The following is a 60,975-nucleotide window of genomic DNA, read 5'->3' on the forward strand; positions in this document are numbered from 1 at the left end:
GATGGGATGTGTCTGTCTGAACCTCCATTCACTGCCTGAAAACTCATCCCAAGATTGGGCTAACAGCATACATGTATTAGCTCCGTGGATGTTGTGGGATCAGCCCTGATGGAGTTAAAGCTCTTTGGGAGCTTCACACTTGGACTGGACAAGAGGAAGTTTGGTTTCTTCTGGGCAAAGCCTTGTAGTGGGTATTGCTTTGGTACTTACCACATCTGTTGATATGGTGTGGGAGCAGTGCCTGTGTGTGAGGAGTTAAATCACATTGGCCAGTCAGAGGTGTTTTGAGGTAGCTTTGAGGTGACTTGCCAAAATATGGATTAACTTGTTCCTGGGACTTCACTTCTCTTGCTGTACCACTGTATGGGGCATTACTGAGGTTGGTGAAGTTCACCAGCTTCCATTCAGTCAAATGCAGTGATGAATGTCTTTAAACTCAGTACATCTGGGAGCCCATCGACTCAAGCTTGGTTCCTGCTGATCAATGAAGTCACATCGCTGAGGACTGTTGAATTCCAGTGCTGGGCATTGCGATGATGTTGGTGTGGGGGAACAGAAGGGAGATTTGTGTTGGCTTTCTTTAGGCTGCTCTTGTACCAAGTGTGAATAGTAGGAAAATAGGAGACTTGGAAATGGGATACTGCACTACAAGAGGTGTTTTAAAGGTGTCAAAGTCTAACATCAGACTAGTTTGCCTTAATGGCATTGGAGACAAGGGGTGTAAGAACTGTTCTCTATTCACCTTTATTGGAAAGAATCACAGGAGGAGATTATTTAAAGCTGTGAACTGTTCCAAAAGGCTAAACCCAATCCTAAACAGCCTCTTTGCACTCCAGTCTTCCTTATCTGCTCTGCCCCACAGCAACAGCAGCACACTCATGCCATCAGCCTGGCAATCCATGAAGGAAGTCTTGGTGTCCCATGTTAAATGTTGTCGCCAAAGCAGCATCCCGGGATATGGAAATACGATTAATTTTCCTTCCAAAGCAAGAAATGAAATCGATGCCATGGACTTCCTCCTAGGAACACACCACCCCCATGGACACAGAAACAGTGCATGGATCACCCCATTTCTGCAGTGCAGAAAGGACAGGATTTAATACCACCTTTAAACCAGAGCGACCCCAGAGCTGTGCCCTGCTGTCCCTGCTGTCCCCTCCTCCTTGCCAGCATCTCGCTGACCATGGCATTTTGGGGTCCAAATAGGCGCTTGTCCCACCGACCAACCCAACCGTAAGCAAGCCCCCCCGTTCCCCCCGTTATTTAACTGTGTCTGTTACTGTACAGTGGTGACCGTTGTGTTCATAGTCGTGTGCAGCTGTAAACACCCCCCATTAATAAACCTTTCCCCCTTTATTTTCTACAAACCACAATCACGGCTCTTCACTTGCACCAAAGCCGATGGGGGGGTGAAGGGGGGGGGGGGCTTTGCCCTATCGCGACATGCTCTATCGCGACAAGGAAACGGGGGTACCCCCCCGCCGCGCAGGCGCGGTGACAGGAGCACCACCGCGCATGCGCTGTGGCCGCCCGCCTTCCGGCTTCCGGTGCGGGGCTGCCCCCTGACGGGTCTCCCCTCACGGCTGCGCCGGGGCTGAGGGCAGCCGGGGCTGGGCCGCTGAGCCCCGGAGCCGCTGCCGCTGCTCCCCGGGCCCCCAGGGGGGGGCTGCGGGTATGGAATGAGGGGTTGATCCGGTTCCCGGCCCTGGTGAATGTGTCTGCTGTGTGGTGCGTGTGGTGCTGTCAGCTGGGGCGTGAGGGGGGACGGGGCTCGTGGGTGCAAGAAGAAGTCGGGTTTGCACGTTAATATTCCTTTTAGGCTGTAGGTATATTGTTGTGCTATTATTGACAGCAGTTTTGAGGCTTTACGTGTATTATTTTCCTGTTCTTCATTGATAACAGCTTGAGGGTGGGCAGCAAAGTGAACGGGGTCACCTCTGCTTCCCAGCCTGCCTGTCCCAGGGCATGTCTCACACTGCCGAGAGCTCTGGTGTTGCAATGGAACAGTTGCATTCATTTTACGATCTCTTCGTTATCTCAGCACCCAGTGCTTTGCCTTGAAATAAGCCCCTTCTCCATCATTCCTCATCTGGGGTAGGCATTTTGGGTTGTTAAGGCTCTCGCTGCCGTTGTTCAGCCCAGGGTGAAGCATGGATTCCCTGGATCATATGCTGACGGACCCCCTGGAGCTGGGACCCTGTGGGGATGGAAGCAGGACCCGCATCATGGAGGACTGCATGCTGGGGACCACCAGGGTCAGCCTGCCTGAGGACCTTCTGGAGGATGTGAGTGCTTTATCTTCACAGAGCCTTGATGAACAGTGTGTTTCATTCTTTCCTATGGGGCTTAGAGGAAACTGGGAGGGGGGAAGTGTTCCTGACTGTGCTGGAAAAGAACTCCAGGCTTCCTGTATCTGAAGGGATGCTGGGGAGGGGCTCTGCATCAGGGGCTGGAGTGACAGGACAAGGGGTGATGGGTTCAGACTGAAACAGGGGAAGTTCAGGTTGGATCTAAGGAAGATCCTTAGATCCTCTTCCTTGTGAGGGTGCTGAGGCACCTCTTTACCACAGAGAAGTGGCAAATGCACCATCCCTGGCAGTGCTCAAGGCCAGGTTGGACACAGGGGCTTGGAGCAGCTGCTCCAGTGGAAGGGGTCCCTTCCTATGGCAGAGGGTTGGAGCCAGATGAGCTTTAAGGTCTTTTCCCACCCAAACCAGTCTGGGATTCTGATTCTATGAAAACGTCTTTTAATACTATTGTGGTACATTCTTTTTCTAGTTAACAATCTCTTTAAAATTGCCTTGAAGAATTTGAGTTGATTTGGATTTTACTGTCTTGTTGCTATTAGTATCATTAATTCATTATCTTTTCTCTTCATGCCCTGTTGTGTTCTGCGTTTGGTGAGACACTGCCATGGCTTCTGTTACTTCACCCCACAAAGCCTTAAGGGCTAGAGAATTGTCCAGGACATCTCCTCATTTCCTTCACTCTTGTTTTTGGCTTTCTTTAGCCCGAGATCTTCTTTGAAGTTGTCAGCTTGTCTACATGGCAGGAGGTGCTGACAGATGCCCAGCAAGAGCACTTGAAGAAATTCCTGCCTCACTTCCCTGAAAACAACCGGGAGCACCAGAACAAGCTCATCACCGCCTTGTTCAGCGGTGAAAACTTCCGCTTTGGGAACCCCCTCCACATCGCCCAGAAGCTGTTCCGTGGTCAGTGAGTGTAACAGACACTGGGTGCTGTCAGGGCTCCTTCCTCAGCTGGTGGTGAGGAACTTGAGTGCTTTTTACCTCTTCCAGATGGACACTTCAATCCCGAAGTGGTGAAGTACCGGCAGCTCTGTTTCAAGTCCCAGTACAAGCGGTACCTGAGCTCTCAGCAGCAGTACTTCTACCGCCTGCTCAAGCAGATCCTTGCTTCCCGCAATGTGAGTGTCATTACTGCTTGAGATGGAAGCTTAAACTGAAAGAGGGGAGATTGGGATTAGGCATTAGGAAGTTCTTTACTATGAGGGTGAGATGAGCTCTTAGGCAGAAGCTCTTCCCTGTGAGGGTGCTGAGGCGCTGGCACAGGGTGCCCAGAGGAGCTGTGGCTGCCCCATCCCTGGCAGTGCTCAAGGCCAGGTTGGACACAGGGGCTTGGAGCAGCTGCTCCAGTGGAAGGGGTCCCTGGATGTTGGAACTGGGTGAGCTTTAAGGTCCCTTTCAGCTGAAACCAGGCTGAGCTTCTGTGCTTTCTTGTGTTTGGCAACAGATACATTGTCTTCACAACAAATTGTCCTGGTATTTGTGCATTCACAATTCTCAGAGGTCTTTTCTTTCTGTGTTTTTTTTGTGGCCCTTATGAGAATACCAGAATTGTTTGCAGATTTCAGGTTTTGAAACTCTCATAGCTCTTGCTTCTGTATAGCATCTTTTTTCCATGCCCACTTTGTCCCGTTCCCTGCATTTGCCCCTTTACACCTCGTTGCCCTATTAGCAAGTTATTATGCCTTCATTTTCTACTGTTTCTGTCATTTTGAAACAAGTGAGGTTGCCCAGTATGTGCTTATATGAATTTCCCAGCTTCATTGGGCACTGGTATGGAATAAATACAAACCTGTAGCCCTTATTTCCCCTGTAGCCATAAGGGTTGTAAAGTGTTTTCTTCAGAAGAGGCAGTGTTCCATGTCTGTGTTACGTATTTGACATGGAAACTGCATTAAGTGGATCTCAGAGCTATGATTAGGTTCTTCTCAACAGTTTTTGGTACAGTGACAGGGAGTTACGGCCATGTGTGCAGAGGAAGGTGTGGGAATTTCACCTTGCCTTTTTTCCTCATTCTAATATTGGTCTAAAATGCTGATCTTAAAATCAAATGTGTGGCAGATGCTGATACTGCTCAGGGGCTATCTCTTCCTAAAGAACTGAGGTATTTGCCACACGTTAGACTTGCTGAAAACATGAGTTGAGCTTATCTGTTGTGGGTTACAACACTATAGCTGAGACAGCCAACATGACGTGTCTTATCTTCCAGTACTTGCTGGAATTGGCCAGGAAAGGAGGCCCTGAGATGACCATGAAGAGGAAGCACTTCACACCCACCTATGACTCGGAAGAACGGGAGAGACGGACACATCGGCGCTACCTGAAGATCCTGAGGGAAGTGAAAGAGGAATGTGGAGATACCACTGTGTCTTCTGATGAAGAAGGTAACGCCTGGATTGAGCTAAAGACTAGAGGTGTGAATGGAGAAAGGCAGATTTTGATGTGGGAACTGTGTCTGATAAAACTGGTCTCCAGTTTTATGGGCTGTGATGATAGGTTTAATGTAGATTGGTGTTAGGAATTGCAGAGATATAGATATATCTATTTCTCTGTTTTAGATCTAAATGCATGGCCACCAAGTTCTCCATCACGTTGCCCAAGTCCACCAGTTCCTCTGAGAGTGATCCCCACACTGTCAACCTTGGACATGAAAACAGCAGGTGAGAACCAAGCGAGGGGTTGATACAGATTTAGGGGTGAGAATGACTTTGAGAGCCTGGAAGAAGCAGTCTGAAAATCAGTGGTTTCATGGGAAGTGTTGTAGTGCTTCATTCTTGCAGTCTCCAAAGGAGATGGCCCTTCCAGTTTAATGTTGTTGGTTCATCCTATTGAATCTTGTTCTCCTTGGAAAGCTACAGTTTGTGTCATGGTACTGATTTCTCTGTTTTATGTTGCCTTTAATGTTTGAGGTATTAGCATAGTCCACTTAGAAATGTCTTGGTGTATGTGTTACTGTAATCAAGTCTGCAAACCCTTCATGTGCACTGCTGGTTCTCGCTTCTGTTCACTTCCATACTTCCATCAGCAATGAAATCTGATGAACCAAGGAAGAAAGTATGGAAATAAACTGTTGGATTAAAAGAAATTGGAATAAGGAAATTTAAGGATTGGTTGAAGTGGGAATGGACAGAAAATGGCATTCTGAGAAGTGGCTCACTTTGCACATAACCCAAATAACATGTTTTTTCCTTGCAGACAAGATAGAAATCGGAGAGAATGATGTGAAGATGATGCTGAAGAAGCACCATGAGAAACGAAAACGTCACCCTGTAAGATGTTACAGAGCTGGGGGGGTTGGGACTGCATTTTACCTCTTCTGTCTGTTAGCCATAGAGCCCAGGGTACTTGTGGGTGGCAGAATGACTGCTACTTCTTTGGGGTGCAGAGAAGCATCCTTCAGCCTTTAGTGTAACATGTATTTAGATGCACTTCAACACTTGGGTTATCTTCTGTACCCTTGTCGTTAGCTTCACACACTTTGTCCTTTCCCAGTTTTCATTTCTGTCCCGTTGTCCTGTGCAGGACCACCCTGATCTAGTTACAACAGACGTGACTCTTGAGGACATCATGACCCGAGTAAATGCTGGCAGGAAAGGTTCCTTAGCAGGTCAGTGGACCTTGGACACCAGAATTGTGTACCACAGGGTATCCTGTGTGTAGGAAATGCTCAGGAGAGATCTAGTCTTGATGGATTGTTGTATCCTTTTGCTCTTCACATAGCTGCTGACAATGCTGTGATGGGGAGTTGTTCCATTTCAGTAGTTCACAGCCAGCTTCAGTTCCCACTGAAGGTGCATTCAGCTAATTGATGACATGTAATTTGTATCTCTGCTCTCAGCAGCTCCTTCACCTTTCTAATTTCATATAAAAACTAAAGGTTTTCTATTAAATCAGAGGGCATTGAAGGGAAATCCAAAGATTCATGGAAATGACTGGGAAGATGGGATAAATGATGCATGAATGAGTGCTACCTACATGCTACCTACATTTGTAAATGTATGTTTAAATATATAGTTTATGACTCTCATTGAAATATGCTAAGAAGCTTTTCAATTATCCTTCTTACCTTTTATATCTAAAGCTTTATTTGACCTTGCAACCCTCAAGAAAAAGGTGAAGGAAAAGGATGATAAGAAGAAAAAAAAGCTGAAGATTATTAAATCCGAGGTGGAAGATTTGGCTGACTCTCTTAGCAACGCAGATGGGATCCCATCAATGTCTCGGGATCATTCCCCCATCCCCTTGTCATCTGTCAAAGAGGAGTAAGTGCTTCAGAGAGCCCTGAGGGTGGAGAGAGCAGCAGATGTTGGAGTTCAGTTTTCTGTGGGGCTTCTGTAGGATTTGGGTTTATGTAGCTTGTGAAATGCATAGCTTTTATTGCTGTGTATGAAGGTGAATATTAACTCAGGGAACTTACTGTGCTTGTGCTGTCTTTCATTTGCAGACCTCTCGAAGATATGAACCCATGCCTTGAAATAAATGAAATCTCTTCCAACTTCTTTTCCCTTCTTTTGGAGATACTGTATCTGGAAGGACCTGCTACTCTTTCTGTTGTAAGGAAACACCCACTTATCTAGGAACCTTTGCAGGGGATAGAGGAGTCTATGGCTGTGTAATGGTGATACTACTCCAGAGCTGTCCCACATGAAGATGTAGCTTACCTACTAGAGATGAAACCCTTTGGGGGTGCACACCACATCCTGTTGTGAACATAAATTTAGTCAGTTTAATCTGTAAGTCTTTCCATACCTATTCTTTAGATCATGGGTAGATACATTCTGTATAGGAAGGGCAGAGATGGCAGGGAAGTTTCTTCCCCTTTGTGGTGTCTGTTGCCTGAAATACCTTGTGATGGTTACTTGAAAATGTCAGGTGATTATTTTCATACCTAAAAATCTCTTTGTCCCCTGGCTGTGTTCAGCTCTTTTCTATTCAAACAGCCATAAGTGTGAGATCTTTAATAAGAGTATTTCTTTCTCTCTTCAGCTTGAAGATAAAGTTCTAGACTGGCAATGTTCTCCTGCCAGTGCACTAAATAACTGGTTCTCCTTTGCCCCTAACTGGTCTGAACTGGTGCTACCCGCCTTGCAGTACTTGACAGGTGACAGCAGAGGTGAGAATGGCTGTTAAAAATACTCATGATGCTTGTACCTCAGTTCGAAACAGAGCTGGTTTATATTGTAGAGTCATAGAATGGTTTGGGTTGGAAAGGACCTTAAGCTCATCCAGTTCCAACCCTCTGCCATGGGCAGGGACACCTCACACTAGACCAGGTTGCTCCAAGCCCCATCCACCCTGGCCTTGCGCACTGCCAAGGATGAGGCATTTACCACTTCTTTGGGCAGTCAAATCCACGTTTAATTCATCACAACAATACATCGTTGTACTGTTGACAGTGTTTCTGTGATGGGCTTCATGGCTGACCTGTCTTGCTTGTGGTAGGCCTGTTTTGTGTATGGATAGTAGATAAGATCCAATTTGATGCCTGAGTACGCAAGAACACCTGTGAAAGTGCCTCTGGCCAGTTTATGCTGCTCAGATCACACACTTCAGCTGGAAGCTTTGAAGCAGGAAGAAATGAGTTTCTTCCCAGTGCAAAGACGTGGTTGTCTTTGGAGATGATAAAACATAAACTAGATGATGCCTTGAGCAACCCCCTGGAAACATGTAGTTGGCTTTGACTTGGGGCTCAAGCTGCAGGCATGCCTTTCAAACTAAATTACTCTGTGGCTCTCACTTGCTTAGTGGGAAGTTTTAAAGGGATAGACAGTGTAGATTGTAGTGGCCTTTGCAGCAGGAATATTTGGTGTTCTCTCTAACCCTGGTGAATACTCTAAACCTGAGTTTGCTTCCCATGAGCCTAGGAATAGGTACCATACATTAACAGTTCCTGGTGTCTCACAGCATAAACAGGATCTCAGTGAAAGACTCATGATCCTGTTCTGTTCTTTTCTTGTGCTTGCACTGTTACTGTGAGATGTTTACCTCCCCTTTAGACAAGTCTAAATGTAGAGATGCCCTTCACTTGAAGTGCTTTATCTGTCATTATGAGTCTAACTCAACAGCTTGCACTGCCACAGTAGGATCTGGGTGGTTGGATGACTGTATGATGTCTCTGACACGGGCACTTTTCATTGTAGATGTTCCTTCCAGCTTCTCCCCTTATGTTGAATTCAAGGAGAAAACTCAGCAGTGGAAATTGCTTGGTGAGTATTTCATGCTCTGGGATCTCCACTCTAGTACAGGTTTATTGTTCTCTTCAGGACTCTGCTTTTCAGACAGATCTGTTAATTCGTTGGTTGGACCTTTTCCTTTAGCTGGGCACAGATGTGTTTTGGATTTGAGGTTAGCATGAGCAGCAGACAGAGAAGTAGTGAGCAAAGGCACTGGACTGTAGTTCTTTATGTTGCTGACCTAACAGTAACAGCCTTCAAATCTGAACTACCTTCATGTTTTCCTTCTGTGGGGCATCCCTTCTGGTTGTTCTGAGTAATTACTAATTCTTACAAATGAATTAAACTTCTCTATGGAGCAAACTGATACTGTTCTCATCCTTAGAAACTAAAGAGCAGATTGCTAATCAACGTGCCTAGGCTCATACTGACTGAATTACAGATGGCTTGTGGTTATGTTTGTTCCTTTAGCTACTAGCAAGAGTTTTCCATTCTTAACTAGAACAGTTCTAGCAATCAGGTTTATAGGTTTCAACAGGTAGAGGTTTGGAGTCAGGAAGCGATTCCTCTGGTCCTTGCCACAGTTCTTGGTGGAGGTTATGCAGAAATGTGTTTCTGCTCCTGGACTCAGTGACTGGAATTGTTTGGAGAGAAGGAACCATCTGCAAGTATTAGGTGGCTGTGACTCATATTAGTGGCTTGCCCACTGTGCAGGGAGTTGAAACAGGGTCCTTTGTACCAACACAGGAGAATAACAGGGTTTTAGCACTTTAGGACACCCTGGATGTCTTCAGGTATTGAAATTGGAGCATCTGTGGTGTGGGAGATGCCTTGTGACTGGTGAGGCATAGAGAGGGGAAAGCACTAAGAGGCAGTTTGGGAAGTACAAGCATGTGGCTTTATAACAAATAAAGGACTTATGTTTCCTGTTATCCCTGATTTCTTTTACTAGGTACATGCCAAGATCATGAGAAGGAATTGGCAGCACTGTTTCAGCTCTGGTTGGAGACCAAAGACCTGACTTTTTTCAGAGTGAGTCAGAAACATCATTGCCTTCCCCAGCACAAAACCTGACAGGGTTATATCCAACACTGACATTTCTCTGCTTTCTGATAGGAAAATGATGACAGCTCAGACGCCATCATGCCACTTCCCAGAGTGTAAGTAACTAATACTGCTTGGCAGCTTCTGCAGTGTGTGCTGCAGCTGTGTGCATCTCCTTGCTCCTCTGGATCTTAAAGTGATTTCACATCATGGGGCAGGAGGGAACTTGCTAGTGTGATGTTATAACTGCAGTAACTTCACAAAACCAACTGGTTTTCTGCAGGTTTGTATGGATTACCAGAGCAAGCCTATAATCTAGCTTATATCCTGATGAGGAAAGTATTTCTGCCCTTAGCTTATCTTCAGGTAGTGCATAGAGCATATTTTAAGATCTCTTCTTTACATTACCATTAATGCTTTCAGAAATTGGTCAGAAGGATTTGCAGAAAGCATGAGGTGACTCATCCTTTGGGATGTTCTTTGGGACTGTTGTTGCTGAGAACTGATGGTGACCTTTGTTTCAGAAGGACCGACTATGTAGTCCGCCCTAGCACTGGAGAGGAGAAACGTGTGTTTCAGGAGCAGGTAAGAAGAAAATCCTCTGGATCTTACATGCACATGTGGAAACAAGTGGCCACTGAAGAGAATTTATGTGGGATGGCAGTTTTATACTCTACACAAACTTTGTTAATGTAGTTTCTTCTGTCTTGAAGTAAGTATCTAGGCCTTAAGTACAACTTGCTAACAGACTGGCTGCTCACTTCAAAACCATCTGTATTTCCAATGAGTACTGGGCAAAATTCATTTAAATGGATAGTGTCAACCTTTCTATCCCCTATTCTATCCCCCAGTGTATGAGGATGACTTGTCTCTAGAACTGTTGAGCACTTAGGCGTGCAAGCAGAAGACAAGTGGCCAGAAGTGCGCCCAAGCACTTGGTTATCTTCTATATCTTAGTAGGTGCAAGTTGGAAAAACCTTGGAAATCTCTTTTACCACATTACAGGAGGAAGAAAGGGCTTCTTGTTGCTTGGGGAAGGGTGTTTGCTGCGCAGAAGGTGTATCTCTGTGCAGCTGCTTAACAATGAACCACAATGTATTGCACCTGCATGCTTTGGTTAGGTGGTGCTTAATCTTATTGGAGTAGTCTGTGATCCACAGTAAGTTTATGCAGTAGTGTTTGAGCCTTTAACTTTTAAAAAAGCTTGCTTTCTATTCTTTCTGTTCTTTCTAAAAGCTTTTCTTATTATCATTCTAGAGAATTATAATAACTGAAATATAAACGTGGCAGAAGCCTTAAGACTTTGCTCTTTATGTTTCCTGCTAAATCCAGTCCTCTTGTTCCCAACCACAGGAGCGTTACCGTTACAGCCAGCCCCACAAAGCTTTCACGTTCCGTATGCATGGCTTTGAGTCAGTTGTTGGTCCTGTGAAGGGGGTGTTTGACAAGGAAACCTCCTTAAACAAAGCCCGAGAGCATTCCCTGCTGCGCTCAAACAGACCAGCGTATGTCACCATCTTGTCCCTTGGTAAGGTGATGGCCAGGAAAAGGTGTTTCAGAACTTGTCTCCTTGACTCCCCACATAATGAGTTTAGGAGTCTGCATTATCAAGGGAAACAGTGGGCAGAATGGGGTGATAGAGGTGAAGAAGAAATGAATTATACAGAATAGAGGTGATGAAGTTCTTCCATGTGAGGGTGGTGAGGCACTGGAAGGGGTTACCCAAAGAAGCAGTGAATGCTCCATCCCTGGCAGTGTTCAAGGCCAGGTTTTGCAGAGCCTTGGGTGACATGTTCCAGTGTGAGGTGTCCCTGCCCGTGGCAGGGGATTGGGACTGAACGACCATAAGGTCCTTTAAAACCCAAACCATTCTATGATTCTATGAAGTGCTGGGAACAGGAATGATTAGAAGAGAAAGCATCTGTATGCTGCTGTTGATCTGAGAGAAAATGGGAAGTGGAGAAGGGAGTCTCCACTCCAAGACTCAGTTAACTGGAAAACAAGTGGTGGTTTCAGTTCCCTGAAGGCATTCTGGGGTTCAGTTCCCACTTTCATCACTCCTAGCACAAAGCTGGCATCAGTGGATGTACTTTAAAAAGGTCCTTTATAATCTCTGCTCATACCTCTGAGTGATCATGGGGACTGGATGTTAGTGAGCACTGTGAGAGCAGGGAGTAGAAAGCAATACCCAAATGTGTCTGCTGAAGTACCTGAATGCAAGTTTTAAGCTCTGCCTTTGTGCTTTAGTTCGTGATGCTGCTGCTCGCCTTCCTAATGGAGAAGGAACTCGTGCTGAAATCTGTGAGCTGCTTAAAGATTCCCAGTTCTTGGCTCCTGATGTCACAAGTGCTCAAGTAAGTTGATTTTTGTGTCTAGCCTCAGGCAGATGCTCCTTTAAATACACTGCACAGACCCAGGCAGTGTTCAGTAGCTAAGGCTTGATGATTTTTGTCCTGCTTTGGTTAGGAAAAGGGAACTATGTACTACTTTGTGCTGCTGCAAACCTGCACCAAACTCAGGATGATAAGAAAACAGCTAGAAAAGCCACAGAATTAGCACTGTGCCATCAGAAACAGTTTGATTTTCAGAGCTTTCAGCTTCACTGGAAGCTCCATTTAACCCAAGATGGCAAACAGCTCCCTGCGCTGCTGCTCTCAGTCAGTTCTTCCTCAGCTGAGACCTGCTAGCAGCTTACTGAGGTTTTACTTTGCTGTTTGTGACTTTTGGCTAGCCCAAGCAGAGACATAATCCTGTGAATCCTGCACTTGCAGGTTAACACTGTTGTTAGTGGTGCTCTGGATCGATTACATTATGAGAAAGATCCCTGTGTGAAGTACGACATTGGACGCAAGTTGTGGATCTACCTGCACCGGGACAGGAGTGAGGAAGAGTTTGGTAAGAGCAGTGTGTCAGTTTGAAGTATTTCTACATAAAATAGGATCCTCTATACAATGTATGTATATTCACAACTTCTTGTGTGTCTTATTTTCAGCTTTTTTCTGTCTAATTTGACTTGCTATTTTTACTCTGCACTATTGCATGACTCTCTGTGTTCAGTTTCTTGTCTGAAAATGAACTAACACTTCTGAACTGGCCTCTCTTAAATCAGTTTGCTCATGTCCAGGAGCTCTAACTGTTCATTTGGATTTGCAGAGCGGATCCACCATGCTCAAGCTGCTGCAGTAAAGGCCAAGAGAGCTCTTCACCAGAAGCCAAAACCTCCAGCTAAAACGGTAAACCAGGTTTGCACAGATGCTTTTGGGGTTGGGAAGGAGATACAGGCTTCATTTAATCCTTAAATGCTGCATCCATAGTGGCTGGTGAAAATCACACATTTGAGTTACTGATTCATTATAGGTATGAATGTCAGTGTTGGTCTAGCACCAGTGCACAAAGTCAAGAGGGAAAGAAGGAACTTTGCTCCTCCAGCTCCCACTGTTATCCTCACTGTTGTCAACAGAGAGGTCAATGGGATTCATTTGTGCTCCTTATCTTAGAGATGGCCTTTCAGATCTCATTTTGAGGTTAATCTGTAGCAGAGTGGGTGAAACACGTTTTCTGCTCTCCCCCTTGCTGTGCTGAAGCTGGCAGGGTTTCAATGTGTTTTTGTTGGTTTTGGTATCAAGTATCAGTAAAGTAATTGCTGTTGGCAAGTTAACCAAGGTGGAAATGTGCACTTTAGGAAGGTTTGTCACAGCTGAGATGCACTTTTCCCTGAGAACAGGAGCAGTCAAAAGCACCAGCCCACTTGTTGAGGGTGGTAGACATGTGAGGTCAGGCTATAGCACTGAGGCATCAATCATAGCCATACAGAGCTCAGCTTAAAGTGCTCAGCTCACTCAAGCCCAGTTTTTGTGAGGACCTGCCCTCTTGACATGGTTTCTCTGCAGAAGTCCAGCAGCAAGGAGAGTGCAGCGAAAGCAGCCCCCAGCAGCACATCAGAGCCCAGCCAGCTGAGCCTGAGTGACTCCAGCATGCCACCAACTCCTGTGACTCCTGTGACACCAACTGCACCAGCATTACCAACAACACCTATTTCACCCCCTCCAGTGTCTGTGGTTAGCAAGAGCGTGTCTAGTGCTGCATCAGAGCCAGCAAAACCCAGCCAAAGGTATTTCTGCTCTCTCATACTTCCCTTGTGAACATTGCTACTCCTTTCTCAATCATTTCTACTTCTTTGCTCACCTGCTGGCTTTATCTTTCCCATAGTGTTCTTATGGTATCATCCCCTACCATGCCACAGCTGGGGACATTGCTTTCCACAGCCCAGAGCTCACAGCCACAGGCACCTCCCAGCCGGGTGGTCAGTCACAGCACTTCCTCAGGGCTGCCCCAGGTCCGGGTGGTCACTGCCCAGTCCAGCGTCCCAGCCGTGTCTCAGCAAGCCCCAGTGGTAACCCAGCAGCAGCAGCAGCCGCCTGCATCAGTGCCTCAAATCCGTGTTCCAACTACAACCACACAAACCAAAGTACTCCCTCAGGTGAGTTTGGCTGCATGGAAGTGGTGAGTAACTCTGAGTCCTAATCTTGACTGCTTCTAGTGTGGGGTTTTTCACTTGGAGTGAGCAGTACAGGAAGAAGTCCATAGAACCTGCAAGCTGAAGCACTATATAAAGAAGGATTAGACTGTTAATATTGTGTTGGTGCACTCACAGGCTGCCTGTGTGTCTTGCTGTAGGCAGTGATGACTCTCCCAGTGAAAACTCAAACCAGCCCAGTGCAGGTGCAAAGACCAGGAAGCTCTGTGACAGGACAGACAGGCATCACTGTGACAGGACTGTCTGCAGCCCCCAGTCCTGTCAAGCCAGCAACCAGCTCTCCAGGCAGTTCTGCTACAAGCACATCCTCCACTGCTGTCATCCAGAATGTGGCTGGCCAGAACATCATCAAGCAGGTGAGAAGGAGAGACAAGAAATTTGGCTCTGCAACCCAGTTGTTTCCTGTTTGTCATGACAGATGTGATAGCAGGTGTGAAAAGGTAAAGCTGTCATGAGCCACAGTGCTGTATGAATTGATTTACCATGCAGATTTAGATAGTTGTTGGTCTGCTGTATTAGAGCCTGTACAGTATAGAGTACAGATGTGTCCTGGTTTGGCTGGGGTATTGTTAATATTCCTCCTAATAGCTAGTGGTTTGGCTTTAGTCTGAGAGGAAAGTTGATAACATGTTATCAGTGTGTTAGTGCAGGTTCTTTAATGAACCATCTTCACATGTTGATCTGTCCTTCATCTTGTTTGGAAATCAGCTCCACGATATTCCAGGTCGTATACAGTTTTGGGAATGCCATCTGATAGTCAACCAAAACTGTTTTCAGTAGCATACCTGAGTCCTGGCATCGTTTTGCTTCAATTCTGATGGGAGCAGATACCACCCTATAGAGAAGTTCTACTTGGACTGCATCCTGGTTGATAATGGCCATTGTTCTGGTCTCTTCCAGGTGGCTATCACAGGGCAGCTTGGCATGAAGACCCAGACTGGAAGTAGCATCCCCCTCACAGCCACCAACTTTCGGATCCAGGGGAAGGATGTGTTGCGCCTTCCCCCGTCCTCCATCACCACAGATGCCAAGGGCCAGACTGTGCTGCGGATCACCCCGGACATGATGGCCACACTGGCCAAATCTCAAGTCACTACAGTCAAACTGACTCAGGACCTCTTCACAGCAGCTGCAGGAAGCAGCACCAGCGGGAAGGGCATCTCTGCAACCTTGCATGTGACATCCAATCCTGTCCAGACTGCTGAGTCTCCAGCCAAGACAAGCACTGCCACTTCTGCTTCTTCCAGCCCAGCTGGAAGCACAGTGGTTAAAGTGACTCCTGACTTAAAGACTGCAGAGTCAACAAGCTCTGCTTTCCGACTGATGCCTGCGCTGGGCATGACTGTGGCAGATCAGAAGAGCAAAGCCATCACTACAGTGGCATCCACTGAGGCCAAGCCGGCTGCTACCATAAGAATCTTGCAGGGGCTGGGGGTGATGCCTCAAAAAGCTGGGCAGACTATTACTGTAGCTACTCACACTAAACAAGCACCCTCCTCCTCAGCAGTGAGTGTGCCTGGCACAGTCCATACCTCAGCTGTCTCCTTACCAACCGTGAGTGCCACAGTGTCCAAAGCAGTTGCTGTGGCCTCAGGAGCTGCTGGGACTCCCATAACCATAGGCACAGGAGCCACTGCTGTGCGGCAGGTACCCGTCAGCACCACAGTAGTATCTACATCCCAGGCAGTAAGTAATGCTGATGTTTTTCTGGAGGTGGGTGAAATATGGTGGTTTGGGTCTGAAAACCATCCACAAGGGACGGTGGAAGCTGGGTCTGTAACTGGTTTTGTGGTGTTGGAATTACAGCTGAATGCTGGATGACCAGGAAATAGCTATGTCTTCCCTCTGAAATAAGCTTTGCTTATGTGTACCTTGTGCAGCTCAGCCTTGCACCTCTGAAATCATTTTCCCATTTAATGCCCAGAGTAGAAGGCACCATAAATTGTATCATGAAAGCTGCATTACAATAGCTTCCTAAGGGTAAAAGTCATGGATACAGTGATCCTTCCCAGAGAAATACAGTGTGCCAAGATGCTGCAGGTTTTCAGGGCTGTGAAGATGGAGGTGAATTGCAATGAGCCTGAAATGGAGCAAAGCTGCTGTTGGTTTCTACTCCCAGGGCTCCTAAAAAGCAAGCTGAGCAGTAATTGCATGTTGCCAAGCAGTTTCTCTCCTAAACGTCCCATGGTTCCTCATGTGTTCTTCAACTTCTCTAGGGGAAGCTACCAGCACGAATAACAGTGCCTCTGTCAGTGATCAGCCAGCCAGTGAAAGGCAAGAGCGTGGTGACTGCTCCCATCATCAAGGGCAACCTGGGGGCCAAGTGAGTACTTTGCATCCAGTAGTATGGCTTTAGAAACAGGCCAGGGGGGGTCTGTGTACAGCAGGTTCCTGGGGAAGAGAAGGTGGAATAGACCTGCAGTCTGTTAATGGGTCCATTGCAAGAACTGAAGGAATATGGTGTCTGGCTATGAGAACAGTCTTAGTTTAGGTGCCCTGAGACATACGCTAGCAAATACACTGAAGAAAGATTGATCTTTGCCTTGAAATGAGCTGTTAGGTTAGTTCTGTGTGCTGGAGCAAGAATTAACCTAGTGACATACCTAAAAACACATGTAAACTGAAGCCATCTCTGCTAAAGAAAGCAAGGATGTGTGAACTGCCTCAGTGAAAATCCCTCTGGCATTCAGATATTGAAGTCTTTTCCTTTATTCTTCCATAAATGCTGGTCATGCTTCCCTTAGCTGATATTTGAAGGCAGAATTCTTCATGCTTGGCTATTTCTGCATTCCTTCAGAAGTGCTGTGATCAAATCAGAGTAACCCAGTGATGTGCATGGTGCAGAACTGGAGTATAATTCATGTGATAAAGTAATTAAAATAGTGATAAACTTGTCACTTGTTTATTGGCCAGTTTTGTGGGGAAACCACTATTTAAAATCATTACTAAAGCAAAGAAGTAACTTTCATCTCCTAGCAAGGGAAGAACAACTTGTGTGCTGTTCACTAACCATTCCAAATGCTCCTTCCTTTAGCATCAGTGGCTTAGGAAGAAATATCATTCTGACTACGATGCCAGCAGGGACAAAACTGATTGCTGGGAACAAGCCTGTGAGTTTCCTGACTGCACAGCAGCTCCAGCAACTCCAGCAGCAAGGCCAGGCCACGCAGGTAATAGCAGCTGGACTGAGGATTATTGTTTGCTTTGTTAGGATTTAGCATTTCCATGAGGATTTAACACTTTAACACATGGCATTCCATAAGAAGTACAGGTAGCATTAGTACATATGCAGTGCATCATCTCCTTTACCTTCCCTCCATCCACATATGGGTTTTGAAGTGCTGAGAGTATAATGAAAGTAAACCCATAACTCCTGTCAGGAGATGTTCCCAACATCCTGAGGGATTGCTTGTAGACATACTTTGCCCTCTGTGGATCACTGTTTCTGGAAGAAACCACATCACTGCCTCGGTGTCCATCTATGTGTGTGGAAACTGAAGTGTTGTGTAATTCCAAAGAATTAAATCTTCATTGCTTGCTGCTAGAAACAAGTCTGAGAAGTGAACTATCCAATGGATCCAAGTCCTTCTGTAGAAAACTTGTAAAAGCAGCTGACATGTAGGTTTTTATTCCAAGTAGTTTTTAGGTCTCCAACTCTAATCCTGAAATCTCTTCCCACCATCCCACATGAACAGTGGATGGAGTGATCTCCGTTTGACATACTCTGTTCTTGATGCATTTTGGTTTTGTTCATCAACGTGAACGTCAGCTGGCAGCAGAAGCAGATGATGTGCTTCAGAGCGTGACATGACTGCAGTGTGTCACTAGGTTGTTCTTGACATGAGCTGAGTTTTTCCCTTTCCATTTCAAACAGGTGCGAATACAAACAGTTCCAGCCTCCCACCTCCAGCAGGGAACAGTGTCTGGCTCCACTAAAGCAGTTTCCACTGTGGTTGTGACAACAGCTCCATCTCCAAAACAGAGCCAAGACCAGCTATGAACACTGGTTAGAAAACAGATCGCTGTCCAAGAGCTTCCCTGAGACCACTGTCACCCTCCATCCCACCACCCAAGACAGCTTAACCACAGCCATGGCGAGGGATGGGACTGGATTCTGTCACGTTGCCTGTCTGGAGTCAGCACTGTGATGTCTAGGTAGCAATACACAGCAAGAGATGCTGCACCTACAGAACAAAATGTGTCAGTGTGGATACATAAAGCCAAGTTTGGTGGCATTGATGGTTTAAGGAACATCTTCCTTTCCTTTGGTCTCTTCCCATCCAAGGGGCTTTTCGTGAATAGCATTTCTGTGCATTCTGGGCTGTAGACAAAGCACTTGAGCTTGGGCCTTCCTTAACCAGGAAATGTGTTTGGAAGGAGTCAGTCAGTGGCTTTTCAGACTTCTGAAGAAGATGCTCCTTTTGCTGGAGTCAATATAGGTGAGTCAGGCTGATGGCTCAGGCACCAGTTTGGAACATGGCCTGGAAGTAGACCCCTAATGCATTCAGCATCCTATTTATAGACTTTTAAAGTAGCTATCCCCAATCCCTGAGCTCAGCCTCCTTTTGAACAGATCCTGCTTCCATGTCAAAGGCAGGATGAGAGTCAAGACGGTTTATTCCTGTAACAGCGAGTAACCATGGCGAAGAGTGAGGAGTGGAAGAGATGGAGGAAGGCATGGGATGAGCAAGTCTGGCAGCAAATGTTCACCAGAAGGATCCTCCTTTACTTTTCCTCAACAAATAAACCCTTTTTCAGTCAAAAAAGACTGCAGCTGGTTATAAAAGTATGGCCTATGCTTTCAGCTATACCCCGAGTGTAGTAACTTGGACTTGGCAGGAATATTTTAACCCATGATCCTGGCCTTGAGGTTTTGTTTTTACCTTTGCAGTTTCCTCTCTAAGTAAATTTGAGTTTTGCACATTTTGGCTGTTCTGACGCGTCCTGGAAGCTTCCTTGGAGTGAGATCAGAAGACGTGTTGGACCAGGAGAAGAACAAAAGTGCAGAAAGCCTCACAGATCTCTCTGCCACCTCCTTTTGGTTTTGTACAGCTTGTTTCTGTGTACAACGACTGGCTTGCCAAGGGCTAATAAATTGTCCATCTTCTCTGTAAGATGGTTTTTAACCTGGTTTCTCTTGTAGTCTTTTTTCTTTACCTGTGTGGTTTGCTCTGAATTATGTGTGATTGAATGTAATCTATCAAAAGAACACAGTCTTGGAGTTCAGCACTTTTCCAGTGCTGGGCTGGGGCTGTGTCCTGCACAATATCTAACCTACTTTAGGGATAGGCTGGAGGAAATAGGGTCTTTCAGTAACAAAAGATGGAATAAGCAGAGCACATCAGCACACCATTTGAAAGCAAGCACTTGAATTATGGTTCAGACCCCTCAGAAACAGCATTTGGAGTGATAAAGGTTTTCTGAGCCTATCTGTCAGACTTTGTACCTTTTTTGTACATTTAACTGAGGAGGCAGCAGAAGGGCTGTGGTCTGGGGGGGAAGTGGGAATGCTCTTAAGCCCTTTTTGTTGTGAAGTTAAGAGATAACAAGTGCCTTCCTGATCTGTGAAAGAGCCCCATAATGAAGGTAATCCCACTATGTTACTTCTGTTTGTAACTAGCAAAGTTCAAGTTCTTCCATGTCCAAACCTACCATCAAGTGCTGAAGGATGGCTACATCCTTAAATGTGGATTTGTCACTGGGCACAGGAAGCTTTGACAGTATTAAGCTTAGAACAAGAAACCTGTATCCAATGCTGTGAGTTTAGAGCATCTCAGGTTGTTGCTGCTGCTTGGAAGAGTCCTGCACTTCAAGACTCTTGCTAAGACTGGTTTTAAACATCTGAGAAACCTTTGCTGGGTCCCTTTGGCCTGTTCTCTTTGCCTTTGAAGGCTGTGATGCTTGGGGGAAGAGCATCAGTCACTGCAGGGGCTTATTCCAAATGGTTTCATGCTGGATTAGATGGGATGTGCTTAGTCCCAATGTCCAGGAACAAAGAAAAGCCTGTTCCGTGGCTCAGCTGCCACCCTCTGATGCGTTGCTTTCACTCAGGTTGAAAAATAACCCTTAAGCTACTACAGGTAAAGAGCTCTTGTGTTTAATAAGTAACCTTTAACTAGTACACAGTAGGCTGAAGGGCACAGAGGGGCTTGAGTTACTTATTTGGTGCATGCTGTTTCTGGATGAGGGAGTATTTAAGTTCATCTGTGTTCCAGGTGGAGTTTGCTCCGATGTCCTCGCTCTGGACACTGAAAGCTGTTGTGGAGTGCTGCAGTGAATGTGCTTGCAGAGGAAGAAAGCCTAGAGACAGTATTGTACCAACATCCCCCATTCTTCAGCCTTACTAAAGGGCATTTCAGTCTGATGCATCATTGCTGTCTACCTTTTACAGTTTAAAAGTGGAAGTGCAGCCTGTGTCCATCACAGTGTGAGGCTCCTTGGACGTATCCAAGAGCCTCATTTCTTCAGACCCATGGGTTAGATGTTTACTTCCACCAATAGAGTACCATGTAATCACTGCTGACACAAGCTGCCACGGGCTATTTGAAGCCTTTCTAACCTTTGTTTTAACAGCTGCTCTGTTTCATTTAAATCATGGGGGAAATCTCTATGTAAATGCATTAGTAGGATGCCCTCATAACCCAGTGAACTCACCATGAGGTTACCTGAAGCATCCTTTTCAAAAGCAATAGCTAGTCAGCCATCAACCTGCATACTTTGAACAGTTGATCAGCATTTTCCAAATGCCTTGCTGTAGTTTTTAGGTAAATACACAACCTTTGTTACTTACTCTTCACGTGGCAAACCTGAACCACAGAAACTACAGCAAAGTCAACATAGATTTGGCTTTTGTGCCTGCCTGACATGAGTTCTTGTAGGGTGAATCACTCCTGTGGACTATAAAAAGAACCCTGGATGAGTATATCTCACATTTGGGCTTTTAATGATTAAATTCAGGGATGACACATCGTATGTCAAGTGACCCATTTGATGTGGTTTAACGCATCTGAGCGTGGATTAATCTTGTGCATGGCATCCTGCGCTGAGGCCTCAAAACTGCTACGTCAGAGGTAAATCTCTTCAGAAGCATCTTGTTTCCTTATGTCTAGAAGCATCCCATTTGCTAAGCCTTCCATCCGTATCCTCTAACATCACTTTTGCTCACCCTCCTCCAGGCTGCAAAGGGCCCTGAGGCCAAAATGGGCTGGTCTTTCAGAGCTCCAGGATCAGGTGGTTTTACAAGAGCTAAGGACCTGCAAAGATGCTGGCACAGTTTGAAACTTGGTGGGTGAGTGCCTTTAATGCCTTTTGGTGTCATTTTGAATCCATTTTTGGCAGCAAGGGAATGTTTGTCAGTTTGTGCTTGGGGAAGCACTGGCTACTTGGTATTTACAAGACATACATGCAAAAATGTGCTTCTAGATGCAGACAAACAGGATTGCTCAAACTGCCACTGAGGACTTTAAAACTGCTTAACTGTTCCTGCATCCTCAGTTATACAGTGAAATTCAGGGCACAGGCTGACAGTCAGAAGCCCTTGAGTCACTGCAGCTTTAGGGATCTCCTTTGGACGCAAATGGACTTCTGGGGCGAAAGCGAAGAGTGACAGATAGGCGGGTGCCAGCATTGCGATACTAGCTGTGCACTGAAGGGGCGCAGCACCAGTATCCCCACTGGCTCTTCGGCTCTGGGTGCAGGAGCCAAGCATTCGGGCTGCCAAGCAGGGCTGCCAGTGCTTTGCTCCCCTTAGGAAGTAAGTTCAGTTTCACAGCCTCATGACAAGCAGTGAGTTGTTAAGCTGTTGCATTGAGGTTTGCTTTTAATGGTGTTCCTGTACTGCAAGTGCACTTCCAGCTGGGGTTTTAAGTAGCAGTGACCAAGAGCCTCCAGTCCTTTGCAATGAGAAAGGCAAGTTTGTGTTTGGCTGATAGGGAACCACTGTTCTGGTCGATTCTTCAGAATTGCTTTCTTCTCTCAGCAGTAGATGGGCTGCAAGGTAAGGCAGGGTTCCGAACATCTCCCTGCTGTGCAGTGGGAGGAATTGAGGGCTCTCCATCCCACGGACACCCCTTCCTTACTCCACAAGCAAGAGGAGGGGTGTCCCAGTACAGAGTGGTCCTGTTTTGGGATGCAGAATGGACTAGAGCAGCTCTGCAGGGCTGAGGTAGGCAGTGCCTCATCCCAGAGAGGACGAGCATCATCTAGGAGAGCACATACTGCTTCTCACCTCTCACACGTGTGAATCTGTGGGTGATTCCACAGCCAGTTTCCCTGCTGGAGGGTAAGCACGTTACCAGTATGTGCAGTCTCACCAAACCCCACTAGAGGGATAGCTGGAAGAACATCAGGCAGTTTGTTGTCTAAAAGACAGCTGGACCATAAGCCAGCAAAGCCCCTCGCTGCATACCCACATCCTTGTCCTTTGCACCACCACGGTGAGGGAAAGAAGAGGAACAAGTGAAACGTCAAAGCTGCACAGTTTCTGCTTGCTTGGTTTAAACAGCTGAGGAGACAGCAGCGCTGAAGCTGAACTTCCTTTCCTGTGGAAAAGCTGGTGAGCACTGGTCAGCTCTACTTGTTTGTGATAAACCACACAGAAATGGGCAATCCCGATGCCTCCCCAGCTAAATCATGCCCTAAGCTGATGCATTAGCAGCTCGTTAGGCAGACAGGACCTTAACTGACTTGGAATCTTGGGTGTGCCGGAGCGTGCAGCCAGGTTTCAGAACGCTCAGTGCCACAAACCAGGCAAGCCAGCCTGTCCACCCTGCTGCACTTACAGGCTGGCTGGCAAACCCTGCTGCTGATTCAGAGCTCACAAGAGGATCTCTGCTTTCCCAAGCCACAGAAGAGCTCAAGAGATAGACCCAGCTACTAGTGTAGTAGGACAGTCACATCCTTTGTTTCACCTCCTGTCCTTATCATCCACAGGATGGAGCTGGTCACTAGTGTGCTGGTCTGGTTTGATCCCTGGAGGGCACAGCTGTTTGTGCTCCCTGCCCAAGTCATGTTTGGAAGCAGAGCTCTCACCCCAGAGCTGAGATTTGACACCAAAGGGATCAGTTCCCATCCAAACCACGCAGTAATCCCTGCCCAGCTCTCTGGAAAGGTTCACCTCTGCTCTGCCTCCCAGCAGCATGTGGCCAATCCAGGGCAGCTCACTGCACTTTTACACCTCCCCATTCTCCAAGGCCAGTAATTATGCTCCTTGCTTTACAGATGAAGGGGCTGAATCACACCACGAGAGCTTCCCTCGGGCTCCGGAGCAGGAAGAGCCATCCCAGTGCAGATCCTCAGTGGAGCAGTACCCAGCGTTCACCTTTTGCTGCCGTTTCAGCTGGAAACCACAGAGCTCCTGGGTGACGTTTCCCTCTCCTCCCACTGAATCAGCCTTTTCTTTACCCTTTGGAATGCAAGGTAACAGGACACCCCGTGAGCTTTTATCTCTCTCCCAATCTCTTGTGCTGCTGCAGGAGTTGCCCGACCGGATTGAGCGTTTTAGCTGCAGACATCGGGTGGTTTCGGGGTTGTCCGGCAGGAATCTGGGTGGGAGGGCACAGCGGCTGAAACCTCCATGTAGGAGTCACACCGAGAAGCGAATCCTTGGGACACACAGCAGGGAGGAAAAGCCTTTGGCACCACTGACTGGATCCGGCCCTTCGCTGCTGTGGGGATGGTGGGTGCTCCTTGGCTGAGCTAGAATTACTGGGAACTGCCTCCACCAGGAGCTTTTCCCTGCCTCCCTTATGAAAGCAGCTACATTTTCCCTTCCACGTGGATGCCATTCCCAAGGCTGGGAGCTGATGTGGAAGTACCCTGCTTGCTCGGACAGCGGTCGCTGCTCCTGCAGCTAATCCCTGTCTTCTCCTGGGGGTCGAGGAAGTTTAGCTCTTGTGACCTGCATACAAAGACCGGCTTGGTTCTCAGGTTTCAGCTCTCTCCTTCCTCCTAAAGGCGTGTTAAACCTCCACTTGCTGCCCTCATAATGCCGTGGTGGCCACTCTGATACGAGGGGAAAACGTTAGGAAGAGGAGGAGGAGGTGACAGCTTCCATTGAATCAACTGATACCAGTGGGGAGAAACAGGCTTCGTTCCTTGCTGACTGCTGCCACTGCACGTGGGTAAGTGCTTGCTCTTTATGCTTCAGCTGCATCTTTCTGCATCTCAGCATCCTTCAGGCAGGCCACAGAGACACATGGGAGCATCTTACCACTAAAGGATGAGCTCTTGCTTTGATGGTTTGAGATATATGGTGCCCTGGAGTAAATCACTGTGCTTTGGCAGCAGAGAAGCAGGGATCCTGTCATTTAGGGCTCTAAACCAGCTGCCTCCCAGCTATATAATAGTTTATATTTAACATGTGTATTGCTTTCTTTTTACCTCCACGGGGATTGCATCCCCTTGTTCAAAGAGCCAGCTGGGCTAATGAATTAGTGTGTAAAGTCATTCCAGGGGCTGGAATGACAGGAAAACCTGGGCATTCCCAGCTCTGCGTGAAGCCAGGACTTGTAGAGCTTTGCAAGAGCCTCCTTAGGCCTCAAGGAGTGAGTCTGCAGCTTGCCTTCATTAGCCACATCCCGGAGCAGATGCATTTGCCTGGCAGAGATGAGTTTATTACACTGAACAGAAGTGTGCAGACACAAAGCGCTCGGGGTGGCTGCTTTGTTCCTCAAATACACAGTTTCACGGGGCTGATGGAGTCAGCTCCGAGCACCTACAGTCACCCAGGTAGGGAGTGGCTGTAAAAGCAGAGCTGGGCAGGGTTGGGCATCAGCAGGAGGGCTGAGAGCAGCTCCGGACATCAGTCAGCAGGGTTAGTTTCAGCAGGCTGACTAAGAAACACCTTTGGAAGGGGAATACCTGCAATCCAGAGGTACTGGTGCTGTGTGGGATGGGGGGATCCTGGTAGCTGCAGAGGGAGCAGGGGAGGTGGTGGTAAAAGTGTTGCTGTAAGGGCATAGACCTTAGGTTGTGGCTTTCCACCTAAGGAGAAAGCAGCAGGAGCAGAGGCCTGATGCTGCCTCTTGTTTCCTCAAACACCCCCAAACATGGGTTGTGCAGGAGCAAAGGGAAACAAAGGTAACCCAGCATGTCCCTGTGGGGTGGGAATGGTGGGCAGCTCCTGTTGCAGCAGAACAGAGCTCTGGACATGTAAGTGTTCAGGTGTGGAAAGGAAACCTGTTTCCAAGGCTGGATCAATGGGTGCAGAGAGGGATCAGCAGTGGGATGGGCAGGATTCAGATGCTGTGTGCTGACACAGACTGTCACATGTAAGCCAGACATGGGAAGAGCCTTTCCAACAGAGATAACAGTGGTCCAGCTGTTTGAATCCTGAGTAAGAAACCTGAATACTGGAGCAGGAGGAGGAAGGTCCTTCCAAGAAGGGGAAAATGATGGAGTGAGGCTGTGTCAGAAGGCGGATTTGCATGTTAAAAGGCTCTCTTTGAAACCTGCATTAGACCATTCCCATTCTCCTTCCCATTCCATTGTCCTTTTTCCTCTCTGGGTGGCACCGTTTAATATTAGACCCAGGGGCTATTGCTGATGTTTTTACTACCTGCCCTTTTGTAGGGACAGGCCAAGGGGAATGGCTTGAACCTGCCAGAGGGGAGAGTGAGATGAGCTCTTAGGCAGAAGCTCTGCCCTGGGAGGGTGATGTAGCCAAACGGAGAGCTGGGATAAAGGGAATATTCTGCTTGGGCAGCCTCTGGGTGCTGCTTTCTGGGCTTTGTGCCTGGGGCAAAAGTGCTTGTGCATGTAGAGTGCAGGGTTTCATCGCATCATGGTTGTTTTCCCCCCGAGGAGGGCTCAGACCTTGGCTCCCCTAAACCCATAGGGTCCGTGGTGGCACCGCGCACCTTTCCGTGTGCCCAGCACATGGCCAGAGGGTCCCAGCGCTTGCTTTAGGGCACGGCTTCCCCATGCTCCCCTCCTGCGGAGCGGAACACAGGAGGGGACACGGGATGCTTCCGGCTTCCCGCACCTGCCCGAGGCACGGAGAGGAGGAGCCGGGCACAGCGCCGGGGCCATGGCGGCCTGAGCCCGCACAGCACCATGGAGCGGGGCCCCGCGGCCTCCGGCATGAGGTACAGCACCCAGGCGCAGGTGAGCAGGGTCCTATGGGGGGACAGCATCCCTCGGGATGCAGTGGGATTCCCTCGCAGTGCGGTGAGGTCCGGAGAGCCCGTCCGGGCTCTCTTCCTGCTTCGGGCACCGCAGGGAAAGGAGAAATGAGCGCCTCGATGGGCGCTGCCGTCGGGTCTGATCTCGGCTTAAGCGGGGCGCTGGGATGCGAGTGAAGACGAACTGCATGGAGGGGTTGTGTAGCAACAGACCCAACTAAACCCGTTCGAGCGTCAGGGCTGGCTTTAACCGAGGGCTTGGGGGCTGATGTGTTTTGTTATCAGTGTGCTTTGAGACTTGAGTGAGCTTAAGCTGTGCTGCCTTTCCGCATAGGTCTTGCTGGCTGAGGGTCTGTGCCACGGCGCTGCTTTCAAACGGGGTTTTGGGGTTAAAGCAGCACAGGAGGGCTCTGCAGCTCACCTGGCTTTAGTCCTCACTGGCAAAGGAGAGCCCATCAAGCTTCCTTTGCCCCCAGCCCTGCCGTTTCCATGTGCTGGGACACAGGAAGGGGATGCTCTCACTGATACCGTCCAGCTCCTTGTTCCCTGGGCAGGTCAGGGTGACACTGTTGTGGCATCGTGTCCTTCCCTACCCGGCTGGTTCTCTCGGCACAAGCAGGTCCCTTTGTGCACATCCATTTTGTCCCTGCAGCAGTTCAAGAGGAGCTGCTCTGATCCAGGACTTCCCTGCCCTTCCTGGTAGTAAAAAGCCGGAGGAATTTGTTCCTCCTGGACCAACTGTTGCTGGACTTGGCTCCCTATAAAGATGGAGTGAACGTGAGTTGTTTTACACTGACTATGCCCCTCCTCGGGCGCAGGGAGGAGAAGCCTCTCCTCTTCCTAGGAAAGGTGCAGAGCTTCTCTCTCAGGTGAGCTACTGCTCGGGCCAGTTTGGCTGCTGTTGGTGCCAAGGGGTAAGGAAGGCAAGGATGCGGAAAAGGCTGAGGCTGATCCCGAGCACACCAGACCTTTGCTCAGCAAACAAAGGATCACTTGGTAAAAGCAGAGGGAGCAGCGAGAGTGCTCCCCAGGGCATGGCTGTGGGGAAGGTGTCGGAGCAAAGGTTCTTTTTGCCTTGCCCAGGGCACAAGATGCCATTTCCATCCGTCTTAAAGGCCTTTTCCAACTTAGTTCAGGCTGTATTTCCATGCTGGGATTAAGGAATAGGGATGGGTTTGCCAGAGAAAGGCAAAGGATGTTTTGTTATCAAGGAAAGATGCAGGATGCTGTTTGAAATAAGCCATTTACACCCGTGGCGTTTCCCTTGTGCTCTTGGCTCACCGTGTGTGTTCCAGAGAGGAATTTCATGGCTTACAGCTACACAAATGGGGCCTTTAAGGCAATGTTATTTCCCTCTCCCACCCCCACATTGCTGAGGCTTGGGTGTAGAAGTCTTCCTCTTGAGCAGAGGCAGAACTGGAAGCGTGGGCACTGTGCACCCAGCCCAGCCCGTGTGCCCTATGCAAACATGAACTTCAGTTCCTTCTGCCATAAACCTAAAGGAATCTGGTTTCTCGTGTGACTCACAAGGCAATCGGATGCTCCCGAGCTGGGAACTGGTGTGTGTGAAACTGGGAGGGGGGGACTTGGATTATTTCACTCTTGCACTTGCCCTCTGTGCTGGGAAGGTAACAAACAGTCTGGAGGACTCCATGTCCTCTATTTCCTCATCCCTGGTCCCTCCTTAGCTCTGATACCATCTTTTGATGGGGATATTGCCCTTAATATGGAACTGAAGACCCTGGCAAGGTTCTCTGAGTGCTTTACAGCCTGTGTTGGGGCAACACAGCATGAGCACACCTTAAGGAAACATGCTGTTCCCATGTATTTCCTATCAACAACAAGAAGAGAGAAGGTTATTATCACATCTCTTCCTGCAGCACAGTTGAGCAAGGGTTGTGTAGCTGTACTTGAGCTCCTTGGGTGAAGCCAGCTGATGCCATGCATGCCATGTGTTCCTTATAGCAAACAGGCTACTTCCCCTTATTCCAGCATCCCAAAGCTGCTGTTGGCTTTTGCTATGATCAGGTATTGAAAACACAGCTTTTTAGGCTCTCTGTGCACTGCCCAAGCCCACCCTGTTGGAGTCTTGCTGAGCTGGGTGGGAAGTTGATGGGTTTCGTTCCTCACATTCCTCCTGTGCTGTTTGCTTTTAGTCTGTATTGAAAGGAGAGGTGGGGATTGCCTCTTGGACACACAGGCTGGGACCAAACAGGAGTCCAATGACTCTGCTTCAGCTGGGACCTCCCCAGGCCACCTCAGCTTTGCATTTGATGGGCTCCTGTTGCTGTACGTTAGTGCCAGGTAGCGTGCCTTTAGCACTGAGGTTGCTTCTCTCCCCCTTTGTGATCTGTACATCTCTGGCTCTCAGCAGTCAGCCCTGGGTCAGACCAGGAATGAGTCTGGAATGTGCTAAAGGTTGAGGGAAGCACTTGGCTCTCATAGGTGCCTGGTGCTGGCCAAACAGCAGTGATAAGGGCTGGAGGAGCCCAGTCCTTCTGTGGGTCAGGGTCCAGTGACCCAGATGCTGTTTTGGAGGAGACAGGAGCAGTGAGGGCTTTTGGTCCCTGAGACCCATCCTGTTGGCTTGGTAGAACCCCTGGGCAAGGCAGAAATCAGCCTTTTGGGGAGATGCTGATCCCGAATGCTCTGTGTGCATCCCATCCTCTGGACCCCAGTTTGCAGGAGGGTGAGCACCTCCAACCCAGAGCTGCCTATGGCAGGTCCCACCGGTGCCTGCCGGACTTCCTGCTGTTGGGATTAGTCACTGCAGCTGGTTTATCCAGTCTGCTGCCTAAAAATACAGTGTGCTGGTTCCGGAGAAGGAGTGGGCAGGTTGGCTCAAGGACAGGGCTTTGTGCACACACAGACCTCCAGATCCATCCTTTGCCATGGCTCCTCATGGGATCGGTGCTCCAGGGGACACTGAGGCACGGAGGAAGCAGGGTAATGGCTTTCCAACCCATTCACTTGATTGGCATGTGGCTGCCCTGCTGCAGCAGCCACACCAGCTGGGCTGACGCTGTGACCAGGGCGTCCGACCAGGCCATGGCCAGCCCCATGAGGATGATGAAGGCTGAGTGAGGAGGAGGAAGTCACTGCAGCTGTGACTAAGGCAGGGGGAATAGCAGGGAAGGTTTTGTGTGTATGGTGTTTGCCAGAGGAGTTTCTTTGGGAAGGGTGAGCCTGAGTCACGTTGGGATGGGGGCAGTTTCTCAGGGAATCACAGACTGGGGTGGGTTGGAAGGGTCCTTAAAGCTCCTCTGGGGACCCCTTCCACTGGAGCAGCTGCTCCAAGCCCCTGTGTCCAACCTGGCCTTGAGCACTGCCAGGGATGGGGCAGCCACAGCTTCTCTGGGCACCCTGTGCCAGCGCCTCAGCACCCTCACAGGGAAGAGCTTCTGCCTTAGATCCATCCTGAACTGCCCCTGTTTCAGTTTAACCCCATGGGGGTGGGAGCAGGATGTGTCTTCACATCCTCTGGTTGTGATGGGTTGTTAAGTACCTGCAAAGGAAGCATCTGGGCACAGATAAATCTGGTACCAAGGTCCAATGGGACCTTTCTGTGCTGGGAGATTCAGCCTCTTACTCAGACACTGGGACATGGGGCTCCATGGAGACCATCCCAGCAGGACCTGATTCAGCATTCCTGTAGTGCCTGGGGGATGCTTCAGATCCTCTCCTTCGGAGTGAGAGGAGTGAGCAGTGCTTACCCAGCCTGTGACACACGATGGCTCTCAAGGCAGCTCCAAGAGGGTCAGGCTTGGATGGGGGGGATAAAGGGAGAGGATGGGAAAGGAGGACATCTGGAGTGTGAAACTGCCTAAAGAAGGGTTGGATGGTGAAGCATTCCTGCCCAGCTTCCATGCAGGAGCTGAGGTGGACGGGAGCTGTTTTCCTTCTGATTTAATCACATGGATTAGTTCCTCCCATCGGGTTTTCCCTCTGCAAAGACACAGCCTTTAGCTCAAAGAGGATGCTCCAATGATCGGCCACAGGCAGCATCTCCTGCTTGCAGCTGAGCCCTGGGTTTTGTCCATTGAAGCTGCACGTTGGGAATTCTGCAGGTGTTGGAAGGGAAGGAAATCCTTTCACTAACAGCAGGCATGTGTTGGGAAGGTTGCAAGCAGCAGAGGGTTGATGCCTGTGGGATGTGTGCCTGCTTCCTTCTCTTTACCTGGTTTGGGAGGTAGATGCTGCTTCCAAACTCCAGGCAATTGGATCGAAGAGTCCTGGATTTAGGATGTCTGAGTGTATTTCAGCTTTATTCTGTGCGTGTTGTGATTTGAAGCTTCCTTGGGTTGTGTTGTTGAGTTTTGCCTGTATGAACACGGATGCCAAGCAGGAATCAGAGCATCCCAAAGGATTTGGCCTCCCACAGCCTTGCAGAGGTGCATTTTTGCCTGCAGCTTCATCCGAGATCCCGGAGTCTGTGGGTTTGTGACTTACCCACAGTGCCTGTGCTGAGGACCTTGTGGGAAGCCCATAAAGGAACGGGATGTGCGTGGAGCAGCAAAGCAAACGCCCTCGGGGTTTGTGCTGCTGTGGGGTGGCCGCCGAGCAGCTGATGCTGAGACACATGGGGACTGTGGGCAGGTGGAATCCTGCAGTCAGCAGGGTCGGAAAAGACCTTTAAGAGCATCAAGGATGTCTCCAAACCAGGCTTTGGGATCAACCTCTTCCCCTTATCCCTTCTCTCCTCTCGCAGGACATGCATTGCCCTGAGGAAGGGGCGGTGTTCCTCCCTGCCATGAACTCCAAGAAGATGGAGAAGCGGAGCCGAAAGTGCTGGGTGGTCCCTACAGTCATTGCCTTTGTCATTGTGTCCGTTATCATCGGCGTCCTGGTTTGGCACTTCCAATGTAAGTGTATGTGCAGCTTTGGGAAGCAGGGACACAGCATTCCCACCCCCCCATCCCCATTGCTGTCACTGGGGAACTGCAGTCCCAGCTCTGATTCCCCTTCCTGACTCGGAGCTGTTGCCTTTCCAGACAGGAGTGAGTCCGTCAGGAAGGTTTTCAATGGCCACTTGAGGGTTCTGAACTGGGAATTCATTGATGCTTATGAGAACTCCAGCTCTCCAGAGTTCATCATGCTGGCCAAGAAGGTGAAGAGCACGGTAAGGGCTTCCTGCATCCTTCCTCCTGTGAGCAGGATTTGTGCCTCTCGCCCCATGTCCATGGGGATCTTGCATGTAGGACTGGCTGGAGTGCCTGCCCTCTGTGCTGAAGGGATTACCTTTCCCTTCAGATTGGGGTATTCCTTGTGCTTCCCCCTTGTTCTTCCTCTCTTTGGCCGTGCCCTGATTTTCCATAGCGGGCTTGAAGCTCTGCCTGTCCTTCCCTCACCTCCAGCCATGCTGAGCTCCTTCCTTTACCCCTTCCAGGTGGAGGATATCTACAGGGACCATGGAGACATTGGCCCTTACCACAAAGAGACTGTGATAACTGCCTTCAGGTGAGTGTTCTGTGCTGCCTGGGAGCTGAGGGAGGGCAGTGCTGGGATGGAGGCACTGCAGTACTCACCCTGGGTGAACCAGGAAAGCACTGTGCAGCTGCCTGCGATGCCTATTGCTTTGTGCCACTGAGGATGAAGTCAGTGGGTTGAGAGGGACTTCCCAGCCTGCCATGAATTGAGCTTCCCATTGAGACTCTCCCTTCCCTGGGGCTGGCCTCCAAAACAGCCTCTTGAAGGAGGCCCCTTCTTCTCCTGATCTCTCACCCCATCCCTGCAGCGAAGGCAGCATCATTGCCTACTACTGGTCCGAGTTCCTGGTCCCCAAGTCCCGGGAGGAGAGCCTGGACCGGGCCATGGCCAACAAGCAGAGCCTGGTGCAGAAGCTGAACATGCGCCTGCGGAACCCAGTGCTGCAGGTGGAGTCGGTCGTGGCTTTCCGTGAGTGCTGCCAAGGGCTGCTGGGGGGCAGCTGTGGGTCACAGCCCTCCCATGGGGACCGCTCCAAGGGGGGTGTAAGGGCCTGGCTTTGATGGGCACAGACGCGCTCCCCTTCGCTCCAACATTGTGTTCTCCTCTGGGGTTCCATGTGTTCCCCGAGGCAGGGCCAGACCCACAGGCAAAGCCAGGTCTGGAGAAGAGAAGGCTCGGGGGGGGCTTATTGCTCCCTACAAGTGTTGGCAGGAGGATGGAGCCAGGTCTGCTCCCAAGGAGCAAGGGATGGGACAAGAGGAACCGGCCTCAAGCTGCACCAGGGCAGGTTTAGATGGAGCTGAGGAACAATTCCTGCCCCACAGGGTGCTCAGGCATTGGAACAGGCTGCCCAGGGCAGGGCTGCAGGCACCATCCCTGCAAGTGTGCACACCCCCTCAGTGCCATGGGGCAGTGGTGGCTTTGGCAGTGCTGGGAATGGTTGGATTTGATGAGCTTAAAGGGCTTTCCCAACCTGATTGATTCCGTGATTCAATGTGGGTCCCAGGGACAATGTGAGCTTTGCACCCAGGGACTTCCAGAGCCCAAAGGCTGACAGCACCTCTGTTTTCTCTTGCAGCTGCGGACACCAACATAGCTTACTCCTCTCGGGACAGTAAGTACAGTTCTTCTGCAGTCTCATAGTGGCCTCTTTGGGGTGGTGGTTTTCCTTTGTGGCCTGAGGAGAGGTGCTCAGTGTGCTGCTTGGAGCTGGTTTGGGGTCAGACTGCAGCAGGGTGCCCAGAGAAGCTGTGGCTGCCCCATCCCTGGCACTGCTCAAGGCCAGGTTGGACACAGGGGCTTGGAGCAGCTGCTCCAGTGGAAGGGGTCCCTGGATGTTGGAACTGGATGACCTTTAAGGTCCCTTCCAACACAAACCAGGCTGGGATTCCCCCCCAGTGACTCACTGCAGATGGAGGTGGATAAGCAAAGGTGCTCCCTGCCCAGGCCCAGCCTGCAGGCAGAGGAGGAACTGTGAGTGCTGCCCTGTGCTCTTCAGGGCAAGGCAGGGCAGAGCCTCCTTGTCTGCCTGGTCAACCCTTCCCTGCAGGTGTCTGCATGTTTGCCCTCCACGCCAAGGAAGGGGAGGTCACCACCTTCACCACCCCAGGCTTCCCCAACAGCCCCTACCCCAACAATGCCCTCTGCTACTGGACCCTGAGGGCAGACACCAACTCCATCATCAGCCTGACCTTCAAAACGCTGGAGCTGGAGCCGTGCACGGATGGCAGTGACTACATCAAGGTGTACAACTCCCTGAGCCCCATGGAGCTCCACACCTTGGTCAGGTGAGGGTCCCATGGTTTCCCATACAGCTCAAGGGGGATGCAGGTACCGGAGCTCCCGGTGATGGTGCTGCTCTGTGCAGCCTAATGGATTCTGTCCTGGACTTCTAGGCTCTGTGGGAATTACGCCCCTTCCTACAACCTGACCTTCCTGTCCTCCCAGAACGTCATGCTCGTCACGTTGGTTACCAACAAGGAGGGCAGATTCCCTGGTTTCAAGGCCGAGTTCTTCCAGCTCCCGAAGATGAAAGGTGAGGGATGCGCTCAGTTTGCCAGGGAGACATCCCAGCTCCTGGAGCAAACCTTGGCTGCTGTATCCATATCCCCTGGGGAGGCCAAGAGAAGGTTTAGGTGGGATTGGACGTGGGGATGGCTGCAGGAAGCACCTCATTCTTCTCTCTCCTTTGAAGCACTTCTCTCTGCAGAGATTGATTTAACCTTGTTAGAGACCCTTGCCTCCCTTCCTATCCCACTGACAGCCACAAGGCTTGGGAGAACCAATCTCTAACCTGTTTTCACCTTCCTTGTCTATGCTCTAGCCTGTGGTGGGGTTCTGAGAGGAGAGAGCGGCACCTTCACCACCCCCTATTACCCAGCACACTACCCCCCAGCCATGGACTGTGTCTGGAGCATCCAGGTAAGATGGGATCCTCTCCCTGCCTCCCTCTCAAATGAACTTGGCTATGTGGGATGCGCTGCTTGGGTCTGACCTGGAGGCTTAGGAAGGGGTTTCTTTTCCTCCTGGGAAGTGTCTCAGTTCTGTGCTGCCCCCAAACACAGCCCAGGGAGCTCGTCCCCAGCTCATCCTGCTTCCTTCTGCAGGTTCCTTCCATGAAGAATGTGAAGGTGAGATTCAACATGTTCTATGTGCTGGAGCCCGGGATCGCCGTCAGCTCCTGCACCAAGGACTATGTGCAGATCAACAGCACAAGGTGGGCATCAGGCTCTCAGTTACATAGCACCTTGTGCTCCCCTTAAACCCGTGCTTGGGATAGGGATGGGATGAGCGCTGGGGTCTGACCTGCTCTGGTAGCTCCATGCCCTGTGGGGAGAAGGGAGCCACTTGCTCCATTGTGAGTGGCCCAAACCTTCTGTCAGTGGCAGCAAAAGGCAGCTCCTGCATCCCTGAGGTGCAGCAGTTTGTGATGGAATCCTCCCCATGCTCTCCCCTGCTGCCCCTTGGCTCTGATGTTTGGGGCACAGAAGCTTTGACCTGCAGCAGCTCATTCCCTTTGCTGTCTCTCCATGCAGGTACTGTGGGGAGCGGTCCCAGTTCGTGGTGACCAGTACCACTGACAGGATAGAGGTCCGGTTCCACTCAGACCAGTCCTACACAGACACCGGCTTCTCTGCTGAGTACCTGTCCTATGACTCCAGTGATCGTGAGTTGAAACCCTGGGGCTGGTGGAGGGGAACAGATCCAGAGGTTGTCCCTCTGTGCTGATGCTGCCCTTTAGATGGGGAAATGTGTTTGTCCAGGGGGGAAACACTGTGTTTGAGCCCTGCACACTGTAGGGAATGTGGGGAGGGCACACGGGGGGGGATGGCTGGAAGGTCCATGGCTTAGTTCATCCCTTTCCATCCCTCGCAGCCTGCCCAGGGCAGTTCACCTGCAACACAGGGCGCTGCATCGACCGGAGCATGCGCTGCGATGGGTGGTTGGACTGCGTGGATGGCAGCGACGAGAGAGCCTGCAGTGAGTCTGTGCTCGGGGTCTGTGTGGGGCTGGGCACTGGGCTGCCTTATCCCGGGAGGCACTCGGGGGGGGCACTTTGGGATCCTATCCCGCAGGCCATGTTGGACACAGGGGCTTGGAGCAACTGCTCCAGTGCAAAGTGTCCTTGTCCCGGGCAGGGGGTTGGGGCTGGAGGAGCTTTAAGTTCCCTTCCAACACAAACCAGGTTGGGATTCTCTGGGATCTCCCTCCCTTCCCAGCTGGGAATGTGTTTTCCTATGAGCAGTGTGGGTTCGGCTGAGCTCTCCAGGCAGTTTTGTTCTCCAGAACAGGGTAAATCCCATGCTATAGCCTCAGCTGTCACTATCCCTTTGCAGCCTGCACAGAGAAGCAGTTCAGGTGCCACAACGGTTGGTGCAAGCCCAAGTTCTGGGTCTGTGACAACGTGAACGACTGTGGCGACAACAGCGACGAGCTGCAGTGCAGTGAGTAACACATCCCATGGAGGGGGGCAACAAGGAAGGCTCACATTGGGATGGAGGGGAGAAAGGGCTGGGTCAAAGCAATGATGGGATGAGGCTGGAGCAGGGACTGGGGCTGTGGGTCAGGGGGTCTCTGGGGGTGCTGCAGGGATGGGCCCGGATCTCAGGAGCTGCTCCCTTCTCCAGGCTGCACTGCCGACAGCTTCAAGTGCAGCAATGGGAAGTGCGTCCCCAGCACACGCCAGTGCGATGGCAACGACGACTGTGGGGATGGGAGCGACGAGGGAAGCTGTGGGACAGGTGAGGAGGGGCCCTGGACACAGAGCTTGGGTCAGGGAACCCACAGGATCATCCGGTCCAACCATTCCCAGCACTGCCAAGGCCACCACTGCCCCATGGCACTGAGGGGGTGTGAACACTTGCAGGGACAGTGACTGCAGCCCTGCCCTGGGCAGCCTGTTCCAATGCCTGAGCACGCCCTGGGGCAGGAATTGTTCCTCAGCACCATCTAAACCTGCCCTGGTGCAGCTTGAGGCCGTTTCCTCTTGTCCCATCCCTTGTTCCTTGGGAGCAGACCTGGCTCCATCCTCCTGTCAGGTAGTAGTAGGGAGCAATAGGGTCCCCCCTGACCCTTCTCTTCTCCAGACTGAACCCCCCAGGTCCCTCAGCCTTTCCCCATCACACTTGGGCTCCATTGCCCTTCAGCACCTCAATGTCTCTCTTATAATGAGGGAACTGAACACAGGATCCAAGGGGATGGGCAGAGGAGGTGAAAGGGGTCCCCAGAACCTGAACTAACCCCTTCCCCCTGCCCACAGCAGCCCAGGTGACAGTCCCCTGCAAGGAATACACCTACAAGTGCCGCAACGGGCTCTGCATCAGCAAACAGAACCCCGAGTGCGACGGGGAGCAGGACTGCGCAGACAACTCTGATGAGGATAACTGCAGTGAGTAGGGGAAGGGGGAACATGGGTTTAGGAGCACTGAAGGGAAACAGGAAGGATTCAAGGCCAGGTTGGCCGTGGAGCAGCCTGCTCTATGGGCAGAGCCCATCAGTGTGGGAAAGGGGGGTACCCGGGAGTAACAGTGTGCCCCCTATGCTGCCCCACAGACTGCGGGCTCCGCTCATACACGAGGAGGTCCCGGATCGTCGGTGGGCAGAACTCGGATGTAGGAGAGTGGCCATGGCAGGTCAGCCTGCATGTCCGGGGCCAGGGCCACATCTGCGGTGCCTCGCTCGTCTCTGAGAGCTGGCTGGTGTCGGCAGCACATTGCTTCCTGCAGCTGCAGGGCATCAGGTATGGGGGACCCTGCTGTGGGGGTGATTCCATCCGGGAAGAGCCAATCCCTGTGGTGTTCCTTGGGGAAGCTGTTTAAGATGGAGACAGGCTGAGAACATTGAGGGTGTTTGGCTCCGAGGTCTGCATGCAGATTCCAGTGTCTGAAGGGGGGTACAGGGATGCTGGAGAGGGGCTCTGCATCAGGGACTGTAGTGATAGGACAAGGGGTGATGGGTTCAGACTGAAACAGGGGAAGTTCAGGTTGGATATAAGGAAGAAGTTCCCTGCGAGGATGGTGAAGGTGTTGGCAGAGAGAAGCTGTGGCTGCCCCATCCCTGGCAGTGCTCAAGGCCAGGTTGGACACAGGGCTTGGAGCATCCTGCTCCAGTGGGAGGTGTCCCTGGATGTTGTAACTGGATGAGCTTTAAGTTCCCTTCCAACCCAAACCATTCCATGTGCCTTGTGGCTCACAGGTACTCAGACCCCAGCCTGTGGACTGCCTACCTGGGCCTGACGGACCAAGGCGACCTGAGCAACACCAACGTGCAGATGAGGAAGATCAAGCGCATCATCTCCCACCCCTACTTCAATGACTACACCTACGACTACGACATTGCTGTGATGGAGCTGCAGACCCCTGCCACCTTCTCCTCTCTTGTCCAGCCCATCTGCCTGCCTGATGCCACACACAACTTCCCTGTGGGCAAGGACCTGTGGGTGACCGGCTGGGGAGCGACGGCCGAAGGAGGTGGGTGATGGAGTCGATGTGTTTGGTGTGAAGTCTGAGTTGTGTCCTTAAATCCCTCTTAATGGTGGGGAGGACACAGCCTCTTAGGAGGCTTTCCCCTCTGTGTCTGAATCCTGGTTGGTTTGGGGTCTGTTTTCTTGTGGACCAGTTGAACTGGTCATGGCAGCAAATCTGAGATCATAAACTGATTCTTAGGCCTGCAGCAGTCATCAGTCCATTAGAATGCAATGAAAATGACTGATGGAGTTGTTATTAATGGAGGTGCTCGAATGTTTTTACATAGCTCTTAAAGAGAAAGTCAGGAGGAGCTCAGATACTGATACAGGAGCAAAGTGAAAGTGCAGAAGTCTCTCAGGCACCAAAATGTTTTGGATCCCAAACCTGGCAATGTTAAGCTCTACACCAGGAAGAGCCAAAACCCAGATCCATTCTTCTCCTCTGTCAGTCTTATGTGGAATGGGATTGATAGAGCATTCCTTATGCCTTAGCATCACCATAGTAAAGGACTGTGGTGTTCTTTATGCAGGCATGGTTTGGTGGGGTAAAGGTTGGACTTGATGATCTTCAAGGTCTTTTCCAACCTGGTTGATTCTATGGGGACAACAACTCTGGGAAGAAGGGGAATCACCTGGACACAGTGTAAATGTACTGGCTTACCTTGAGCCTGGAGTCAAAGGAGGTTCCCTTAGGAGCACACAATGTTCCTGCTGGGAAGATGGCATTAGGAGCGAGGGGTTGGGTTGTTGGGAAATGCTGCTTGAAAGGGGCCCACACTTCTCCTGATGGTTCTCCATCCTCCTGCTCCCAACAGGTGTTGGTGCCTCCATCCTGCAGAAGGCAGAGATCCGGCTCATCAACCAGACCGTGTGCAACCAGCTGCTGACCGACCAGCTCACGCCACGGATGATGTGTGTGGGGATCCTGACTGGAGGTGTGGATGCCTGCCAGGTAGGAACCAGGCTGCTGGCTCAGCCCTCACTGACACAGCACTTCCATAGCCAATAGACACCTCCATGTGGAGCCACCTGGATGCAGGACTTGGGCTCAAAACCATCACATCAGTTTGTTACTGTTATCAGAACCATGGTTAGATAGGCTGCTTGCTTAGTTCTGCAGCTTGCTCTTAGTACATTGAATAGGCAACAACTCCACATGGATCCCCAATGGAATGCAGGGCTTGGGCTCAAAACTATCACATCAGTTTGTTGCTGTTATCAGAGCTGTGGTTAGGTAGGCTGCTTGCTTAGCTCTGTAGTCTGCTCTTAGTACATTGAATAGGCAACAAGTCCACATGGATCCCCAGTGGAATGCAGGACTTAGGCTCTGGTAGCAGCAATGAACTGGAGCAGTGACTTAGGTGGAGGGTAGACTGCTTGTTTAGCTCTTTAGTCTGCTCTTATGACCCTGATTAACAATGAATAGCTCCTGTTGCCACACTTCAGTCTGTGTTTCAGGTTTATGTACAACATTCCATGGGAAGGGCCAGGAACTTGGGCTCGATTCTGAGTGGAACGATTGCTTATGGCTCAGTTGTGCTGCTTCACTGTGACACTTCACATTCAGCCACTGTTGGTGCTCACACTGCCCCTTGTTCCCATGCAGGGAGACTCCGGAGGGCCCTTGGTCAGCGTGGAGCCCAGCAGCCGCATGTTCCTGGCTGGGGTGGTGAGCTGGGGTGATGGCTGTGCACAGAGGAACAAGCCTGGGGTGTACACCCGCCTCACCAGCCTGCGGGACTGGATCCAGCAGCAGACCGGGCTCTAAGGACACACACGGAGCCCTCTGTGGGCACCTCTTGGGCTGGGCCCTGCACATCCAGCCTCAACTGTGAACTTGAACCCTCCCTCTACCTCGCACCGAGTCATGTTCCCACCTGCCAGCTTAGGAAGGCATGGACTAGGACTGATTGGAGGTTATGGATGAGTGAGTGCAGCTCCGATGGACAATGGGGTAGGAGCAATAGGAGCACAAGAGTTAATGACAATCAAATTAAAGAGGAAAGGAAAAGAAACCACTTTGTCTTGAGGGGAAAACATCACTGGGACGGGTTCAGAACCAGCTTCTCGGGATCAGGCCTGTGTTGCTTTCCAGACAGCCGTCCTTGGCCCTTGCTGTTGGGTTAGAGCAGCAGTGTCCATAGGGACAGCAGTGTTGGCATCGCTGGGTGTCATCACTGAATGGGCAGCCCTGCAGCACTCTGAGACCTGTCTGACTTCTGGAAAGCTAAATGTGACTTGTGAATGTGCTGATTTCAGTCCTTTCCGCCCAGTCCTTGCCAGAGAGCACACTCCAGGTGAGTTCAGTTCATCCTGTAAATACCTTGTTTTGTAAAGCTCTGTGAATGGGAATAAACTGGGATATTTTCTAATGCTCCGGCTCTGTGCTGCTGCTCCAGTACCACACTGCAGTCCTGTACCCATCCCGTGGGCACCTGGGAGAGCACAGGCACATTCCAGGCAGGAATCCTTGCAGGAGGAGAGTCTTTGCCCTCTGGTTGTGGAACCTGTGCTTGCACAATGGACAAAGTGCTTACTCACCAGGTCTGCTATGGTATCCATCCAGCCTGGTCCATGCTGCTTGCAGGGTTTCTCCCTTGCACAGAGGATGGGCAGCTGGCTGCAGCAGGGAGCTAGAAGGCAGATGGAATCATGACTGGTTTCATCCCAGTATCCCCATGAGCTCCCTCAGACCCAGACCCATACAGGATACTGGGGATGTGCCTGACTTGAGGAGCATCCTCAGCCACAGCACAATGGATGCCAGCGTTGCGCATCCCTGTCCTAAGCTCAGCCCAAACAGGCTCAGACACACATTTAGGAATGGTGCAATCCATCCATGTGTAATCCCTGCTCCATGCAAGGATATCCCACCTCCTGGAATGTACAGTCCTACCTCATTGCTACAGGAGATCATGCAATTAAAGATCTCCCTGTATCCAAAGCTAAAGCAGAGATCTCCCTGTATCCAAAGCTCATCCTCCCATTGCCCTGCTTGCAGAGGTCCCTGCACTATGCTCAGCCCTGCACTGTTCCCAGTACCCCCAGTTGTGCCCGCTCGCACCAGTTACAGACCAGCCCAGGCTGTGCAAGCATTGAGCAGCAGGCACCAAAGCCTGGCCCTGGCCCACAGGAGAACAGGCCAGGACAGTGCTTGTCTGTACCCACTGTATCCACACCTGGAGCTTCCCAGCTCCTCAGGCTTTTGGGCCAGGGCACCAGGAACAGGCTTGGATCAAAGCATTCCTGCAGGGCACAGGAGAGACCCAAGTTACAAGGGAAAACAGTGTTAACCTAGAGCCTCATCCTGCCTGTGGGGAGCTGAGAGCAGAGGGGCTCCTGGCAGCCCTGCTTCATCCAGAACAGGTCCTTTTGCTATCCCACAGCCACAGTGCGCTCTGATGCTCCCCATCCCCTTCAGCACGCAGGGGATGAGCACGCAGGCTCCCAAGGACCCAAAACACCTGGTTATAAGGCAAAATGAGAGCAGAAAACACCCTCAGGACCCTCAGTTCCTCCTCCTTCGTTGGGATGAGCTCTGGCATCTGGATTTGGCCAAGAGGAATAAAGAGGCTCCTGTTTCTGACCCCACTAGGTGTCTCTCTTGGCCAAGGCACACGGGCTCCGGCTGCAGCAGCACTGGGAAGGAGAGAGGTCCAGAGCCAGGGAAGGATGTCCAGGGTCAGGGAAGGATGTCCAGGACCAGGGAAGGATGTCCAGGGTCAGGGAAGGATGTCCAGAGCCAGGGAATGATGTCCAGGGGCAGGGAAGGATGTCCAGGGCCAGGGAAGGATGTCCAGGACCAGGGAAGGATGTCCAGGGTCAGGGAATGATGTCCAGGGCCAGGGAAGCAGCCAAGGAGCAGGGCTGCGAGCCCCAGACCCTTGTCCCAAAGGCCAAAGGGAAGGGAGGTGAGAGGAGAAAGGAGGGATGTGGGAGCAGGGAAAGGGAGCGTTGGATGGAGCCTGAGCTCCCATGAGGGGCTCCAGGGGAAAGGCAGCTCTGAATCAGCCTGGAAAACCCCATCCTTCAGGTCCACTGGTGGCCAGTGGATTTCTTGTCCCCCATTCCCAGTTCACCAGCACCTCCAAAGCGATTCCCCCTCTGGCACAGCACCGAGGTGGGAGGTGGAGCAGAGGCAGCCTGGTCCCCAACACCCAAACCCCTGGTGTTTGTGCTGCATCCCAGCAGTCGTCTTAAAGCAAAGAGAAGGGGAGCCCCATGCAAGCATTGGGGCAAGCACTCACCCCAGGAAGCCAGCACAAACCACAGGGGCAGGGAACAGGGAGCAGGGAGGATTGCATGTTCCTGGGAGCAATTGGGATAGCTCCAGGGGCAGGAGGAGGGAAGGAAAGGCTGCATCCCCTTGGAAATGAGGCCAGGTCAGCATCCTGAGCTGCACGTTCCAGATGGGAACAGATGACTTGCAAGGGGCAAGCCACCAGGAAAGCATCCTTGGGAGGAATTACAGGGAAACATCCCACACAGGGCTTGGAAAGCCTGCACCCTCCATGGACCATCCCGCCCCAGACCAGCACGCTCAGGGGGTCCCCATTCTCTGAGCCCTTGCATACAAGAAAGCAGCAAGTTCTCTCTGGCCTTCAAGCATCCAAGGCATCTCCATCACATCCCTCAGTGATCCCAATCCAGGCACACTTTCCACCTCACCCTTACCACTACTCGAGCCCCACTTGCCCAGAGATTCCAGCCTGGATTGTGCTGCCAAACTGGGGCTCCAAAGGGGCAGGTTCCCCCCTGCCCATGCCCAGCTCCTGGAGCACTGGGTGCTCCCATCTCCTGTCCTAGTGTTGCAGCATCACCCCAACAGCCCAAGACCTTGTGTCCCCTCTGCCCCTAGGTACATACATGACCTAGCAGGGGGCTCTTTCACACATCTATGGGGTGTTTCCCCTTCTCTTGCTCACCCCAATGTACAAACCCCTCAGCACAACACAACACCAGCCTCAGCTCATAGAGTACCAGGAGATGATGCTGAAAAGGAGACTTCAGAGCAGGCTCTTAGAGACACAACACAGGGCTCAAGCCTTGCAGATCCAGACTGAGCAGTGGTCAGCATCATGCAGCTCCTGCCTATCCAGCATTCCATGGCTTCCTGGCCTAGTCAGAAGACAAAGGATCAACCCTACCTGGGTTATAGCCTCAGAGCAGTGCACAGGACCTCCTTATGGGATCCTGGAGGGAACCCTCCTTAAGGGATTCCCAGGTTGAGCATCCATGACAAAGGGATGCAGCGCAACAGCATCTCCTGCTCAAGAGAAGCCACTGTGGAAGGGCCACCCCACACCATGGGGTACATAGAACAGGTCAGAGCTGCAGCTCAGCTGTTTCCTTGCATCCATGGTTTAAGTGCTTGGGACTGAAGTCCCACCTTGGGCCCCTCACCTGGGATGGATTCTCTCTGTGCACACCTTGTGGGTACTCCATGCTCTTCATGCAAGCACAGCTGGCTACAGACACAGCCTTGGAGAGCTATCTGGGATCATCCTGCTTCAGTGGGAAACACCATCCCCGAGGCAGAGCTCAGAATAGAGCCTCCTGCTTTCGAGTCCCTTGGCACAGGTGGAACCTTCCCCATCTGCTGCACTTCCAGCTCAGGATCATGACAGCTTCTTCCCAAGGAGAGAGCCTGGAGCGTTGCCTTGGAGACTGCAGCCAGAAGGGTGAGCTCAGCCGGGCACTGTTAGCACACATTCCTGCAGGGAACACCGGGATCATGCATGGAGAGGGTGGATCAGGCCCCACTAACATCACTGTTACTCATGGGCCTCAGCTTTGCTCCTCAGAGCATGGCCACGGTGCCCATCAGAGCACTGACCCCTCTGCCCCAAGCACAGGGCTCCCCCGGTGCCCACTGTCCACTTCCCCATAGCATCAAACTGGAAACCCCACTGCTCACCTCGAGCCACTACTTCCCAAGGGCTCCTCCATGCCCTCCACCCAGCTTTCCATCCATCACATCCTATGTGACCACACCAGCAACATCCCATCCCAACCCTAACCCTAACCCTGCCACCGGCCTCTCAAGCACTACCAGTTTTCCAGCCTGCCCTAAGTATTCCTGGGATTATCCTAGTGGTGGCCACTGGATTTGCCGCTAGTTTAGTCCCATGCATGGCCACGCTTTGTTTGCCCCCCTTCTTGTGCAGGCTCCCATTTGAGACTGTATCCAAGGCCTGATCCTGGTCGTCTTGCATGGAAAATGACTTTATCCAATCATGAGTCGAGCTCCTGGTTGCACAGACAGGATAACCCAATGGGTAAATCCTCAGCTTTAGCAAAACCACTTCTTGCCCAAGTGCTAAGCACAAGCAAAGCCTCCAACACTACCAGCGAGTGCCACGTGTTCAGTTTGCCATGGAATTCCACACTTGGAGGGGGATCTTCCCAGTTTCCACTGGGTCAAGCCTTTCACAAACCTGGACTCCTATAAGGGACCGATGCTCTGCCTATGCTGTCACTGCCTGACAGTCCTCGAGGCCAGCATCACTGTGCTAGCCCCATTCTAAAGCCTTAGAATCCAGGGGAACACAGAGAAGAGACCCAGAAGGAGTTAAGCAGGGTTCAAGGCCTCTGCTGAGCATCACCCACTGCCTGCTCCTGAGGGCGAGCTTGGAACAGGGAACGGGAACAGAGCAGGTGGAGGAGGAGGAAAACATCTCTCATGTTTCCCAAGGGGAAAGGATGAGATCCCTGCTGCTTGACTCACTTAAACTGGACCCAGTACAGGAAACTCTGGTGGAGGGAACAGTCCTTCCCCCATAGTGGGGAATGGAGAGGTTGGAGGAGCTCCCATTGTTCCCATCTCCAGTTCCTGTGGTTCCAGCAGCCTGCAGAGGCGATGCTTCCACAGCACACAACAGGTAAGTCACAGGGTCAGCTGCTGCCACCCAGTCTGATCAATGGGGCTCATAGGACAGCAAGGAACAGTCACTGACCAGGATACTGCTGGGGGCTTCAGAGACTGAGGAAGAGCAGCATGGAAAAGCTCATTCCCTGATGAAGATCAGCCTCCTGTGCCTACTTCTGGAGAAAGAGCTCATGTCTAATGCTACTAATGCCTGGCAGGTACCAGACAAGACAGATCACTTCAAACCCCAGCAAGCACAACCCTAGCACGATGCTCATCCATCAGAGATGTGCAGTGGGTGCTGTGCTCTCCAGCACACTCGTGGGGGCTGAACCCACCAAGACCAAACTCAACCCAATGAACCTGCATCTCTGGGGGCAGCAATTGCCCATGCAATGATGTTTGCCCTTGACAGGGACTTGGCCCATCAGCCTGGAGACCTCTTCCTGTAGTTGTGTGAGCAGAGAGGGACAAGGCATTTGCCCAGTGATGAAGTCTGGTTTTAGGGTCATTTACAGTCTTGGTCAATAAACAGCCTTATGGCTGCTTGAACAGTCACATACAACAGCCCTGGGAGAGCAGAGGAGCTATGTGAGCTGGGAACAGACAGCAAAGGAAACCCTTCCCCATCAGGAATGCCATTCGTCCCTCTCAAAACCAACAGCCCATAGCTCTCCTCTGCCTTCCTACCCACATCTCTGTGCCAGAAACCCAAGAGCTTTTCAATAGGACAAGCTCCCACCTCACCTTTCAGCATGTGCCTTCCACCTGCTCAATCCAACTTCCTGCACACGAGTTCACACCAGTATCACCCCATCAGTTTGGGCAACTGTGTACAGCAAAACCTCTGCTTGATACCTTTGCTATTGTTCAGCTGTTCTTGTAAACGGGCTTAATGGGGCTGGAAAGCCTTCAGGCTGGTTTAGGTACCAAATGAAGGCACCTTTGGAGGCATCCCCTTCACTGGTTGTTACAGGGCTGTTCTAGAGGGGCTCCACGACACCACTACAGCCGGTCAAGTGGGGCTGGGGCAGAGGCAGGGAAGGAGCAGAGATGGTCCTTGCTTCAGTTTAGATGTGATCAAGCTGCAATGCCAAGCACAATAAAGGGCTGGAGGCACCACTATGGGCACAAGCAGCTCAGGAGTGCACAGAATGAAGCAACCAACCCACAGCTACTGAAGCATGTTAACCCTCTGGGCAATGGAACTGTTCTGCACCATGCAAGGGACTGGATGTTCCCTGAGAGTCATGGGATGAGAGGAAAAGGAAACTTGCAGCTGCTTCCCAAGGGCTGCTCCCAGGAGGAAAGCTCAGATGAATCCCTTATTCCAGAGCCTATCACCCACTGTAGCACGTGGGGAGATATAGGAACAGCCTTGCCATGGCCAAGAGCACGGAGGAGATGAACTCATTCCCTCCTCCTGGGCTTGTTCCTATAGAACAAACCACTCGTGCTGTTGATCCCATGCCTATGGGCTGCTTGGCTTCCTGCCCTGCAGGGATTACAGGCAAGGAAAGGTGAACTGCTAGCCAAGAGTGGCAAGGATGCAACGGCTCGAATGTGTTCATCAGCAACATCCCCATCCCAAGCAAAGCTGTTGCAGGCTCAGAGCAGGATGCTCTGCTCTCTGCTGGCACCCAGGCCAGGTACACGGTGAGGGCAGTGGGGTGGAAAGCTGTTCCAACCATACCTTGCACCCAAGGGAAGCAGGAGAAGACAGTTTTGTCCATCCAAGGTGTGAACAGCATCTCTTGGGTGAGGCAGCTTCTACACAGCATCAAACAGCCTCAGGCAATCCTCTCAGCTCCTCTGCTTCCTTTTCCAGGCAGGAGAACACTTCCCAGCCACCTTGGGATGAGCAGGCAGGGATGAGGTGACTATCACAGGGGATGAACTCATGCAAATGCTAAAGGCTTCACCCCAGCAAACACATTTCACAGAGATGATGTTTCCTCACCTGAGGTAACAGCACAGGGCTGGCAATGGAGCATTGCTGGGCTTCACCCAAAGCAAGCACTGCATGGGCTGCACATCCATCCCTCAGCCAGCCTGCAAGGCTCATGGATAGAGGAGTGAATGTCCCATCCTGGCCCTGAAGGTTGGCCTCAGGGCTTGGATTTGGAGTGGAACAGCCCCAGAACTCAGGCTCATGCCCATACGGAGCCAGCCGGCCATCCTGTGGCTGCAGGAACTCGGAGCCCAACCAGCACTAAAGGATCCCACCTCTTCAGTGAGCTCACCCCTGCTGCAGGGTGTCTGAGCTGGTTCACATCCAAACACCTCTGAAAGCAGGCGAGAATGAGCATGCATCTGCCTGCAGACTCCTACCCAGAGGCACCCAGGAAGGAAGGAGCCAGGTTGGGATTGAAGGCAGGTTCCCCAGTCTCCTGAAGGTTCTCATTCCAATGTCCTGGAGCACAATGAGCCACGGTACCGAGTTACCTGAAGTCATAGGAAACACAAGAAAGATGAAGCTTCAGCTGAGTTTATGGCAGGCCTTACCCAGCACATCACCAGGGTACCTACCATGGACCCTTCCCAACCCTTCCCACCAGCTCCAGCTCCTGCTCCCAGGCATAAGCGTTCCTTATGGGAAGGGTTGTTCAGCAAACACACTTGGAGCAGCATCCATACAGAAGTGTGTGCTTCCCGACTGGAAACGCAACCCTTTATATAGGCTGGGTTGGAGATGCAGTGGCCAAACTGTTCCCTTCAGCCCTTATTTGCTTTGGACCTTGAGTATCCCCCACATGAGACATCTGGCACAGGGATCCAGGACACAGTTTGCTTTGGCACCAGCCACCTTTTGGAGCTTCAATAGGATGTCAGGGATTGCTTCAAACCAAGGAAAGGCTTCAAACCAAGGTTTCCACACGTGCCTTTAATAGAGCTCCACTAAGACACTCCTTGCATGTCAAACAAACAGCCCTCCATGAAACAGAGCCCCCCTTGCTGTGCATTAACAAACACACCATTCACTGGGGCTGCTGCAGCTGCGGAGCCTCCAATGCAGCTGCAGTGCCAGCATCACTCAGTTTAGGAAGATAATAATTGCCCTATTAATGCTCATGAATGACTAAGGATGACGACCCCTGCAGCAGGCAGGGAGGCAGAGGGGACAGCAAGGAGTCATTCTAAGAAGCTCCCAGGTGCTATAAGAGAAGCACAAACTGGGGTTTGGGGACAGAAGAAAGGTGAAGAGGGTCCAAAAAGGCAGAATCTTCCTGAAAAGTTATGGGCAGGTGAGTAAATCCCAAGGATGGGAAACCCAAGCTTGTTTCTAACCAGGTAAAGGGAACAGAGCAGTAACCACTGGCCACCATCCCCAGCTATAGAGCTAGCAGAGCAGCAAGGATCTCTGCCCTAACCACAAGGCCACGTGCATCATGCCAACAACACCTCCCATCACCTGCTCTGAGGCCTGGGGAAGCCCAAGCAACCTGCAAGCCTGGCACGATGCTCCGAGGCCATCGGGAGCCAGGAAGGGAATGGAAGATGCCTGAGCATCCCTTGGGAAGCAAAGCTCCTTCCCCAGCAGAGTCTGGAGTGATGCAGACTGTGCCTTGTACAGCAGACACAGCTGCTCGGTCCCCATGGGCTGAGGCAGGAGGTGGGACCAGCTCATCACTGACCTTCAGGAGATGGACCAGATGTTCCAGCATGGGCTACAAAGGGGCTTAGCAGCAGCCCGAGGCCAAAGCTGTGCTGTAACACTTGGCTGCCTGTGTTGAGATTCCCTTGCCCCTCATTCCCGGATTGTGGATGATGATTATTACCATTAAGAGTGGAAAAGAAAGAAAGCAAAAGTGGATTCCTTGCACCCACGTCATTTGCACTAGAAGAATCTCTTCCATACATGGTAAACCCCATTGACCTCATCTCAAAAGAGGCAGGGAGGAGCAAGTTATCACTTGCCATGTACTAGTAGTAACACAGATGTAGCTCGGGGATTCAACCCATTAGCACAGACAGGCTCTCATTTGTTAGCCTATAAACCAGTGCATTGCCAAGGCCTCTAATGGCCTGCAGCCTTAGATATCAACTGTTAAAGCATCCCTGCAATGTGCTGTGTTAGAAGGGAAATGACCTCATGTTTCCTTTGGGACTCTTCACCTTCCTCCTGCTCCGAGCATCCCTCCAGCGTCCCTTGCTGTGCTCCTGCCATCCCCTTGCTGCACAGGACTCCAGCACAAGCTCTTTGAGAGCCTGCATCACTTCCTAAAGCAATATTAACCAAACCCAGCTCAAACTCACCCAGCACTGATGAGAAGAGGGAGAAAAGGCACATTCAACAGGAGAGGAACACTGAATCCTGCTCCAAGCCTGAGGCTCTGGAGAAGACACTTGGCAAGACCAGGAGGAGGAGGCCAGTAACCATGACAACCACTCATTTCTTCCTATGAAGGCAACCAAAATGACTCCTGAAGACACAAGCCCCACGGCCACTGCCTCCATCTCCCCTATGCTCCACTGTCAGTCACACCATGTACACCCAGGAATGGAACACAGGCTCCCCTTAGGTCAGAGAACCCCCTGATATCCATCCCTGCCCTTAGCACATGCAGGGCAAGCTGCTGCATTTCACAGCTCAGCATCACCATCTTCCCCATTGCACATATGGCTTCAAAGGGCTCACACAACAGGACAAGCAACACGAAAATGAACAACGTGGGTGCTAAGAAAGAGGTAAAGCTGAAGGGAATCCACCTTTCCATGCAGGGCTTCATCTCTTCCGATGCATGCAACTCCTCCTCATTGCTATTCAGCATACACATCAGGTAAGCAGCTCTCATCTCCACTGGGCAGGCACATCACTGGGGTTTAGGAGCTGTGCACAAGGCATACAATGAGGACCACAGTTACAGTTAATCAGATCTCAGCATTGCCACAAGGCACAGAGCAAAGCAGCATCCTTACCCTCCCTGCCCACCTCCCACAGGTCAGTTCTTGTCCCTACCTGTCACTGTCTTCACATCAGCTGAGTCCTCCCAGCTCTCAGGGCACCTTCGTACTGTGGTGTCCTCTCAGCACCTTCATCTGGACCCAAAACAGAGATGGGTTATAAAGGCTTCGGTTCTGCAGCCGTTTGTTGTTACCTGCCCCTGCTTCAGGAAGAGGAAAAGGCTTCTGGACTTTGCCTCCTCTTCCAGCAGCATTCCCTACCCCCCCATACCCCAAATACAACTAGATAGAACTGCAGCCACTGCACAGCTTTGTCCACCCCCCAACTCAAACACCACTTCTGTTTCAGCATTAGGCCACACTATTCCCGTTTCACCTTGGTTTTCTGGGAGTCAGGCTGCTTGCGTTCCGCTCCTGGCTCTGTGCAACCTGTGGAGGATGAGACAAGTGTTATACATGTGCTTTATGGGGGCTTTTGGGTGCCTATGGACCAAGGTGTGCACCTTTGCTGTGTTAATTCAAGGTGCAGGGCAGCTTCTGCCTCCCTTGAAGGCAGCAGTAAGTGAACACCCCAAACCCTGATGCTTCCCTAGCATCCCTGAGGATCTGCTCTTCCTGCCTGTGCAATCCATGTTGGCCCACAGAGAAACTGCACTAGAAAGAGAGCCAGGACTGTTTCATGTGTCAGCTCCTGTGTTGATGTTGAGGGAGCAATGTGCCTGGTGAAGCAGGGAGGTTAACATAACCCTGTCACAGCTCCACGCTACAGCGAGCAGGAAGGTTCAAGGAGTGAGCGCAGGGATGCACAGTGAGCCCACAAGAACCTTATTTGGGAATGTGCTGCTTTAAACACGCAAAAGAGGATGGAAACAAAACCCAGAAATTCAAAGCTGACATCAAACGAGCTCTGCAGAATGAGCTTTTCATGGTGTGGTATGAAAAGCACCTTTTCTTGCCCGGAAACTCAAAGGAAAGGGGGTTAAAGCTGTCCTTTCAAAGGTGTTGTAAAGTAGTTGTTATGAGGCAAGAGGGGCTTGGAGCAGCTGCTCCAGTGGAAGGGGTCCCTGCCTGTGGCACCAGAGGAGCTTTAAGCCCCTTTCTGACCAAACCCATCCTGTGACTCCATGAACATGCTCCTCCGGGTGCTTTGCAGCAGGGCAGAAGGTGCTGTGTGAACACAGGCTCTTAACATCACCCGGGAGCTGCCAGGGGTTGAGAAGTGATGCAGGTATTACCATTGTCAAGGATGCTGCGAACCGAAAGGGAGAAGCCGCTGGACTGAGCAAGGGAATGAATTCCCCTGCTGACCACAAGATGCTCCCCAAGCCTGACAGTATCTCTTGGAGCAGATGTGTTCGCATCCTATTGCCTCAGCCTCCTGCCTGCGTGGGCTGATTCCAGCACCAGCCGCTGATGTTAACAAGCACCGAATGAGCATCGGTGCCTTGGCTTCGGGTGGCTGCAGCTTTCCCATCCTCCAGGCCAAGCTGCGAGCGTTTGGCTGGTGCTATTCACATCAGAAAGTGCTTCGTTCCATAAACCTGGATCCCTGAATGCGATTGCTAGAAAGGAAGGAGTGGAGCCCTTGGAGCTGGTCTGCAGACACAGAGCAGTGCAAAGGGGCAGGTCTGAGCCTCTTCCAGCAGTGACAGCAAACTCTGCCTGTGCTGCTCGGAGCCCCTGCAGGTGCTGGTGAGGGATGAAGGATTACACACACTCACACATAGGTGCAGGCAGGTTACTCTCACTAATACCCCATGTGATGGATGCGAGAGGCTGCGCAGCGATGGAGGCTCTCGGAGTGGTACCTTTGCCCATCAGCAGGCAGGTCTGCAGCTGTAGAAATGCAGATGTAAAACCAAGGCATGTTTCCCCCTCACTGTGCTTCCCTGATCCCAAAGATCCTGTACAGATCCAAGACTTCTGTCCTGCATTCTGCCATCAGCATCACAAATCAGTGGAGCTCATTACAACAGCTTGCAAAGAACAACTGCTCCCAGGTCTGTTTTCCACTTCCCTCTCCCCATTCCCGTGGTCAGAACAAGCTCCTTCCCTTTCTCCCCTCAGTAATCCCCAGCCACGCTCAGAAAGAACTCTTGGAATCAGACAATGGTGGCTTTAAGCAGAAAAATGTGCCTTGGAATGAGGGGACAACTGCAGCAGCCACCTGATGGATGCAGAGCTCCGTGGGGACAGGGATGGGATGCTTGGAAAAGCTGGGAATGATGAAATGCCACTTGAAACGTTGCCAGTGAATGCCTCAAAGGGTGATGGAAGGCTCCCTGCAGCGCTGCACTGACTGCAGGTATCGTCCCTGCTCAAGCTCTGCTTCACAGCTCCAGCTCTCACCCTCCTCAGGGGCCCCCTCTCTACCCCCGCTCTCCATCCTCAGTTCTGAACGAGCTCCAAGGTTGATTTCCTGCGTGTTTGAATAGGACCAGCTTGACACAGCCTGCCTTGGGATGAAATCACCAACTTGGCTTGCCTTCCGTCTGCAAAACAAATCCTTCTGCACGGCTTTCATCTAGCAAAGGACAAGGGCTCTGAAACGCAGGCTGGCCCCTGCCCAGGTCCTGTGAGCTGCTGCCTGAGTGAGGCTGATGTCTGCTGTGTACTTAAAGGGTACCTAGCTGAGGTCCCACTGAGAGTAATCCATGAGCCTCCTCCTGTCTGCTCCCCCCATGGCTCAGATGAAGGAAGCAGAAACACAGTGAGTGAGATAGGGAATGGGGATTAGCTGTTTCCAACAAGGAATGGGAAGCCACGCATAGGGAAATCTCCCACACAGTGTGAGCAAAGGCCAGGGCAAGCCTGGAGAAAGGAAAACTGCTTCTATGACCCAATCTTCCAAGGTATTTAGGTCATGATGGGAATAATGTCTTCTGGGAGAGCTGCCTTTCCTATTCCTCTGCAGAACGTGGTGATGATGATAACCTGTGGGGAGCCCAGAGCTCTGCACGTGGGGTATGCAGGCTCTAGCATGCAAGGGCATAGTGGTACCACATGCTCTGGGAGCCACGCTGTGGATGCTGCACTGGTTTTGGGGCATGGTTGCTTCTATGATAGTCCTCAAACTCGACAAGCAGCTTCAGTGAGGGCTGCAGGTAGGATCTGTGCCCTAAATGAGTGAGAGGCACAAATTATAAGGTACCCGTTCTGCTTGGTTTGCCTCTGAACCTTGAACCTAGCCCAAGACCTGTCTCTGCCCTTCCCCATCCCCTCTGATTCCCTCTCCCATTCCAGAACACACAGTTTCTGTGCTCACAGGGAAAAGAGGGACACAGACAGTGTCACTTCCCTCTCCCCATCAAAGTGCTGGAGCAGAGAAGTGCAGCAGGAGCTGTGGGCTCAGTGACATGTACTCACATGAGGCTTCCTGTACTCCAGGAGTATTCCAGGCAGTATTCAGGTGAAGCTGCACCACAAGACAAGGCATTTCCACCATATCAGGTTGTGAAGGTGTTTGCTGGGCACACACAAGCAGGAGCCTGCCCTGATTCCTGTGAATGCTTCTCCTTGCTGGAGAGCTGGGGTCTGAAAGCCACCATATGGTTATCATTGGGTACAGGAGGAGCATGTGGGCCAGGACACGTGTAACTCACATTTTCCTCTGGACCACACTCAGCCTACACTTGTTTATTGTGGGGGAGGGACTGGAAAAACCATTGACTCACCGTCAGGAACAAAACATTTCGGATCAGGCCTTGAAAAGGACTCTTTTCAATGCAGCTCTTCTGCTGGTGCAGGGGGAAGGGAGCAAGTACCGAGTGGGAACACTTATGGGGCTGTATGGTGCTCTCCTTTGGTGGATAGAAGTGGATGGATTGAAGGGATGGCTCTTTGCAGCATTGCTCTAAGCCCATGCCCTACTCTAGTCTGGACCTGCCTGAACCCATAAAGCCCAATAAAGAGCCAGCCTACCTCTATTGCTCAAGTCAGGTCTGGTTTAGGCCTTGTTGCCCTTACATCTCCATCAGAAAGGAAACTCAGATGGGACCCCTGTATCTCAAGCTCCCCACCCACCAGCTAGGATATAATGATGCAGACAGACCAAACTGCACTCTGCAATGGCCCCCATGGTGCTAAGAGGCAGAGAGGAAGGGATTAAAGGTCTAATGTGGACCTTCAGGTACAACACACGGCTCTGCTGAACCTTTCCTAGCCCCTTTGCAAGTGCCATTCTGCAGCTCTGTGCCTCAGCTCTGCTATAGGAACACGTGCAGGTCTAACATGATGAAGCAGAAAATGAGTCTGTGTCAAAGACATCAAATAGCTGTGGACAAAAAGGCCTCACATTTGGGCAGTGCTACCCTCTGTTGAGCTGAGCAGCTGCTCTCGTGTCTGGTTCCATGAGGCTGGCTTGAGATGCATTCATCTACTTACAAAGCTCCTGCAGATCTAAGGAGGCTCTGCTGGGTCTAAGACTTGAGCCAAGCTTAAGCCCGGGTTCTGTTGTATCCAGCTCCATTTGCCACGACAGCCTGTGCCAGGCTCGCCGGAGCATGGGAATGGTTTCCAGCCCTCATTCTCAGCTCTTGCTCTCTTGCCTCTTCCCATTCTTCCTGCCTTGTTCTGCTGCTGGAAAACACACAGACAAGGAGATTAGCCAGAGCTCAAAGGTCTTTCAAGTGTATTCCAAAAAGCACGAAACCTGTGTCTCTATTCCTTATGGAGTCACCCAAAGCCAATTCTCCCCCCACCCCACACACTGTCCCGGACATCTGAGAACAGTGAGTGCCTCACATAAGTGATGGGGGTTCCTGTCCTCAAGTCTAACAAGCAGAGGGATGAGTGAACATCTGGAAGGAACAGATGCTCCTCAGATGCCTGCATGGTGTGTTTCAGTGTGTACTTTATGCCACCCAGGGCTGTCTGCCCACCAGGAAAGGGAACACAGACAGGAACATAATGCAATGTCCTTTACCCACAACACCCAAGGGCTCTGCTCAGGTATCCCACCTCCTCTGCCTGCTATCCATGGAAGCAGGAGCTGCTTGCTTTCATTGACCCACTGAGGCTAAGCCAAGGCTTTGGGGGAAGGAGAGCACTTTGAAGATACAACCCAGCCCTTTGCAGTCGCACCTCTGGAGATGGACAGGTGAGATCCTACCTGCCAGGTAAGGAAGAGGACAAATCTCACCCACCGGCACTGGGAAAAGGAGAGGAAGATACAGAGCCTCCAAACTCATGGAAGTCTATGGTTTGCATCCACAATCTAGTTCAGGCACTTCCAGCACGGCCCCTGAGCTGCCAAGCAGCAGCGTTGGGAGGTAGAGAGGAATAATCCCATCCTGAGCTTCTTGTGGCATCCTAAACTGCCTGTGTCATCAGGCAGCAGAAACCTGAGCTGGAATCCTTCCCTTTGCACTGAATGCTTTCCAAGCCTCAGCAGGACTGGTGCAAGGTGCTGAGGGACCCAGGCTGTCATTGGTCCTCAGAGATGGGCAGCAAGGGCTTCCCCTGCTCTGCTCATGGGCTGCAGAGCTTGTGCTCACATTGGGCTGCTCTTCTTTCCTAGCACTCCCCTCTCTGCTTGGTGCCCCCCAAGCCCCCCAGCCTCAGGCTTCTGTAGCTTATCCACAGGGCCAACCCCAGTGGGTTTTAGCCTGAGGGACTGGCAGCCTTTAAAGGGGGAAGCAGCCTCCACCAGACCCGCTGCTGATGCTCATCACAGCTAAGAGCAGATCTCCTTGCACTGGCCTAGTGCCATGAGAGCAGCGTGTCTGCAGAGGATTGCAGCCTCCCAACAGCCAGTGCTTCCCAGGGCTTCGCATTCAATCTCCTGCCCTGTTTGATCAGCCTGCAGCAGCTGTTTTCCACTCTCACAACCAAGCATAAATCTATGAGCTTATGTGGGAGACTGTGTCTGTGCATGAGCCTGTGCCTGAACGCAGGCTGGAGGGAGAGAAAACCAGTGAAACCAGTGGAAACCTCACACACAGTCCAGTCTGAACCCGTGCTGGAGGCCATAGGTGGTTTATGGATGTGTGTGTAAGAATCCCTGCTTGGATGGGCAGACAAACCTGTGCAATCCCTTAAATTATAGAACAGTTTGGGTTGGAAGGGACCTGAAAGCTCATCCAGTTCCAACCCCTGCCATGGGCAAGGACAGCTTCCATAGAGCAGCTTGCTCCAAGCCTCATCCATCCTGGCCTCACCATGAGTGTTCCACACTGAGAACATGAGGATAACCACTCAATGGCACCAGTGTGAGCTCACATATGGGCATATTCCACAAAGGAAGGTGAGTTTTAGCACAGGCACATACAACACTTGAGCATGGTTACCAGTGCACAGGTAAGAGAGCATCATGAAGCCCTGATACACCCTGTTCCCATGCATGGAAGCACAAGGAACACTGGAACACACTGGGGTTGTGACTGTGTGGACTCAGGCAAGAACTACTAGTCAGGGGCTTGCTTGCCCCATGGCCAATTCAGATAAGGAGAGCAAAGGGCTGGAAGAGAAGGGAGGGGAAAGTGCTCCATACATTAAGAGAAAAAGGCATTATTCAAAGACTATAAAAGGCAAAAGTTTGGATGAAGGAGAAGAGAGAGGGCTGCCAAGTGCTCCTAACAAATGAAAGAGGAGCAGGCTGCTGCCAGGCCTTGGCACGGGTGCTCTGCTTGTATAAATCACTCACTGGAGACCTATGGTAGTTCCTGCTGACAAGCTGTCCTGCTCCTTGGCTGGGGGAATAGGGCATGTGCTTTACATGTACTTACAGAATAGTAAACTGCTATTAAAAGGGGGGGAGAAAACCCCTGTCTGATTTACTTGTGGGTTTGCTGCTCGGCTCTGCTGTCACAAAGGCAGTTTGGATCCATGGAAAACTCCAGGCTCACGTCCCTGTGGAAGCACTTGACCCCTTAAGGGGACAGGCAGCAAGAAACCATCCCCAAGAGAACATGAAATAGGCTAAAGGCACAGAAACATTGGGTGGGTTCCAAACAGCCCCAAGGATGTGGTTCCCCCCCAGACACTGGTGACGGGCTCAGCCTGGCTCAGAAGGGGAAAGCACCTTGAAGCAGGCTGAGATCACAGCTGGGATCATTGCTACATCAGAGCCACAAGCATGGGGTGGATGAGGAGCAGAGAGGCTGCCTAAGCTCAGTTAGCAGCCAGGGGGACATGTGCTTTGTCTGCAGGCTGCTGGGACCACTGGTGAGAACGGGCTTCAGACAGCAAAAGATAGGAAGGATGGATGTTCAGCTTAAGGGGGGAAAGGAGAATTCAAAGCCAATAAAGGACTTAGAGAGATATATAAGACATTACAATTGAGGCAAACCTGACCAGACTAGTTCTGTCTGTATTGACTTTGCCTCTCCACGTTACAGGGCATCCATCCTGCTTTATCACTCAGCCAGCTGCACAAATGCACACAGCACATCAATACAGGCACGCAGCAGTCTGGGAAATCCAAGGGTTGCTCCACCACAACACCAACTCCATCCAGAACCCATCAGCTTTCCCAAGACAGTCGTCTGGCTGTCTAGTCTACCCCACACTGACAGTACTGCTCCATGCCAGTCCATGCAGTGGGTTTTAGGACATTCAAACCTGCAGGAATAAGAAGTGAAACCCAACAGAGATAGGAATCCTTACGGTGCTGTTTGTTGCAGTGCTCCCAAAGCCAGCTTTGGTTGGAACACAGCTGGATGGTGCTGATCCACAACCCACAGAGCAGCCTGGTTGGAAGACTGACCTTTTCTGGGTGTCTTCTACTGTATCCCTCAGTTTATGGGCTGTAACCCCACACCTCTGCTGTAACCTGTTCTGAGCAGTGCCCAGGGCTGGTTTGTCCTCAAGAGCCTGGTGATGCCACTCTCTGAGTTTCACTGCTTATTTGTCCTGGCTACATTGGGAGGAAAATGCTTATGAGATGAAACCAGACCTATTTAGACAAGTAACTGCTAACATAACAAACCCCAACAAGTGCTGCAGCCTAAATCTCACCCCAGATTGAGAACTTACTTGAGCATGCAAGCAGATGGAATTCCAGTAATAATCCTACCGCTAATTCACAGGGAGCACAAGCTCTTCAGGACATGGGCTGTGGATTCAATGGAAAAACCCCAAGCAAATGAGATGTTTGTGTGCATTTACAAAGTAAGGCTGGAGCCAAAGCAAGCACTCAGGCTTTCCAAATCACAGCTCCTGGCCCCAGCTGATGGACTCGCTGCCTTGCTGGTAAGACACGACCAGCACAGAGGATGCTTTGAGATGACTTCTGCTGCTGAGGTCCTGGGGTGGATCATGGGGAGAAGAAGGTCAGGCTTGTGCAAGACTTGTATGTTAAAGTAGGTCGCTGATCCAACCCATCCATTTAGGGTTATATGCCTTACTGATGACTTCAGCACCTAACTGTCTTGACAACACCAGCGAGGAAGCACCGCTGCCAAGACATTAATGGATCTAGGGCAAACCTCAGCCCCAAGCAGGAAGCCAGTGTAACACCCAAGCACCTCAACCACCTTCCAAACAACACTTACCCAGGATCTGAATGAAGCAGAAGCAACCTGAATCCTTGGCAAGCAACAAGTGATGTCTCTGCAGCCACACACAAGTCTGCATCCAATGCATCCAACATGGTACTGAGGATCCCTGCTTGTCCTTTAGAGATGGGGACAGTGAGACACTCACCCAAATGATGTGCAACAGGGAACTGTCACTGGACACCAGCACAAACAGCACAGCTCTTACTTCTGGAACAGTACCAGCATCCAATTGAACCTCAAACCCCAGTCTGAACACCTCAGCTGTTAAGTATGTGGTTATCTCCAGGAGCTTACTTTGGTCTTCTTTAAAAGGTGTGGCTGTGAGCAAGTCATGAGCATGGGGATTAAAGGAAGGGGTGTAAGAGGTTAATTGGGTTCTGTTGGCAGAGGGATTGAGGCTGGCTGCGTTTTTTCACTCAGCAGCACATAGAGCAACGTGTCACTTGTAACTGAGCTAATGAAACACCTCTGGAGGTAAAACACCATGGGCTAAATTCAGACTTGGCTTAGAGACCTGCAGCTCATTCACCACAAGGGTTATGCAGAGATGGAAGTGCTTCGTTTAGGGACAATGGGCTGCGAAGGTAACAGAACTGCTCTGGCTTTGCAGAACCTGCTTCTCCCCACTCGAGGCTGTTGGGTCTAGGGGTAATTCAGCAGATTTATGGACACTCTTCCACTATGGGACTATGGGAACTCTGTCAATATACTAATGCTGTTTACCCAGGCCAGCCTCTCTACAGTGATACCACAGTTGTTCTCTACAAATAGAATAGGGAGGGCAAGTAGTCAGCTCCATAGTTATGGCTTAGTTGAGCGAGGGTGGCAAATACCTGCCCTTCTCAATGTGCTTTTATGATGGGCTCCATCAACCAGCCCTCATCCTTTCAGCTTTCACAAGGGGAATTAAAGGTTCATTTTCTAGTCTTCAAAGCCCTCATAAACCCCCTCTGCCCCAGAGCCAAACTAACAACCACCACTTGAAGGCAAGTAAGGGAGGGCTGGCTTCCTGATGAGGCTAAGCCAGAGTCCTGCAGGGAATCGCATCCTCTCTGTGGAAGCTGGGAATGATGTGATGTTACCTTGTCTTCCAAGTCAGGAAGAGAATCCTTAACAGCAGGAAAAACAGGGAGACATCTTCAGAGGGATTTTTGTCCAAAGCCTCTTCCTGCTGAGGTTTGATCCCTCCTTCTCTGGCTTTAGGAAAGGAGACATAAGTAGCTGCCTGGTCTACTCACAGGTACCTAGGAATGCAATGTGTCATGTTAATTGAAAGAGCCCAAGTGCTGAAGGAGAGGAAAACGTGCCCTGATAAGCCAAGCAAGTCCTTTCTGTGCTGTTAGATTGTCTCCCCTAACATCCAGCTCAGAGTCTCTTGACAGCAAACAGAAGAGAGGCTTTTTCAGACCATGTGTCCTGCAAACCCACTCTGGGGCAGGCTTTCCTGCATCATCACTGCCTCTAAAGGCAGAACCAGATCCACTGCAGCTGATCCAGTGAATGTAGACAGGGGAAAAGGCACCATTGCCACCAGTTCAGCTGCCAGTTTGCCAAAGAAAGGAATCCACTTGCCTTTCCCAAAGCTGCATCGCTCCTATAGCACAAAGAGGGGCAAAACCGGAGGAGAAACTGCTCAGGACATAGAGAAAAGGATCCCCTCCTTGGGGCAGCTTTATTGCAAGGGCTCTTTTGACAAGACTTTAAAGGCAATCTGTCCTGCAGTATAAACTATATCATTTTCAAGGAGCCAAGAGCTTGCTAGTTCACATTAAGTGCTATTAATTGTCCTGCTTATCACGTTGTGCAGTTTGACCTCACCTACTGCTTTCTCCCCACGCCTGCTGCAAAGCATCCATCACAAAGCTACAGGGGCAGGCTCTGGTTTGTGTTAGCTTGATTGCTATGGACTTTAACAAAGCACCCATCACAGCTGCTGAGCCACGCCATAGATCAAGCTCCTCTAATCCTTTTCATGTCGCCAGAGGGGAAGGCTAAGCAAAACATCACATTGAACCTCCCAGGGCTTGATTTCAGGCTCAAGAGATGGCAAAGGCCATGGGAGCTTTGCCTTTTTCCTTGCTCCTTTCGAATCCACAGCAACAGGAGGAAGGAGGAAAGCAGGAAAGGCAAGCAGGGATGCTGAGGTAGCTACTCCACTCATGTTCCCTAAGGCACATCAAGGGGAATCTGCCACACTGAGTTACTGGCTCAGGGAAGATGAGTGTGAACCAGTGGCCTTTGGGAACTCAGCAGCTAAGATAGTTAGCTTCTGGGTCAGCTTTTTACCCTCAACAGCAAGGCTACTTGTGGCAAAGCCTTTAGGGAATCCATATGAAAGCTCCTTGCAGCAGAGCACGTACATACAAAGCCCAAGTGTGCTGCATTCTGAAGGTTTCAGTTGGCCCTTTGCTCTCTGAACCTGCTGCATACAAGAGAGTGAATCCCCAGCATGACTCCCAGCACACACATCAGTGTAGGAGCCTCCAAAATCTGCTTCCTCCTCTCCCACTGGAAGCAAACTAGCTTGAGGCTCCTCTGCCTCAGGGTGAGGAGGAGCAAACAATGGGTTTAATCCCTATCTCCCATCTCTTCCTGGATGTGTAATTCCCTGAGTCACCGGGAGAAATGCAGGAGCAACAGGAAAGGCTTAGGATTTCTTTGATAAGAGGTCAGCCCCATCCCTGGCAGTGTTCAAGGCCAGGTTGGATGGGGCTAGCATCCTGCTCTAGTGGAAGGTGTCCCTACCCGTGGCAGGGATGATTCCTTACCTGAATCCAAGCAGTATTCCCTGTGAGGAAGGGGAATCTGGTATCTCCGAGATACCAGATGCTGCCTGTGCAATGTGCAGCAGCCACTCTGCCTGCAGTCCCACTCAGAAACATCCAAATGCCTTCCAGATGGTGAGTGGAGGAAAGAACACATCTGCACACACGTGGACGTGGGACTTCTGCTCCGAGGGCGGAATCAGTGACACTGGAATCCCAATTCCCAGTGATTCACTGTGTCAAACGGGCTTGAAAAAGAAGAGGTTTCAAGGAAAATGAGAGCCCTGCTTTACTTCACTGAGAAAAGAAGGAAAAGGACCCATAGAAGAGAAAGGAAATCCTGCCCCGAACACTCCCTTTGTTCT

General features: G+C 51.0%; 2 protein-coding genes across 8 annotated transcripts; both read left to right on the top strand.

Annotated features, from left to right (window-relative positions):
* The first annotated feature begins 1,560 nt into the window (after positions 1-1,560).
* NFRKB (nuclear factor related to kappaB binding protein) lies at positions 1,561-19,191 on the top strand. Of its 2 annotated transcripts, none has more exons than XM_034069494.1 (26): positions 1,561-1,728; positions 2,138-2,285; positions 3,011-3,212; positions 3,300-3,427; positions 4,516-4,690; positions 4,865-4,966; positions 5,502-5,575; positions 5,829-5,913; positions 6,388-6,568; positions 6,751-6,859; positions 7,293-7,419; positions 8,447-8,512; positions 9,432-9,511; positions 9,596-9,639; positions 10,048-10,108; positions 10,877-11,051; positions 11,771-11,877; positions 12,295-12,418; positions 12,677-12,756; positions 13,414-13,634; positions 13,733-14,003; positions 14,201-14,416; positions 14,961-15,746; positions 16,277-16,383; positions 17,095-17,230; positions 17,935-19,191. In XM_034069494.1, exons 2-26 carry the CDS (start codon positions 2,151-2,153, stop codon positions 18,058-18,060), a joined length of 3,918 nt encoding a protein of 1,305 aa, XP_033925385.1. In that variant the 5' UTR covers positions 1,561-1,728; positions 2,138-2,150; the 3' UTR covers positions 18,061-19,191. The 2 variants fall into 2 exon arrangements, with proteins under 2 accessions (XP_033925385.1, XP_033925386.1); XM_034069495.1 differs by having other exon boundaries at positions 10,051-10,108.
* Positions 19,192-23,340: 4,149 nt separating this feature from the next.
* Positions 23,341-39,947, top strand: ST14 (ST14 transmembrane serine protease matriptase). Of its 6 annotated transcripts, none has more exons than XM_034069507.1 (20): positions 23,341-23,477; positions 24,015-24,181; positions 30,891-31,044; positions 31,174-31,301; positions 31,569-31,639; positions 31,917-32,077; positions 32,688-32,723; positions 33,159-33,396; positions 33,505-33,644; positions 33,933-34,030; positions 34,216-34,325; positions 34,645-34,775; positions 34,985-35,089; positions 35,446-35,553; positions 35,737-35,850; positions 36,369-36,497; positions 36,662-36,848; positions 37,304-37,578; positions 38,390-38,526; positions 39,181-39,947. In XM_034069507.1, exons 3-20 carry the CDS (start codon positions 30,894-30,896, stop codon positions 39,340-39,342), a joined length of 2,481 nt encoding a protein of 826 aa, XP_033925398.1. In that variant the 5' UTR covers positions 23,341-23,477; positions 24,015-24,181; positions 30,891-30,893; the 3' UTR covers positions 39,343-39,947. The 6 variants fall into 6 exon arrangements, with proteins under 6 accessions (XP_033925398.1, XP_033925397.1, XP_033925396.1 ...); XM_034069506.1 differs by lacking the exon at positions 23,341-23,477 and adding an exon at positions 23,589-23,736; XM_034069505.1 differs by lacking the exon at positions 23,341-23,477 and having other exon boundaries at positions 23,589-24,181.
* The last annotated feature ends 21,028 nt before the right edge of the window (positions 39,948-60,975 follow it).

The sequence above is a fragment of the Melopsittacus undulatus genome, chromosome 15 (genome assembly GCF_012275295.1).
Source record: "Melopsittacus undulatus isolate bMelUnd1 chromosome 15, bMelUnd1.mat.Z, whole genome shotgun sequence".
NCBI lineage: Eukaryota > Metazoa > Chordata > Aves > Psittaciformes > Psittaculidae > Melopsittacus > Melopsittacus undulatus.

Bases quoted from the DNA above. Each gene is read 5' to 3' on its own strand.
- NFRKB (XM_034069494.1), top strand. From the start codon at position 2,151: ATGGATTCCCTGGATCATATGCTGACGGACCCCCTGGAGCTGGGACCC. The intron at 9,512-9,595 runs GTGAGTCAGAAA...GCTTTCTGATAG, and splicing joins AAGACCTGACTTTTTTCAGA to GAAAATGATGACAGCTCAGA. The intron at 14,417-14,960 runs GTGAGAAGGAGA...GGTCTCTTCCAG, and splicing joins GCCAGAACATCATCAAGCAG to GTGGCTATCACAGGGCAGCT.
- ST14 (XM_034069502.1), top strand. From the start codon at position 26,115: ATGGAGCGGGGCCCCGCGGCCTCCGGCATGAGGTACAGCACCCAGGCG. The intron at 31,302-31,568 runs GTAAGGGCTTCC...TACCCCTTCCAG, and splicing joins CCAAGAAGGTGAAGAGCACG to GTGGAGGATATCTACAGGGA. The intron at 37,579-38,389 runs GTGGGTGATGGA...TGCTCCCAACAG, and splicing joins GGGAGCGACGGCCGAAGGAG to GTGTTGGTGCCTCCATCCTG.